Raw genomic sequence first — 72,089 nt, 5'->3', positions numbered from 1 at the left:
CTCCAAAACACTCTGCAAAATATCCTTGTCTGAAACCCTCACAGGTGTCCTTAATGATGTTGGGGTTTATGTAGGGGTGTTTGGGAGTGAAAATGAGGGCACCTGTGCTGAAATTAACCATGTGTGCACTTGACCAAAATGAGTTGTGGCCCAAATCGCCAAACAGAACCTGGTCTGAAATAAGTGCGATAATTAGACACCTAAAAAGTGCGATTTGCGAAAACGCATTGCATTAAATAAGCAAATTGTATAATTTTCTGTACGAAAACATCTGGATGCGATAAAAATGCGAATTAATCTCGCACTTTTGGTCCGCATGCCTTAACGCACATAATATGCGATTTCAGTCCCTTAGCGCATCCCATTAAATTGGCGATTTGACGGGAAAATGCGATATCGCCATTTTGTTGTCTAATTAACGCCAAAAAACGCAAATCGCATCCCATAGAATGACACCCTCTGTGTTTAACCAGTGTAGTGTAATGAGACGCATGGACAGCAGCACCCTTACACAAGTAGAACCTACAGTATGGATCCACGGCTTTGCTGCTTCTGCGACTCAGCGACCCATCTCAGCGAATCGTTTGCCGTGGATGCGACGGATGAGTGTCTCACATGCACACGCGCCCCATTCTCTGCAAAAGTACTGTATACCTGCTCACTAATCCTCATAGCCAGTTTTAAATAGCGTAATAAGACGCACGTCTATGTAATAGTATTTAGTAATAGGACTTGGAGATTGACAGGCACTGAGGACCATCACCCAGCGTGAGAGAGGAGACATACTGCACAGCTGCAGGCTCGGCCATGCTGGGAAAACACAGAGGTAATTGTGGAACAGCTGCCCTGCACACAGGATGCCGGCTGCATCCTGTCTTGAGATGCAGGCACAGTCTGCGCATACACTTGAGTGGTAAGAAAGTCTCTGTTTCATTACCCGTATTGTGAAAACCAGGATGTGTTCTCACATATACTGGGAAAAACTCAAACCTCAACAACATGATATTGTTACTCCACCTGGGTGGTTATAAAACAAAGGCCATAACATATACCTGAGGCAAAAAGGGCAGCATTAAAAGGGGAGGTTGAGGAGATGCTGCATCTAAGGGTCATAGAGGAGATAACCAGGGAATGAATGATCCTATTGTCCTATTGCCCAAGCCTTTGGTAGCCTCAAGGTTCTGCAATGACCTCTGAAAGTACAATACATTTTCTCAGATTACTCCTATCCTAGGCCTCATGTTGAGGCGCTACTGTAGTTGAAAATTTTGAAAAAGTCACTACACTTGAAGTTAAATTAGTTCCTTAATTGTTGAACCAGTTTGACCTACCCCATACAGTCCAGTAACCCTTTCCTAATTTGCCCATCTCCCACAGTAGGAATATCTAATAATGAGTTTTCTGTCAATGGTTTTATGCTTTTAATAGAAAAGTATAGGAGGCACTATCAATGGTAACCCTTTTATGACCATCCCATAGACCGGAGGAGGGGTTACCTTACTTGATGCGGTAGGGGTCTACCTCTTCTCGGTAACCGGTCAGGAGTCTTCTCGCTACTGCAGGATGGTGAACACAGACCAGTCACCACAAAAGCAATGTTGACCTTTTATTCTCAGGACGGCGACTAGTAACATCAGCCTTCCCTCACGCAATAAAGTGACAACAGTTCAATAGTATCACAATACTAAAAGTGCAGTGCAATTCACATTATACATATGCCTCAACAATAAACTTAGCAAAGTACGTACAAACACAACATATAATATTAAGGTAATGGAGTTACCGGTATCCCTGGGTCATTCAGTATTTGTGGTATCACTGCGGTTTAAAATAACTAATACTGCTACTTACTGAGTTTGACAAGAACGCCACGGGCTGGCTAGATACACTCGTTTACACTTGAACGCAATAATTCCACCGAAAACGAATGAGCATCACCACACACCATATTACTCTAAGCAGGCCTTTGGGAAATTAAGCATAACATCACAATGTAACTAAATATAAGTACCCGGGTACACTCTATTGTTTAAGCCGGCAAGTCCCGCAAAGGGCCCATGCACAGGACTTCACTCAGTAAAAGGGGTTAGTTCCACTCTCTGTCCACCAGGTGGCACTGTTACTCTATAAACTGTAATCCTATTAACTAGGAAACTCCTGGTGACTTGTCCCCCACTATACACAGGTTTTGCAGAGTCTAATTCCAGGGGTGCCTTCCAACGGTGGTCCCGGGGAATGGGGAAGGTCTAAGAAAAGGGGCCTCAAGGGGCAGGACTTAGAGTACCTGATGTATGATGTCAGCGCCGGCTGGGAATCGATGGGTCTTCAGCGGTGCTGTGTACCCTCCAGTGAACGCTAGTGTGGGGGCCAGGCATTGCCACACTCAGCTACACAGGGTGGCTGTCAGAGGCTGGGTCCCAAAGCTGCTCGTCTCTGTGGTGCTTGGCTCTGTGGTGCTGGGGTCTGCTACTCCCTGCTGTATCTCTGTGGTGCTGGCTCTGTGGTGCTTGGCTCTGTGGTGCTGGGCTCTGTGGTGCTGGGGTCTGCTACTCCCTTCTCCGTCTCTGTAGTGTTGGCTCTGTGGTTTCCCGCTCTGTGCTGCTGGGGTCTGCGAGTCACTGCAGTGTCTCTGCCTCCTGGCGCCCACTGTGTGCAGAGGTCAGCGGTTGTCACAGTCTTCCCTTACCTGGCTGGAGGTCGGCAGGGGTCACGGTGACATCACTCCGCTTCCTCCGCTCTGCTCCAGCACTCACTCCAGCTGGCTGCGGGTACACTGAAGGCGGTTGGGCACACTCTTCTGCTGGATCCCCTCCTCGCCGCACGCTTCTCCCTCTTGCCATGTGAGACCTTGCTCTTCCTCCTTCCTGGTCCTAGGTTAAAAAGACCTGAGGAAAGATAAAAACAAAGATCTGTTCTAACCTCCTATATGTGAGTGGCCTGCATTAATAAAAATAGCAACCAATTGACAGACTGTGTTGCTCTATGGTCCTGTTTCTATTTTGAGTTTCTCAGATTTTACTGTGACTACCAATTTATTCAAATTGTTACGTTTGAATCTATTTCGCCAGTGGGTACTGTACACTGTATTTTTTTGCTTCTAGAGTTGCTTGTGTTGGCGTGTCTTGTCGTCATTTGCCTCCTCGGATTATGATGTAGGACAGTGGTCAGTGAACTCGGTTCTCATTACCCAACGCAGTGCATGTTTTGCAGGTCTCCTCACAGAATCACAAGTGAAATAATTAACTCCACCTGCGGACCTTATAAAATGTGTCTGTAAGTAATTAGTACAAAAGTGCACCTGCTGGGTCATCAGCAAAACATGCACTGTGTGGGGTAATGAGGACCAAGTTCCCTGACCACTGATGTAGGATGTGGCGTGCCAGGACCGGCATTGTTTGCATGGGAGTGTTCTGTTTGAGTGGGTCCCTGCACAGGGTTTGTCTGGTTGTGATGGCTTGGGTCTCATTCGGATTTGACATCCTCCATTGCCTTTGTGTAGTCATTCCCTTCACTGGCTCACGTTTTGTTACTTTTAATCAGATCGGTCTTGGAACTATATATTCTGGGTCCTGGTCTTATGCTGGACGACTATGGGAAACACCCGTTGTTCTGGTGCTGTTTAGACAACTGTATTCGGGTGGTCTTTGGTCGCTACCCGCACACTGGGTAGGCAGAGGTCTGGTGCGTTTCGACGTTTTAGTGGGCCTTCACCTGTCAGTGTTCCCCCTTGAAGATTTATCTGCTCGCCAAAAGTGCCTTTTGCCTTTGCAGGGGCCTTGAGGAATTTTTTGGTTACCATCAGTTTTTAATTTCGGCTGGAGTAGCCTTTTTTGCCTTAAGTCAAACTGGGTGACCCATTTCCCTCCCTCCTCCCCCCTCCCATCCATTATGCAAGGTAAAAAAAATTGCAAACCCCTTTCTATACAAATACAAATTTGATACATGGATTTTTGTGGTCATAGACCATCTATAAAAATCGGTTGTTTATGGCCCGGGTACGCTCAATGAGACGTTGTTAACAGAATTACGGTGTCTGTTTACATTATGTATGCTTTCTATGGAAAGTCTGAGTTCCTGTATTTATGATGTTAACTTAATGGGTAACAATACTATTGTTATTGTTTGGTGTAGGAGCCCTGATAGGTGTGAAAAACACGATCGATGACCTACTGTATCTTGCCTTTGGATTTTACTTTCAGTAGCTACGTTTAGGGGTTGCTGTTCTTTTTTAAGGTTGAGGTTTAGTTGTGTTGGGAAAGCAAGTTTTGAGGAACCTGGCAGTTGGCCGGTTCAGAATGGTTATATGTTTTGATTATGTTTAAAATATTGGTTGAAGGACAGTTTAGTTATTATCGGTCCAGGTGAGTCCACGTGCCACTATATGATTGTCATATTTATATGAATTGTCATGGGGCAGTTGGCTCTGCTATTACCAGTGTGTCATGGTCAGGGATAGTGGCAGATGGTCGATCCCTGAAAATGGAGGGGCAGTTGGCCCAATTTTTATTCCCATAGAGGGAAGAGTGACAAGCTCTGCTATTTACCAGTTGTGTCATGGTCAGGGATGGTGGCAGATGGTCGGTCCCTGAACATTGAGGGGCAGTGCAGGCCCGTTAGTAGATTTTAATTTAATTGTTGGTATTATTTTCTAGTTTGAAAAGGATAGTCAGAAGGCCAATTCTTGGCTATCAGGGTAGTTGGCCCCCCTTTTTTTCTTATTTTATTTTTGCATACATTTTTGTCCATATTTTAACCATTCTTCTCACTACCACCTTAGTTTAGTGGAAGGGATTTTTTATTAAGAGTTAGGTATAAATAGGCCTCCCTCATCAAATAAATAAAAGCCGACCCCTTTCATGCCTTAATTCAGTTGTCTGAGTGTTTTTAAATAAGTAGGTATGAGTGATGTGTGCATGCATCTAACAGTGTAATATTTATTATTTTTTATAGTTTTTATTGAAACATTTTTATATAAAAATATTATTAAAATAATAATAATAATAATAATAATAATAATAATAATAATAATAATAATAATTGTATAAAAAATATTTCTGTTTTTGTATTTAATCAGTGCACAACTGAGAGAATACAGACATTTCCGGGCTTTTGTCTTGGCAATTAATAAGATTAATAAGAACCCAGATATTCTGCCCAATATCACTCTGGGATATCATCTGCATGATTCTTGTGGTTGGAAAAGTAAAGTTGTAGAACACGTATTACAAATATTATCTGAACTTAAAATTGCAATTCCTAATTATTCATATTCGTATCAGAGACAAGTAGCCGGATTTATTGGAGATCTCAATTCCTTTACCACCATTCCTATGGCACAACTGCTAAATGTATTTGGCTATTCCCAGGTAAGTGCTGCTATTGTGTAACATAGCTTGGAAAAAAGGGTATCTGATATACACAACGCACACAAGTCTCAGCCCAGGGTAATACCAAAAGAAAGCTTTCACCACAAATAGGTTTAGAAATACATAGCAAAGATCAAATATAGGTATACCCACTGGTGAGACAGGAAACAACTTGCACTGGTATCAAGGTGGTCAAAACTTAGTATCTGAAAAACTCAACACAAAAGAAGACCATAGTGCAATATTGTAAATACAATCCCAGTGCTTTAATTTTCACAGGCCACTCACATGTGTGTTGTCAAATAGCGCATGTAACAGGTCTCTGGTGGCAAATATGTACAGCTGCTCAGGACCTAGACGGGCTCAATGTAAAATGCAATAGTGCAATCCTGTTGTTCAAAGGTTTAAACAATTTATTATTACACTCACAATATAAAAGATGGATAAAAGCATATCACCCAATCGGGTCAATTGAACACGGATCAGCAGTGGTCCCTCAGATAAGGTAGTCCCCGGTGTCCGGTCCGTTTGATGGTGATGAGATCTGCTTAAGCACGCTTTCGGGCCATGTAAGCCCTTCCTCAGAAGCATAGTACTCACCATCGAACGGGGTGGCTCTTAAATCCCCCGTACAATCACAACAAAACATCAAACAGCTGAGGATCCGGCTGGCTAAAGCCGGATATTACGCTGCGTCTCCCTTGAAAGCAGTCCGGCAGTGTACACAGTCTTTGTAAGAGAAGTTCCCGGCTGGATGCTTTCCGGAGTCCCCGGCCGGAAGTGACGCAGAGATGGACGTTCTTGCGTTCCATGCGGACTTCCTGTTTGCGTTCCACAGGAATCCTCCGCTCTTTTGCTGTTTTATATCAGTTTTGTCCACTCGTTTTTGTGGGTACAAGTTCTCATCAGGTCCATTATTCAAAATAGATATAAAATACAAGATAAAAACACAGTATCAGAAAAGTTTAAAACTTTGTATGTAGATATATAGAAATAAATGAAGATAAAACATATAAAATCCCCAAGTGACTTCACAAAAAAACATTTTATTTCAAAGTCACCATTCAGACCCGCTGGAACCAGTGTTTTCAATTTAAAAATCCACTGCATTTCAGCTTTTTCTAACTTCAATATCATTGCAGCGCCAAGATGGATTAATATGTTGGATTCCTCAAAAGGTTTTGATTTGGCACGGGTATGAATGGTGAACTTTTTTAACATGTGAAGACAGTGTATGGTTTTCCACACCCTTTTTAATATTGTAAACGTGTTCTGCTAGTCTAATTCACAGACACCAAGTAGTTTTACCTACATAAACTAAACCACATTTACACTCTATACCGTAGACTACATTACGTGTATTGCACGTGATGAAGTCCTTTATTGGGTATTTTAGTTTACGTAGGTAAAACTACTAGGTGTCAGCGAATTAGACTAGCAGAACACGTTTACAATATTAAAAAAGGGTGTGGAAAACCATACACTGTCTGCACATTTTAAAAAAGTTCACCATTCAGACCCGTGCCAAATCAAAACCTTTTGGGGAATCCAACAAATGAATCCATCTTGGCGCTGCAATGATATTGAAGTTAGACTTGCAAAAACTGAAATGTAGTGGATTTATAAATTGAAAACACTGGTTCCAGCGGGTCTGAATGGTGACTTTGAAATAAAATGTTTTTTTGTGAAGTCACTTGGGGATGTTATATGTTTTTATATGTATCTGCTCTATTGCAGTCAATTCACATAGGCAACTCAATATACAGTATGGTGAATATAGGATGCATTTCATATAAGTTAGCAATAATGGGTCACCATAGCAAATATAAATATCACAAAAATAATTGTCATAATATATGCACTGGATTAATAGAATCGTGCAAAAAAGTGGAGAAAGGAAAAAAAGAAACTTAAGTAAATAAAGGGAAACTTAAATAAATAAATAAATAAATAAATGAAAAAAAGGAAACTTAAAAATTTGTAAAGAACTAAACATTAATACAGCGTAAAGGTAAAGTGTTGCTAAATAAACCATATCAAGCATAGGTATTATTTCTAGTAGCAATAAATGTGTTTAATAATAATAGACATATCTATTTTGAACTATATTAGGTCACAGGTTGTATGATAGGCTTTGTAGCGGTCTAATATAGGCAACTAAACATGGATATATCTTATTCAGGGATACATAGTTTAGCAAAAAATGTCCAATACGTATCACTCGTCCAGGAATATACTGTAATGGATGGATTCGTTCAGGCCTCGTGGCCAGATAGTATCAAGTTTATTAATCCACATACTGTAGCTTTGCGGCATAGGAGAGCCTTGGCTCTATCACCTCCATGGCTTAGTGGGGGGATCCTATCAATAATCATACATCGTAAGGATGACAAGGGGTGTTTTGCTGTAAGAAAATGTTTTGCAACAGGTTTATCCGAGGACCCTGTTGAGATTGCTGAAGTGATTGAGGACCTATGATTGGCCATCTGCTGTCTAAGGGCCTTATTCTAGTTCACTCTTAGAGGAAAATTCCTTATCAAATGGACAAAACCATGTGCACTGCAGGTGGGGCAGATGTAACATGTGCAGATAGAATTAGATTTGGGTGGGGTTTTTCTTCAACGTGAGATCTATATTGCAGTGTAGAAATAAAGCAGCCACTATTTACCCTGCACAGAAACAAAATAACTCACCCCAATCTAACTCTCTCTGCACATGTTACATCTGCCCCACCTGCAGTGCACATGGTTTTGTCCATTTGAGAAAGAATTTTCCTCTAAGAGTGAACTAGAATAAGGCCCTGAATGTGCATATGGTCTTGCCAACATATAGTAGTGAACAGGGGCATTTTAGGATATATACAACGTAATCAGAAGTGCATGTGAGCCAATGTTGTATGTTGATCTTACACACAGTATAGTGGTGGTGAAAGAAGGCTCCTGATGTAATGCTTCTGCATGTCGTACACCCTGTACATCGGTGGTATCCCATCTTGGGGGTCGTTAGCCAAGTATCCATTGTCAGGCTAGGTGACATCTGTGGCCGCATCAATTGGTTCTTTAGTTTTCGTCCATATTTCTGACCCTCCGATGTTTTAGGGTATGTCATAGGTGCTAAATCTCAGGAGTGCATGTGGAATTCATCAACACACATAATTCCTCAGCTTCATTTAAACTATTGGGATAAATGGAGTTAATTTGGTACATCCAGTACACTTTTCTTTTACACAAAGTTTTGAAACGATCCCCACCCCTGATGGTCCTGGGTACGTGTTCTGCTATTACTCTAAAGTGTTTGGGGTCACTGTTATGGGCATCTAAGAAATGTTTAGATACACTATGGGTGTGAATTTGATTTATTATATTTCTGCGATGTTCAAGAAATCTCTACTTCAAAGGGCAGGTGGTTCTACCAATGTATTTGAGACCACAGTCATACAACAAAATATATAACAAAATCAGTATTACAATTGATGAAACTTTTGATCTATAGATATTTGGGTGGTCTTTCTTGCCACATATTTACAGGTAAGACAATGTTTGGAATTACATAAGAAAAAACCCTTTTGGTTTGGGTGGTAACCAAGATAGTGAATTGCCTTTATCTTTTATACAGGGTGCCTGGAAATGCTTTATTCCCGGACACCACATGGGTCCATTTCCAACCACTGATTGGTCCTTGTTCCTAGGTTGATATATATCCAACAGTCAATACAATTAGGAAGATCAGTGTTGAACGGTATGCAGTAAAAATCCCGGCGGTCGGGATCCCAGCGTTCAGAATCCCGTCGCCGGAATCCCGACCACCAAAATCCCGACACTTTCTCCCTCCGTGGGTGTCCATGACACCCCTGGAGGGAGAATAAATTAGCGTGCCGAGCGTAGCGAGGCACCGGGCCCACTGCGTGGCGAGCGCAGCGATCCACGTTCCCCCTTGTCGGGATTTCAGTGGTCGGGATTCCGGCGTCGGGATTTTGAACGCCGGGATCCCGACCACCGGGATTTCATACTGAATCCTGCTGAACACCTGGACTGGGACCAATCATGGTACTTTGTCTTTAACAATGATTAGCCAGTATGATTTGAATTTTATAGTTCCTTTGTGAATTATTGAATTCTTTGTACTTTAATAGGTACTTGTTTCCTAGCACGGCGCCAGCGATTTTAATTCCATCCATCGGGTCCTAAAAAATTGCGTCGATTGCATTGCATGCAACCAAATCGCATGCTATGCGATCAACGCAATTTTTACATTGGAACCAATGTCAAATGGTCCCTGAGACTGATTTAACATTGGGCCCAATGTAAAATGCCCCCCAGACCCCAATTTTCATTGTGTACCCACCCTCATGGGTGAAATGCCCCCCCCCCATTGTTAACGCCACCCCACGATGAGCGGCAACCCGAAGCGCGGCGAGTGCTGTGAGCCCACCCACTATCACGTTAGTACACCCACTATCCACGTTGGCGTGGAGTTGACTTTATATAGTGTGGCGAGCGCAGCGAGCCCCATGAGGGGACGCGCATTACTTTCCAGTTTCGAGCCCGAAGCCACGCTTCCCAGTTTCGAGCCCGAAGCCTGCGCTCACCACACTATATAAAATGAACTCCACGCCGACGTGGATAGTGTGGGTATGAAAAGGTCATAGGACGCGTACCGCCGCCCCTCGCGGGCTCGCGGCGCTCGCCACACTTTGGGTTGCCGTTCATCGTGGAGTGGCGTTAACAATGGGGGGGGGGGGGCATTTCACATACAAATTACCCATCAGGGTTGGTATACAATAAAAAAATTGGGTACATTGACCCATTTGACATAGACCCGATTTTACATAGGGAACAATCACATTGGTCGCATTGTATGCAATTATAATGCCATACAATGGACCCAATTTTACATAGCAATTTAACATTGAGTACAACGTATTCAATGTTAAATAGCGTCGGTGGCGTTGGTCGCATCGCATGCCATTATAATATGGGAGAAACACCACAGTTCTCTGCAACTTCACTAAGGCCCCACGGAAGACCAGGGAGGGTCCGTCATTTTGGGGTAGGGTTTCTGGACGCCCATTGCTCCAGTGGTGGATGTGAGAGTTCTGGTGGAATGTAGTGTAACAGGGGTTACTGCCATTCCGGAAGGGGTTCCTGCCAGTCCGGAAGGGCAACTGAAGGGATGTCCACAGCCAAGCAGGAAGTCGCCAGATCTTCAGGGTCTTTCAAGGTATGTAGTTTGCCATTGTGGATAACTTGTAGACTAAAAGAGAAACCCCATCTATATTTTAAACCCAGCTTGCGGAGTTCAGCAGTCAGCAGTCGGAGAGCTCTGCGCTTTTGGAGAGTTGTCCATGACAGGTCCTGGAAGATCTGAATGTGGTGATCGCCCCTATCAATGGAGTCACTCTGACGAATCTTACAGAGGATATCTTCTTTTTCAGTGAAATAGTGCATGCGGCAGATCACATCTCTTGGACGATCAGTAGGGGCACCCCTGGGTCTCAGTGCATGGTGAGCCGTGTCAAATTCAATCAGAGTACCAGGATCTTGTCCCAGGAGTACATTGAAAACCGTAGTGAGGTACTCAATAAGACCCTGTGGTAGAATATCTTCGGGGATACCCCTGATCCACAAATTATTACGATGCCCCCTGTTGTCCAGGTCGTCAAGGCGCTCTTGAAGTTGCTATAAGTTCACTGCCTGTCGGAGGACTGCTGCTCGGAGGGTGTTATGGGTGGCTTCAGAATCTGAGGTGAATTCTTGTCGAGTGCCGATCTGGCATACCTCCGACTGGATCCACTCAATTTCAGAGCGGACAGTTTCCCGAATCCTTTGTTCCAATTGATCAAAATCTTGTTTTGTCGGCATGGTGCTAAGGAGCTGCAAACCTGTGTTATACCTCCTGCCTCCAATGAGGGTGGCAGATCCAGGGGTCGTGTGCCTTGAGGCAAGCTGTGAAAGACTAGGGGTGGAGGGGATCAAGGTATCCTCTGCAGAGGCAGACCCTTGAGGTAGCAGAAACTGCCACATTGGGGAGGGCGTAGGGGTGTCTGCGTGATGTGGAATAGCTCCCTTCTGGGATTTTCGCAATTCCATTTGAGAGCCTTTCCTACCCTTCACCATGGGACAGTTAGCATACAGAAGTATAGATGGGTGTCAAGGAAGCACCGATGAGACACCGTGCGTTCTGCGTACTGTGTTGGCAAGATTACCGCTCCCACATTTCCCAACCCTTTAGGTGGCTAGGTCGGCATCAGCAAGCAGAGAGAGCCATCCTCGAGTTTCGTGCCCATGTACCCCAGGGTTTTCTAGGGGCCAGGCACGGTCGGGGAAGTGTCAGTGTTTAGGACTGTATTCCAGCACGCAGCTAGATGCTGGGTGATTTGAGTGATGGATGATACTCTGGGTGTATAGCAAGATGTTGCTTGCTTCAGGAGTTTTGTAGCAGCTTCAACCCTCTAGGGTGAGACTTTAAGGACCTGGATTCAGCTTATGCAGGGTTGGCCACACATGCCCCGATGGCAAGGGGAGCCCAAGGATACAAATATAAGGCAGAATGGAGAACGATCAGGAGAATGGCAAATACTTTAGATGAGTGACAAGATTCTGTTTGCTCCAGGGGCTCTGCAACCACAGCTTCTATGTAGGTGCAAGCTGTGGTGACCTGAATTCAGTCCATGAAGGGGCATCTGCCTGTGTTCAGGTGGTAGGGGGAGCTTGAGGGGACAGGTAGATGCATAGGCAACCCCTGTGAAGACCCACTGTGTGTCTCCTGATGGATGCAATTTCAGCCTGCTATGTCTTATTACTGTATTTATTATTTTTTATTTTATTATTTTTTTTCTAATATCTTTATTTTTTTGTGATGGGGAAGAGGGGGGTCAGATGCCCTACTGTGTGGCAAGTAGAGGGTCACAGGGAAGCTATGGCAGCACAGAGGGCTAAGTACCACTCTGGCTGCTCCACATTCACAGAGCACCCTGTCTCCCAAGCCCAGGTTGCCGAGCGCCGAGACCTCCTGCCTCCCGCCGCACTGTGCGTTCAGCAGCCACTGGCGCACTATCTCCCCCAGCGGTCCCGGGTCCCGCCGAGCACACACAGATGCAGGGGCACTCACCACAGGGCTCCAGTGTCCGGACAGCGTAGGGGGATGAACGGAGTCAGCTCTAGTCCCCTGCAGGCATCGCCAGGCAAAACGAAGGCCTTCCGGTGCCACGGAGCTCAGCGGTCGCGGAGGCTCCAAAATCCAGGCCCCGGCTCAGACAGCAACCCAAGGCCGCAATCCGCAGAAGCCGTCAAAACGGCTTCCCAAATCCGCGGCCCCAGGTGGCAGGTATGAGGGTGAGAAGGGGGAATCCGGAGAGCAAGGGGGGCTTCTTGAGTTGTGGCCAGTTGACCCCAGGAGAGTACCAATAGTATTTTAAACACAGGAGCATGCTGAAGGTGCTGCCTGTCTGTATGGCCGCCCACATTTTTACATTTCTTATTACATTCTTTATATGCAGCAAATGATTTGGGTGTCTCATTTTGTTTAACGTTTTGTCCTTTTTTCAGCAATTTCAAATTTGACTTTGCTGTTAAGCCAAAAAGAAGGGTCGACACTGTTTAACAGTGTCGTAGTCAGGGGGCTGTGTGCAATTAAAGCAAAAAAAAAAGAAGAAAATGATTTAGTTATATAAAAATAAATAGTGTAAATATAGAATTTATATAAAAATTTCAGCTGCAGCTTTCAGAGTGTACAAGTGTGAGTACACAACAACTGACCTCTTTCTGGACATACATAAAGTATGACCAGATGTGGAACAGAGGAAAATGTATATTCAAGAAAAAGGATTGGATAGCTGCGCTAATTATTAAATATCAAGCACCATGGAAGAACACACTTACACAAATGGTTCTTTCATCATCATATTTATTAGAAATCAGATAAAATGTGTTTTAGGTACTTTTTAGGTGGCCACCTATACACAATAATACAAAATATATGGTATGCAATCAGCTAAACATAAGCAATATAACGTGGTATTTTTGCTTTAAAAGGTGTTTGATGTGCACCTTAAATTTATAGAGTAATACATTTCAAATAAGAGTCAATGGTTAAATGAAAGTAGTCCTGTCTCCGTTTATTTTATTCATAATCTCCACTTTTAACTAGTGGATATGGGTAGAGTCACTGTTTTCAGGAGCAGATAGATAGAGAAATGTGTATATGGATGCGTGGTGCTGTTAAGCCACATAGGTTTCCTTTTGACATTTGTTCTTTTATTTAAGAATAAATAATACCTCATTAGTTCCCCCTTATTAGTTGTACCCATAATAATCCAAATCAGTAGTTCCCCTTTTGTAGCCCCCCCCCCCCCTTAAGCAGCCCCAATAAGTTAAGCAGCCCTTATTTTTCCCCAATAGATGGATTTTGTCCACTTTGTCCCCATAGCCCCGATGATCAGTCCCCTCTCTGCTGTATAAAATTCACATGGCGGAATGAAGATGGCGCCAATCACTGAAACTTTTGTACAGTCCGTGTCTTGATAGATTCCAACAGCATGGGCAGATGACATGCATACTTGATTTGGACCTGGAAAATGGTGGAAAGGTGCGAACCGCTTGCACATCGGATCAGGTAAGTTCAGTGGGGTTTGGTTCTCTAGGAACCAAACCCAGTCTTGCTTCCTAATAAGTATAACAGGAATTAACAAATGAAGCAGACCGCTTAACAGAGGCGATCCATACAATGCAGCAAGGATACTGAGGCCCAGGAGATGGCTAGGCTGAGAAGGGTGGTGACTACCCCACACAGGGCCGTTTCTAGACAATTTAGCTCCCAGGGCGAAGAAATCAAAATGCCCCCCCCCCCCCCCCCCCCCATGGTATCACAGAAATTGTGCGTGCCGGAGGCGCGCGCCAAAATAGGGGGTGTGGCTTAATTTTAAAAGGGGGTGTGGCTTAATGTAAGGCATGGTCTAGCAGGAAAACAATTACCTTATATCACACTTTTGCAACCTGCATGACCAGACATTGGTTACTGCAGGAATTGTTATTGTCCTCCCGCACTTAAGTTGGTGGGCTGAGGGCCACACAGTGACCTAGTACGCCTCACAGATCAAGGCCAAACAATGACAGGTTACTTAAATCATTATACACTATTTATCCGTGATGACAATTACCCATTACGCCGTACACTGATATGACGATTACATATTACGCCGCACACCGTGATGACAATTACACATTATGTCGCACACCGTGATGCCCATTAGACCCCACAATGTGATGGCAATTACACAATACTCCCCACATCGTAATGCCCATTACACATTATGCCCCATGTGCCGCTGCCGCACAACTGATGCCGTTTACTAATATGACCCCACAGTGCCAGCTATGCCCCCACAGTGACACAAATATATGCCCCCACAGTGACACAAATAAATGCCCCCACAGTGACACAAATAAATGCCCCCACAGTGACACAAATAAATGCCCCCACAGTGACACAAATAAATGCCCCCACAGTGACACAAATAAATGCCCCCAGTGACACAAATAAATGCCCCCACAGTGACACAAATAAATGCCCCCACAGTGACACAAATAAATGCCCCCACAGTGACACAAATAAATGCCCCCACAGTGACACAAATAAATGCCCCCACAGTTCCACAAATAAATGCCCCCACAGTGCCACAATATTTGCCCCCACAGTGCCACACATATGCCCCCACAGTGCCACAAATATATATATATGCCCCCACAGTGCCAGATGTGCCCCCTCAGTGCCAGTTGTGCCCCCTCAGTGCCAGATGTGCCACCTCAGTGCCAGATGTGCCCCCTCAGTGCCAGATGTGCCCCCTCAGTGCCAGATGTGCCCCCTCAGTGCCACACATATGCCCCCACAGTGACACAAATATATGCCCCCACAGTGCCAGATGTGCCCCCACAGTGACACAAATATATGCCCCCACAATGCCAAACTCACTTTGTCTCTCCCTCTGCTGCCGCTGCTTCCGAGGGGAGGGGAGCGCATCGTGCCTCTTTCCTTCAGTGTGTGTACCTGAGCTTAGCCGTCAGCCATTCATACCTCGCGCCCGAGCTCTGATTGGCTGACAGCGGCAGCCCAGTGACGTGAGCGAGGGGAAGGAGAGACACACAATGCGTTCCCCTCCCCTTTCCAGGGAAATGTCAGCCTCCGCTTATCGTGCGTGGAGTCGGACCGGCCGGGGACACAGAGCGGCGAAGGAGCAGGAAGGGAGGAGGAGGCGGCGGCTACGGCGGCGTTGGGGGAAACTGCCGGGCGCCCTGGCTGTTTCAGAGGCGGACAAGCCGTGCGGCGCCCCGGGCTGCTGCACGGCTTGTCCGCCTCTAGAAACGGCCCTGACCCCACATAGTGGTCATATATACTCTGGATAGAGTAATGCAGACTCTTTGGGTGATGTAGTCAGCAGGAAACTAACTGGGACCTCTAGTGCAGTGTTCTGCATAGTATCTATGCAGCAAGGATTAAAGTGTGTGTGTGTGTGTGGGGGGGGGGGGGGATCTTGGTTCCACTACCTGTAATGGTGAGGTGGTGAGGTGGAACTGAGTTCCATTACATGTAATGGTGAAGTGGTAAGGTGGAATTGAGTTCCACTACCTCTAATGGTGAGGTGTAATGGTGAGGTGGTGAGGTGGAACGGAGCCCCATAGCCTGTAATGGTGAGATGGAACTAGTTCAACAGAAAAGCATTATATAACAGAAAAGAGGGAGCTGATTTACCCCACCTCTCCAGGACAACGTTAAACCCTGCTGTGCAGAATATAATCTAATAATCTCATTAGAGACTGTGCTGTTATATTTCTGACTAATGTTCAGATAACTACATTTTCCCAATGACTGTATATTAACCATACCTTCACAGTTGTAATTGTATAACCATACATACTGTAGAAATAATTGTACCCATCTAGGTGGAATACAGAAAGAGGTATTGAAGTTATCCATATAGTAAATGCAAAATAAAAGAATATACTGAGTTGTAACTAATCTCCTATTATGTATTTATATGTTGATGCCATTTCTAGATCAGTTATGGAGCAAAGGATCCTGAGCTCAGTGACAGAAGGATTTATCCACATTTTTATCGAACAATTCACAACAATAACAAGGAAATTGAGGCGATTGCTCTGATGGTGAATTATTTTGGGTGGAATTGGGTCGGGATCATTGCATCAGATGATGACAGCGGAGAGCGGGAGCTCAAACAACTCAGCAGACAGTTATCTGATCATGCAATATGCACTGAATTCATGGTACAAGTAGTTGGAGCAGATGATCCTAAGATGTCAGACATTAGGAATGTTATTCAGCGTTCTACTACTGAGATTATAATTATCTGTGGCACACATTCAATGTACTTTGTAGGGTTTATCCATAGACTGGCGGGAGTGTTTGCTAATAAGACATTTATTCTTCCAACTTCGTGGTCAGATGTCCCAGAGATTACACTTGATTTAGGGAATGGAGTCCCAGCTAACTGCAGTCTTGTTCTCTCACTTCCTGCACATGACATCCCTTGGGCAAACGAGTATATAGATAATCTCGATCCATCCAATCACTCTTTTGACCCATTATTGGAGGATTTCTGGGTAACTTATTTCCACTGCAGTTCTAAAAATCAAATAAAAAATTCCTATTTAAAAAATTCTCCACTTAGAAACTGTACATCAGAGGATAAACTTATGTTTGAAAAATATACCAGTAATGATGCGCTTCCCTACAGAGTACATCTCGCTGTGTATATTATGGCACAAGCGTTACATGATATGTATTTATTCTTCAACAAAAATGGAACAAAAACTGTTTTTAAAACAAATGTACACAAGGTGAGTATACAGACTGCTGGTCTCATTTAGATTGTCTCCTACAACTAGATTAGTAACATAATACCAGCATCTTCCGTATAAAGCAACATCACCATTAATGTGCACACATGCTATATATATATAGAAAGATATATATACACACAGCAGGTATTCACATATGCACTCACCAGGACTTCATTAAAAAAAGTCTTGCTTGTTGGTGGCAATACTGGTGGTGTCTTGAGAAAGGCCACCTCTGGTGTGGTCGAAACGTCGATGTCACGCTAGCAGTAGCACCAGCTGGAGTGTAACGGAGGCTAGGTGCCTTGATGTAAGGTTTTTGCATAGACGACAGGAGGGAGGGATGCAATTGGATAAAAGAAAACCAGTTTTAATAAAGATACTGCGATACAGAAGATGAACTGTGGCACAAAGGTAATACTGAAGATAAAAAATAACCAGAGTCAATGATATATAAAACTTATTGTAAAGTTCGTAGTGGATGGATAATGAGGTTGAAAACTGAAGATGACTTGAAGTGTAGATTTGAAGAATAAACATAAACTTGAATAGTTGATTTGAAGGATTTACTTGAAGAGATGATTGAATTGAAGATTGAATGATTGAACGAAAGATTGGATGATTGAATGGTTGAACGATTGGATGATTGGACGATTGGGTGATTGGACGATTGGATGATTGGATGATTGGTTGGTTGGATGGTTGGATGATTGGATGATTTGGAAGATTGGATGGTTGATAGGATGAATCCGGGAAGTATTGCAGCAGGCCTGAGTAGCTGTAACCAGGGAGAGTTGCCATGGAAGTAACCGTCCGGTGAGGAAAGGGTGATAACCTTGTTTGGACCATAGAGGCGGCAGCAGGGTTCTGCAGGTGGATGGTCTTCACAGCAGGCGAGCAGGAGTGGATTCAGTCTGGAGATAGCTGACAGGCAGCAGCGCTTTCAGCAGGAGTGGGAGACAGATGCCTAGGAAAAGGACATCATTGTACTGACTGACTGTTTGGCCCAGCTGCACTTTAAAGGAGAGCTGCACTGTAATTGGCTGAAGGTAATTGGTAGTGCAGCCTGGTTGGAGAAACCAACAAGATGGCCACCGCCAGGGAAGGCGACAGGTTTCAGAACCAGGAAGTGTTGTGCAGTACACTCCGGGCAGCGTGTCCAGCAAGGCCCAGGCAGAGATCACAGCATCATGGCACCTCAGTGTGGGAGGCATGGGTGCCAGACTTGGTGGTCCTGACAGCACCCCCTCCTTTACAAGTGGCCCCAGGACACTCCTTAGGCTTAGCTGTACATTTCCTGTGAAAATCTTTGATTAGTTTGGGTGCGTGTACCTCTGTGGCATTGGTCCAAGATCTCTCTTCTGGGCCATATCCTTTCCAGTCGATCAGGTACTGGAGTCTGTTGTACCTTATATGAGAGTCCAGGATGCAAGCCACTTCATATTCCACGCCCCTGTGAGTAAAGACTTTATGAGATTTGGGGAGACTTGCATGATATTTGTTTAGAATCAATGGTTTGAGTAAGGAGACATGAAAAGCATTGGGAACCCTTAAATAATGAGGTAATTTTAATTTGTAGGCAACCGGGTTGATGATCTGCATGATTGGAAAGGGACCGATGAACTGCGGTGCAAACTTCATTGAGGAGACCCGAAGGTGAAGATTCTGTGTGGACAGCCATACCTTATCACCTACTTTTAAATTTGGAACTGCTCTTCTTCTTCTATCAGCAAATTTTTTGTACCTTTGAGAGGCGCTGACCAAGGATTTCCTGACCTTTCTCCAATGGTGATGCAGTTGCTGGAGAGTCAAGGTTACCGCTGGCACAGATGTCGAAGGAAGCCGCTGGAAATCAGGAACCTTGGGATGGAAGCCATAGTTAATAAAGAAAGGAGTAGAAGAAGCAGACGAGTGATACGGATTGTTATGGCCAAACTCGGCGCATGGCAATACCTCAACCCAATCATCTTGAGAAGAGGACACATGTAAACGTAAAAATGTTTCTACATCCTGATTGACTCTTTCCGTTTGGCCATTAGATTGTGGATGATAGGCTGTACTAAAGTTGAGTTGAATCTTGAGGACTTTACACAATGCTCTTGAAATGACTTGAAATTGTCGCTGTGATCTATGTGAGAAAATACATTTCTTTTAATGAAGTCCTGGTGAGTGCATCTGTGAATACCTGCTGTACATGTTTTTGGCTTGCTAAGCGATTGGATGGACACCCCAGGCACTGGCTGATTTTAAAGGAGTGTGCCAACCCATTTAACTGGTATATACAGTATATATATATATATATATATATATATAATGGGGGTGCTCCTTAGTGAATCCAAGTTCCACGATATAGCAACAGTTCCAGTATAACCAAAAAGGGCACAACGGTGCCCTTTCTGGTTATACTGGAACTGTTGCTATATATATATATATATATATATATATATATATATATATATATATATATATATATATATACACAGTATATATATATATATATATATATATATATATATATATATATATGTATATATATAAAAGCACTTACCCCCTCTTACAGGAAAGGATTGGAACCAGCACACGGATATGAAGTGAAAGAAAAAACGTGGTTTATTGTACAAGCATTATTGCACAACAGACAGCTGTTCACCTGACAGCCGTTTCAACTGCATGGCAGCAGTTTTCCTCTGATGAAACGGCTGTCAGGTGAACAGCTGTCTGTTGTGCAATAATGCTTGTACAATAAACCACGTTTTTTCTTTTACTTCATATCCGTGTGCTGGTTCCAATCCTTTCCTGTAAGAGGGGGTAAGTGCTTTCATGTTTCTCATATGTACCTGGCACCGGACTATTAACAATTACCTGCATTGAGTGCCATCCTGTGACACATCATTCTATATATATATATATATATATATATATATATATATATATATATATATATAGTAGTTCAAGGGATACCGCACCCACCGGACTTCTTAGCTGCAATAACGTCACACTGCAACTGCCATGTTCAGCAACGTTTCAGGACTTTTTATTTGTCCCGTCCTCAGGCTGTACAAACAAACATATAAGTGAACATACATTACCTTTAAATACCTTCACATCTCGCGCCACATGCTCGGCGTCCACCTTCCGTCTCTGTCAGTAGCTTCCTGGATAGGATCTCTCCACCCCTCCCGTCAGCGTGCCAGTGACGTCAGCGGAGACCGGCGACTGTTGCGTGGTGTGTTACAATGTGTCTATGGAAACATGTGAACAAAAAACATACATCAATAAAAAACATTCAAAGTGAGTAATATGAAAAAGATGGACTACAGATTCTATATTCATTTTTCTAGCACTCCTGCACCATTGATATGCGCTCTATCCATTTCATTACAAAGCTAATATTATTAGGTACGTGCGTTTTTTTTTTCTTAAAGAAAAATATTGAGATTGAGCTGGTCATTCAAACCTTTTGGTTTGACTGTGTCCAATGTGAAAATCCATTTGGATTCACATTTCAGTAATTTTAAATGCCTATCCCCTCCTCTACCATCATCGGGGATATGATCGATGGCCATGTATCTGAAACTTGCCAAGCTATGCTTTGCCTCTGCAAAGTGCTTGGCAAGTGGCTGGTCTCCCCCTTTGCCATTAATTGCTGCTGTGATTGCAGACCTATGTTGTGCCATGCGTTCCTCAAAGGTGCGCATGGTCTTACCAACATAGGCAAGCCCACAGGGGCATTTTGCCAAATAAACAATATAAGAGCTGGAACAGGTGAGAGTATGATTAATGATATATTTTTGGCCTGTATGCGGATGGCAGAAGTATTTTCCCGTTGTCATATAACTACAGGTTGCACATCCAGTGCATCTGTAGCAACCATTCGTTTTTCTAGTTCTTATCTTGCTTTCTTTTAATGACTTGGTCACATCCGAATGTACAAGCCAATCCCTGATACTTTTGCCTTTTTGGTAGCAATGTCTAATCTTCATTCTTTTTAGACTCTTGAATTCATCTTGTACTACCGGCCAGTTATTTTTAGATACCTCTCTGACAGTTTTAGATGAGGTATTATATTTTTGTACCCAATTCACACTTTGGATATCTGTTTTTTGGGATTTTATTGATCAGAGTTTCATGCCTGGGAATTGCTTCCACTTTCTCTCTTGCCCTATTTAATATTTTTTTTTATTGTAACCTCTTTGAATTAATTTTCTGTTCATTTCATACAATGTGGATGAGAGATTTTGGCCGGGTCATTGGTGATTCTTTTGGCCCTCAGAAATTGGGAAAAGGGGAGGCTATTGATGGTATTGCTTGGGTGAAAACTGTCTGCTCTTAAAATTGTATTTTTGTCAGTAGGCTTCGTATATAAGCTTGTACTGATCTTGTTGTTCACCACCTTAATTTTGACATCTAAGTATACAATTTCCTCCAGGTTCATAGTGTGAGTATATTTAATTGGGCAATCAGCACTGTTGATCTCTTCTAGTACATTCTGAAACTCATCAAAACTGCCACGCCATAACAGTATGACGTCATCTATGTATCTCTTATAGTACAGGTTCCTATCTCTCATATCCCTGTTCAAGAAAAATCTCTTATCTATGTGTGTCCTGTAACCATTGGCATAGGTAGGTGAGACATTCGATCCCATTGATACACCAGTTTTCTGGAGATAATACTTGCCATTAAAGAAAAAAATAATTCCTCTCCAAAATTAATCTCAACAATTGCATAAAGAAATTAACATTAGGACCCACATATAGGGGATTACCACTAATTAAGTCCTGGATAGCAGACAAACCTTGTCCCCGTGGTGAATATTGGTATACAAACTGGTGATGTCCAGAGTCACCAACCAGGTGTTATCTGGAACATCACCAAATTTGTCCAATGAGACCAAGAGGTCAGTGGTATCCCTCAGATATGTCTCAGATATTTAGAGATTTTATTGTAAAGTGACTCTCGTGCTGACACAATTGGTTGACCAGGCGGGTTCGACATATCTTTGTGGATTTTTGGCAATGTGTACAATAGGGGTACACGTGGCTGATCGATCTTCAAAAACTGATACATTTCTTGCTCAATGATTTTATTATCTTTGGCCTCTTGAAGGACCACATCAATCTCTTTTTTAAATTGATCTGTAGGATCGGCACTCAACAAAGTGTAGACATTTTTATTGTCCAATTGTTTGTAAATCTCTTTGCAGTATTTTTCTATGTCCAATACGACAATTGCGCCCCCTTTATCAGCGGGTCTTATGCATATGTCGTTATATCCACTGAGGTTCCTAAGTGCGGTCCATTGTTCCTGGTTCAGATTATTTCTTTGTGTCTTGTTTACAGTGGCCTCATTTTTTACTTGGACATTAGTAGTCTTCATAAACGCTGCGATGGCTGCATTGTTAGAATGCGGGAAAAAATTGGATTTAGTTTTGAATTTCTGTGTCGATGTTTCATTTGTGTTCGATGGTTTCCCTTCAAAGAACTCGCGGAGATGCAGTTGTCTTTGTATATTCAGCTGGTCAAGTTGCCAATCAAATGGTTTGAAGTGCGTGGTAGGTACATATTCCAAACCTTTATTCAATACCTCCATTTCTACGGGTGTCAGTTCTCTTTGTGACAAGTTGTAAACTACTTGATGTTCTTCCGGCCCCGACTGTCCCTCTTCCTCCACTTTTTGCCTCCCCGTCTTGTGCGTTTATTTTTGTTCCGCGTCCAGCGCGGGTTCTTACGCCTAAAGGGGGCTTATTATATGTTAAGGGTCCTTCACGTGCATCGCTCATATCATCATAAGAGGATGACTGGGGATCGCTTGAGTCTTGCCGATATCTGTGATGTTGTTTTTTGTACTGACTCCGTCTCCATTGAGGTTTGTCACGGTTGCCCGATAACCATCTGTAGACACTTAGTTCTTCATAGTCTCTATTAACGGTTTTAAATTTTTGCTTCTTAAAAGCAACTAGTTCTTTCTTGTAGGTTTGTACCTGTCCATTCAACTTCTCCAACCATTTGCTGGGCATCTCTTGTGCTATGGTTGTCTGATTATCTCGTTCAAACGCAGATATTTTCTCTTGTACAGCTTTTAATTCTCATGCTGATTCTTTGACCACCAGGGTCATCATGTCTAGAGAGCATTTATTAAGGATAGCGATCCAACGGCGAACAAATTATTTATTATGCCTCCCAATTGTGGGCATATTGCGCACTCTAAACCCTCTTGGGATTTTCTTTTCCCTTATACACTCTGAGAGGGTAATCCCGTGGAGGAGAAAGTCTGTCTCTTTTTTTCTTAATCTCAGCAGTGTATTGTGGATCTCTTCATGTGAAGTTCCACCTGCAGCATCTCTTAGTCTTTCTTTGAATAATGCTGCCTCCATCTCATTTTCTGAGAAACTGAATAATTCTCCTACTGGGACATCTGTCCAAGTGAATCCACTTGCTTGATCCATCCTGGTATGAAATGGATATATACGCAGGTACGTGCAGGTAACTGTGAAGATAACTGCTGTTTGCAGAAAAAGCTTTTTATATATATATATGCTTTGACAGGTTATCTGTGTCCTCCTCCAAAATGGAACAGCTGCTCTCACCAGTGTTCTGCTTCGGGTATATCCAGTTAAAACATCGTAACCGTGAGGTATTGTCTTGATTGGTAGCGGTGCAGTAGGGGGGGAGTGAGGGTGACCTCCTCAGACGATGTCCGGGATTCCCACCTCCAATATATCATGCGATGTCCCTGCACCCGCTCTCTGTGTCAGCTGCCGCGGTGCTGGTATAAGGTTTAAATGCAGTAGTTCAAGGGATACCGCACCCGCCAGACATCTTAGCTGCAATAACGTCACACTACAACTGCCATGTTCAGCAACGTTTCGGGACTTTTTATTTGTCCCATCCTCAGGCTGTACAAACAAACATATAAGTGAACATACATTACCTTTAAATACCTTCACATCTCGCGCCACACGCTCGGCGTCCGCCTTCCGTCTCTGTCAGTAGCTTCCTGAATAGGATCTCTCCACGCCTCCCGTCAGCATGTCAGTGACGTCAGCGGAGACCGGCGACTGTTGCGAGGTGTGTTACAATGTGTCTTATGCATAAGACCCGCTGATAAAGGGGGCGCAATTGTCGTATTGGACATAGAAAAATACTGCAAAGAGATTTACAAACAATTGGACAATAAAAATGCCTACACTTTGTTGAGTGGCGATTCTACAGATCAATTTAAAAAATAGATTGATGTGGTCCTTCAAGAGGCCAAAGATAATAAAATCATTGAGCAGTAAATTTATCAATTTTTGAAGATCGATCAGCCACGTGTACCCCTATTGTACACATTGCCAAAAATCCACAAAGATATGTCGAACCCGCCTGGTCGACCAATTGTGTCGGCACAAGAGTCACTTTACAATAACATCTCTAAATATCTGGACTTTTTCTTACAGCCGTGCGTCCAGGCGGGTGAGACATATCTGAGGGATACCACTGACCTCTTGGTCTCATTGGACAAATTTGGTGATGTTCCAGATAACACCTGGTTGGTGACTCTGGACATCACCAGTTTGTATACCAATATTCCCCATGGGGACAAGGTTTGTCTGCTATCCAGGACTTAATTAGTGGTAATCCCCTATATGTGGGTCCTAATGTTAATTTCTTTATGCAATTGTTGAGATTAATTTTGGAGAGGAATTATTTTTTCTTTAATGGCAAGTATTATCTCCAGAAAACTGGTGTATCAATGGGATCGAATGTCTCACCTACCTATGCCAATGGTTACATGACACACATAGATAAGAGATTTTTCTTGAACAGGGATATGAGAGATAGGATCCTGTACTATAAGAGATACATAGATGACGTCATACTGTTATGGCGTGGCAGTTTTGATGAGTTTCAGAATGTACTAGAAGAGATCAACAGTGCTGATTGCCCAATTAAATATACTCACACTATGAGCCTGGAAGAAAATGTATACTTAGATGTCAAAATTAAGGTGGTGAACAACAAGATCAGTACAAGCTTATATACGAAACCTACTGACAAAAATACAATTTTAAGAGCAGACAGTTTTCACCCAAGCAATACCATCAATAGCCTCCCCTTTTCCCAATTTCTGAGGGCCAAAAGAATCACCAATGACCCGGCCAAACTCTCATCCACATTGGATGAAATGAACAGAAAATTCATTCAAAGAGGTTACAATCAAAAAATATTAAATAGGGCAAGAGAGAAAGTGGAAGCAATTCCGGGCATGAAACTCTGATAAGTAAAATCCCAAAAAAAGATATCCAAAGTGTGAATTGGGTACAAAAATATAATACCTCATCTAAAACTGCCAGAGAGGTATCTAAAAATAACTGGCCGGTAGTACAAGATGAATTCAAGAGTCTAAAAAGAATGAAGATTAGACATTGCTACCAAAAAGGCAAAAGTATCATGGATTGGCTTGTACATTCGGATGTGACCAAGTCATTAAAAGAAAGCAAGATAAGAACTAGAAAAACGAATGGTTGCTACAGATGCACTGGATGTGCAACCTGTAGTTATATGACAACGGGAAAATACTTCTGCCATCCGCATACAGGCCAAAAATATACCATTAATCATACTCTCACCTGTTCAAGCTCTTATATTGTTTATTTGGCAAAATGCCCCTGTGGGCTTGCCTATGTTGGTAAGACACTTTTGTTGGTAAGCTGCTCAATCAGAGGTGTGTCATTCAGGTGCCAAAAGGGAGGGGTAATTCTGTCTAGGAAAAAAACATTTTGTATCCCAATTGCACACTGAATGAGAAAATAACTACATATTAATCAGATAATACAGAGATCTTGGTTGCATATATCTGCAGATATAGGGCTAAGCCCCCAGGCCGTACGTCAAGGCCTCTCTGTCACTGGGGGTCCCTAATACTGGGTATGGGTCTGTGGTGTGGGCCCCCAACATGCCGACACAGGCTGAGTACTCCAGGGCAGCACACAAATGAAAATTAGTAAGGGTTAATAAGAAGCACATAAGTGCTATGTAGGGAAGTGAAGGTGGGATTAAAATACAAAATATATACAATGTGATAGGAAAAATAAGAGTTAATAAAGTGTTAGGGTGTGCTAACCTGGAGCAGAACCAGCCCTACCAACACAGGGGGAACCACATTCCCAAACCCATCCCATAAGCAATAACGGTACATGTGAGTTATCCGGGCTGCCGATTTTGTCCTTAAGTTTGGTTAACTTAAGGACACCCGACCGACGCGATGCCCACGATTTAGCTCCAAATCGGGGGCATCGCGTCGGTCCTGGCCGTTATAAGGGGCCGCGACGCGATGCCCCCGATTTCCCATAGACAGTAATGTTAAAAGACACGATATCGGGGGCATCGCGTCGGTCGTGGCCGTTATAAGGGGCCGCGACGCGATGCCCATGATTTCCCATAGACAGTAATGTTAAAAGACGCGATGGACCCGATTTCCCATAGACAGCAATGTTAAAATAAAATTACAAGGTGAAATTGGCTAATATGTTTTTAAAAAATATGTTTCATGGCCCCCCACCACCGTTAACGCCACCCCGCTATTGACGCCAACCCGAAGCGTGGCGAGCGCAGCGAGCCCGCGAGGGGCGGCGGTACTTGTCTTCCGACCTTTTCATGCCCTACTATCCACTAGGGCGTGGAGTGAGAATAGAATAGTGTGGCGAGCGCAGCGAGCCACCGAGCCCGAAGCGTGGCGAGCGCAGCGAGCCCCGCGAGGGGACGCGGATACCTGTGAAGGTGTCCGCGTCCCCTCGCGGGGCTCGCTGCGCTCGCCACGCTTCGGGCTCGGTGGCTCGCTGCGCTCGCCACACTATTCTATTCTCACTCCACGCCCTAGTGGATAGTAGGGCATGAAAAGGTCGGAGGACAAGTACCGCCGCCCCTCGCGGGCTCGCTGCGCTCGCCACGCTTCGGGTTGGCGTCAATAGCGGGGTGGCGTTAACGGTGGTGGGGGGCCATGAAACATATTTTTTAAAAACATATTGGCCAATTTCACCTTGTAATTTTATTTTAACATTGCTGTCTATGGGAAATCGGGTCCATCGCGTCTTTTAACATTACTGTCTATGAGAAATCGTGTCGGAAATCGGGTCCATCGCGTCTTTTAACATTAATGTCTATGGGAAATCGTGGGCATCGCGTCGCGGCTCCTTATAACGGCCACGACCGACGCGATGCCCCCGATTTCGGGCGCGATGAAAATATCGGCAGCCCGGATAACTCACAAGTACCGCAATAACATATATGTCTGGGCTTAATAGCCCAGTGTAAGGCCACATGATAATGCCTTATAACATCTGAGAGCCAGCTTACCTGGAGATACCCCTGGCTTATCCAATGGCACTCTGGAGTCAGCAATCCCTCCTAATGCTGACCCATCTATGCCGCTCAACTGCACAACACTTTTGTTGGTAAGCTGCTCAATCAGAGGTGTGTCATTCAGGTGCCAAAAGGGAGGGGTAATTCTGTCTAGGAAAAAAAACATTTTGTATCCCAATTGCACACTGAATGAGAAAATAACTACATATTAATAAGATAATACAGAGATCTTGGTTGCATATATCTGCAGATATAGGGCTAAGCCCCCATGCACACCTTTAAGGAACGCATGGCACAACATAGGTCTGCAATCAGAGCAGCAATTAATGGCAAAGGGGGAGACCAGCCCCTTGCCAAGCACTTTGCAGAGGCAAAGCATAGCTTGGCAAGTTTCAGATACATGGCCATCGATCATATCCCAGATGATGGTAGAGGAGGGGATAGGCATTTAAAATTACTGAAATGTGAATCCAAATGGATTTTCACATTATACACAGTCAAACCAAAAGGTTTGAATGACCAGCTCAATCTTAATATTTTTCTTTAATAAAAAAATGCACGTACATAATAATATTAGCATTGTAATGAAACGGTTAGAGCGCATATCAATGGTGCAGGAGTGCTAGAAAAATGAATATAGAATCTGTAGTCCATCTTTTTTCATATTACTCACTTTGAATGTTTTTTATTGATGTATGTTTTTTGTTTACATGTTTCCATAGACACATTGTAACACCCCTCTCAACAGTCGCCGGTCTCCGCTGACGTCACTGGCACGCTGACGGGTGCATGGACATTGCATGATATATATATATATATATATATATATATATATATATATATATATATATATATAGCCTTGGAAGTAAATCATACAACGGGGCAGCACTCGAACATGCATCAATTACTTGGACGTTGAAATAACCAACACATCTGGGGTATTGTCAACAGCGGTATACCGAAAAGAAACCGACCGCAACACCCAACTTGAGGCTTCAAGTCATCACCCTCCATCCGCTAAATTGGGTTTGCCATATTCCCAAATGCTGAGGGTTAGAAGAATTTGCAGCAACCCAGAAGTTGCAGCTTCCCAGATGGATGCTATGGTCCAAAAATTTGAAAGCCGTGGATACAATCGTGAATCCCTCCTACAGGCCAAGAAAAAGGCATTGTCTATCCCTAGGGAAGACACGTTGAGAGCAAAGCAGAAGTCTGACTCCATCAAACGTATGCCCTTTATCAACACGTATTCGACGGCTAGCTCCGTGTTGATTAATACTGTGAAAAACACCTGGCCACTGGTATGTCATGATCCTGAATTACCAGCGCTCAAAGAAATGGGGGTGATGCCCTGCTACAAAAGAGGAACCAATTTACGTGACAAACTGGTCAAAACTGATGTGACCAACCTGGGAGGCACCAAGAAGACCCACTTCCTTACTAAGAAGCATGGCAATTACAAGTGCACGGGATGCGTGACATGTGGGTACCTTGAACAAGATGACACCTTCGCCCACCCCTACACTGGTCATCGATACAAGATTAAGAAAGTGTTAACATGCTCCAGTAGATTTGTGGTCTACATGATACGCTGTCCTTGCAGACTCATTTATGTTGGCAAAACCAGCAGAACCTTCAAGGAGCGTATGGCCATGCACTGCTCCGCTATAAAACATGCATTAGACGGTGTTCCATCTGAACAACCAGTGGCCAAACATTTCAGAGACTGTCGACATCCTCTGCCGACTCTTAAATATAAGATGATCGACCAGGTTCCAGTGAGTGTGAGAGGAGGGGATCGTCACAAGAAGCTTCTACAGCTTGAAGCAAAATGGATCTTTAGGCTCAATGCTGTCGCCCCCATTGGGCTTAATGAATATTAATCCTTGAATTGCTTCTTGTAGACTGTATCTAGTGTGTCGACACGTTGGTCAACACAGCACTAACTGTGTCGGCCCCAGACTTACTCTCACTCTCATGTTTCCCCTCTCTCCCCTTCTCTTCCCCGCCTGAGTTACCTATTTCATTTTGTTTGGCAGTATATACAGTGATACGATGTACTTGCTATCAAGCTTAACTCACAATGATATTGAGTCTGCCTTGCATTATATCTTTTTTCCACATGCCTGCTAATGTATACATGCATTGTCTGCTTAAGTGTCTCACGCTTCTTACACTCATTTTATTTATTATCACAGGTCTCCGGTGGTCACCATAGCAACAGCCCAAGCCGTGCAGCTGCCTGTACTGAGGGCGTCGTCCAGTGACGTCAGATGTGTGCGCCGGCGTGGGCTCGGGCGTGGAGACGCCGAGACTTGTCACTGGTGATTTCTTCTATAAAGTAAGTGTTGTTTGTATGTATCTGTGTCTTTGAAAAATGGTATTAAATTACCGAAACGTCAGACCAAAGCAGTTGTCGGTCGGCAATTATTTCATGAGAAAAATCCGTTCGAGTGCCGCCACGTTCTATGATTTACTTCCAAGGCTATATTTCTCAGGAAGGCACCGCGGTAGTTGAAGTATCTTGTTGGGAGTGCCGGACCCCTGCCCCATCTATATATATATATATATATATATATATATATATATATATATATATATATATATATATATATATATATATATATGGAGAGTCTGGAGGTCTGGCACTCCTATGTAACATTAAGGATGCTGCAGCCGGTGCCTTCACAGAAGGATAGATAGAGACTTTGTGATGCGGCACTCGTGGCTTAGTAATAAGTAATAAATACTCCGTACAACAGGAATGGTGATCAATGTTTCAAATAACGTGTATTTGTCATCAGGATAAAAATATACAAAAAGCACACATACCTTTATAGAGGAATACAAAGATGTGAAGTGAACAGCATGCAATACAGGCCCGCCCTGCCGCAGGAGGGGGGTGAGTGACATCATAATTAGGCGTCCAGTTAAAGAACTCTGGAGACGCTGTGTGAGTAACCATAGTGACAAGCATTAATCAACATTGCTGGTATCAAGATTGCTAATGAAGATGCGCTAATTTATAATATGATAAATAAAGCTGTAAATATATTATTAATAAGAACTTTTACGTTTATATAGATTAGCAGATATATAGTACATCTAGTGAAATAAGTAATATTACTAGTAACTGTCCAATAAGAAAATTACAAAGAAAATAAATGACAAAAAGAATAAGCAGAATACACAGTTCATTTAAAGACCGAGAATTAAATACTTTTATTTAAGCCTATGGGGGCAATGGTTTCGAGACAGTGTATCCACCATGATTCACATTGTAATAATTTCTTAGATAAATTGCCACCTCTGATGGATTGTTTGACACAATCTATCATGCCATATCTGAGTGTGTTTAACGGGTGCTTTAGTTCTAGAAAATGGCGAGACACTGGTTTGTCTGATTGGCCGCTGTTAAGGGCTGTTTTTATAGCGCTGCGGTGTGCTCCCATTCTCTCCTTAAACTTGCGTTCCGTTTTCCCGATGTAGCATAAGCCACACGGGCATACAATTTGATACACCACGGATTTTGATTCGCAAGTAAAGTGGTGTCCAATGTAATACTTTTTACCGCTAGGTGATGAAATATGTCACCTGTCAGTAAATACTGTCCGGTTACACACGAGTATTTAAAGCATCCATTTTTGGGATTTCCCAAAAAGTCAGGGTACACACTGGGCGATTTGCTGATTGGTACTTCAGTTTTTACCAAAAGGTCACGCAAGCTGCGGCCTCTCGAATAACACTGCATGATAGTTTTAGATGTAAATGGCAATGAGGGGTCGGAGCTAAGTAATGGCCAATGTTTTTTTTTACTGTGGTTGTTATGGAAGGAGACGTAATATTATACCTATTCACCCAAGGCATACGGGTGTCCATTTGCAGATTGTCAGATTTCTTTGCTTTTTGGATTAGTTGTAACCTATCCATTTTAAGGACCTTGGTTTTACAGTCCTGGAGGAGTTTTTGATTATAGCCTCTATTAGATTTTTTTTTTATTAAATCATCAAGCTGTTCAATACATTAGTTGGGGTCACTATTGATACGGTAAATCCGTATCATTTGTGAATACGGTAAACCGTTTATCAAGCTTTTGGGGTGACAGCTTTGGGGTTTTAGCAAAGTGTTTCTGTCTGTTTCCTTGAAAAAGACTAATATGCAGACCAGCTGCAAACGACATAAAAAAAGTACATGTAAACAGATGGCGAAAATCGTCCCACCTGGTCCTCGGCCCTTCTGGCATTTGCCTGAAGTGCCAGATGGCCAGGCTGGCCCTGCCTCTACTGCACATGCTCAAAACCCTGAAAAATGGCTATGGGCCATTTTTTGGGTGATTTTTGTAGCTGCGCAACCAGTGCTGCAGCAATGGAGAGGTATTAGATGGGTGCTGGGTGAGTGGGGTGTGATCCCCTCTGGAGCCAGGGGCCCTTGTACCCATTATAGATATGCCAGTATGTATGCCTGATGTGATATGACCTGTCATTGCTGTCTGTTATCACATCTATCTACTGTATTACAGCATCTCACCTTTATAGTCTGCTATATTACCTCTTCTGTACTCTTTACGTAGCACGGCGCCCACGATTTTGATCGTGTGCATCGCAGGTAAAAAAATCGCGGGCATCGCGGCCATTGAATGCACTAAAAATCGAGTGCAACACGACGGACGCGATGCCCGTGATTTTCCATAGGGAACAATGTTAAATGTCTCAATTGACCCGATTTTCATGTTCAATGCCTCAATTGACCCGATTTTTCCATAGGAAACAATGTTAAATGGCCCACACTATTCTATTCTCAACTCCACGCCGACGTGGATAGTGGTGGTATGAAAAGGGCGTAGGACGCGTACCGCCGCCCCTCGCCACGCTCTGGGTTCACATTGATCGTGGGGTGGCATTTACAATTGTGGGGGCCATTTAACACTTCAGGGTGCCTATTTGGCCTCTGTGGGCCATTTAACATTGTTTCCTATGGAAAAATCAGGTCAATTGAGATATTGAACAGGAAAATCGGGTCAATTGAGACATTTAACATTGTTCCCAATGGGAAATCGCGTCGCACCCGATTTTTTAGTGCATTCAATGCCCGCAATGGCCGCGATGGGCGCCGTGATAAGTAAAGAGTACCACCTCTTCTCATCTCTAATACTGTATTAACCCCTTAAGTGGTATGCCCAGAGATTTTCTGGGCTCAGCTGCGCTGCCACAGCTGGCTGTCCCGGAAAATTTATGGGCATACCACTATGTAGGTGCGTGCCAGTGGTGTCTACATCGGAGCACCACTGGCGCACTACCTTAGGGGTCCCCCCTCAGTCAGCCCCTACCCACCCCTCTTGTTGACCCCCCCCCCCCCCCCGGGTCCCTCTGCTCCGGCATACACGGTGATCGTACGCCGGAGCTTCCCTGCCGCCAGCCGCCAATCATCTGACCTGTAGTCAGGGGCGGATCCAGGATAAAATGACAGGGGGGCACCATGACATAAGAGGGTTTAGGTGGGGGAGGGGCAGTGTTAGTGGTGCCAGTGTACATACTAAGAGAGCGGCAGAGAGAGGGTGGGAATGGGATTAAAAATAGGCCCTGGCATTTAAAGTATGCAGGCCCACTATGGCGACAAAAGTGAAGGATGTAGTTGTGCACGCGCCGAAGGCGCGCTCTGGAAAAGGGGGTGTGGCCACTCAACAGGGCGCGTGTCCTTAAATGTAGTGTACAATACCATATACAACTTCTACACATTATACAACAAAATACTAGACCCCATTATACTTGCCCCTTACACATGATGCCAAATGGAATGAGTCAAAATTCACATAATGCCACATGGATTGAGCCAAAATTCAAATAATGCCACATGGATTGTGTCAAAATTCACATAATGCCACACGGATTGAGCCAACATTTACAGAATAACACACGGATTGAGCCAATATTCACATAATGCCAAATGGATTGAGCCAAAATTCACATAATGCCACACGGATTGAGCCAAAATTCACATAATACCACATGGATTGTGTCAAAATTCACATAATGCCACACGGATTGAGTCAAAATTCATAAAATGCCACGTGGATTGAGTCAAATTTCATAGAATGCCACATGGATTGAGTCAAAATTCACATAATGCCACACGGATTGAGCCAAAATTCACATAATGCTACACGGATTGAGACAAAATTCACATAATGCCACACGGATTCAGCCAAAATTCACATAATGCCACATGGATTAAACAAAAATTCACATAATGCCACACGGATTAAGCCAGAATTCACATAATGCCACACAGATTAAACAGGAACATTGTCCACCAAAGGCGCGCATTAAACATTTACACCATAATGTCCATTACAGGTTAAGTTACACGCCATTATGTCCATTATGTATTGTGCCAAACACCATAATGCCTATTAAAAATTATGCTACATAAGTGCTGCATGTCTACATGCTCATTGCCAAGGGTTCCATGCTCATTGCCAAGGGGGAATACATGCTCGCGGTAAATAGGGGACAGCCGCCGCCAGGCAGAAGTGATAGCCACTGGCAGAGCCTGGCTGCATTCAGAGCACTGCAGGTCCCAGCTATTTAAAATAATACCCCTTTCACACCATAAAATGCATTCCCAAGATGGCCCCTTTTACACCAGCCTAGTCCCTGCATTTTCTGGTGTGAGGGGGAGAGAAAACCACCCATCCCCCCCTTTAACCAGTTATCTCATTTAACTGGCTATATCTTTGGAACCAATTGACCCTTTTACATGAGATAAGTATCATATTGAAGAACTTTTGAGTGGGCTTTGAATGATTTTGGTCCAGTGAAACTAGAGCGTTTGGTTCCAGAGTAATATGCCCTCAAAGAACATGAACAGCCATGATATTACATAAAAAAAAAATCGGTTTACATGCAATATCTCTGGAAATAATTGACCGATATGGAACAGCCTGGTATCATATTGAAGGCCCAGCGATTTGGAATTGAATTGAATTCTGTGATGCCAGAGGCGGAACTGGCAGTCGTCTGAACTGGGTGGGGGTTGGAATTAACGGGTCCAATATTATCCTATGGGGAAAAACGTTACAGCTTTGCCAGGCGATATCTCCGGTTCCCGGGGGACTAGAGACACGGGGCTGGGCTCGTTGGAAAGCCCTGGTCCTCAGATATAAATTGACAGGGGGAACGTGCCCGGGTGCCCCCCCCCCTAAATCCACCACTGCCTGTAGTGATGTCGGCGGCAGGCTCAGGGATGTTCGGGGCGGCTCGGGGGGGGGGGGGCTCGGGATAGTTCAGTAACCCGAGTCCTACCGAGCCGTGAACATCCCCCAGCCTGCCACCGACGTCACTGCAGAATGTGACAGGCACCGCGGCTGAGAGGGTTGAGACTCAGAGTCAGAGCGGCTGCAGGGAAGCTCCGGCGTACTAACGCCGGAGCGAAGGGGAGGGGGGGGGGACATCTTCCAGCTGTATATGGTGGGTTTTGCTGGGGCAGGATAAACCTGCCCTGGTAGGTTTGTCCTGCCCCAGCAAAACCCACCAGTCAAGGGGTTAAAGCATCTCACCTTTATAATCTACTATATTACTTGTTCTCATCTCTAATACTGTATAACAGCATATCACCTTTACAATCTGCTCTATTACCTGTTCTCATATCTAATACTATATTACAGCATCTCACCTCTATAATCTGCTATATTACTTGTTCTCATCTCTAACACTGTATTACAGCATCTCACCTGTATAATCTGCTATATTACTTGTTCCAGTGGCGTAGCTCCGTTTTGGGCGCCCCCCCGCCGTTAGGGGGGCGCCCATACCCCCCCCCCGCCGCCGCCCCGTCGCGCACCCCCCCCCCGTTGCCCCGCCGCCTATGCTAACCCCCTCCCCCGCAGACTTACCTATCGCGCTGGTCCCGGCGGCTCCGTCCGTTCATCTGCTGAGGACCACCACAAAATGGCCGCCCCCGTACAGCAGACAGTTTCAGCGAACTGTTTGCTATATGGGGGCGGCCATTTTGTTGTGGTCCTCATCAGAAGAACGGATCCGCCGGGACCAGCAAGATACGTAAATCTGCGGGGGATTGGGGGGGGGGGGGTAACTATAGCACCGCAGCCCCCGGTGCCCTCACATGCACAGCACCCCCCCACGGTGGCGGGGGCTGCGGTGCTATAGTTACGCCCCTGACTTGTTCTCATCTCTTATACTGTATTACAGCATCTCACCTTTATAATCTGCTATATTACTTGTTCTCATCTCTAATACTGTATTACAGCATCTCACCTGTATAATCTGCTATATTACCTGTTATCATCTCTAATACTGTATTACAGCATCTCACCTGTATAATCTGCTATATTACCTGTTCTCATCTCTAATACTATATTACAGCATCTCACCTGTATAATCTGCTATATTACCTGTTCCCATCTCTAATACTGTATTACAGCATCTCACCTGTATAATCTGCTATATTACTTGTTCTCATCTCTAATACTGTATTACAGCATCTCACCTGTATAATCTGCTATATTACCTGTTCCCATCTCTAATACTGTATTACAGCATCTCACCTATATAATCTGCAATATTATTTGTTATCATCTATAACATGTTTCTCTCCTGTTTTCTTCCAAAGCTTCACAGGTACTTAAAAAATGCCATCTATAAGGATCATGCTGGTGACGAAATAAGTTTTAATGAAAAAGGAGAATTTCCACTTTCTTTTTCTTTTAAAAATTGGGTAACTTTTCAGGAAGAAACCTATTTTACGTTATCAAGAGGCATAGGACAATTGCAAGATAAGACTTTATATATTAATTTACCATCCATAACCTGGAGACATGGAAGGGTATGATCTAAACTCATATTGACATCATGGTTGACATTTATTGGGATGCCATTTTTAGTAAGGTTCTGAAATTGCACCTTATTTAATTTTTGGAGAACTTGGAGAACCACAAGTCCCAGCATGCGGGGCAATAAAGAGCCTGCTATGACTTGTAGTTCCATATTAGTACTAATAGTGAAAAAATACACCAACACATAGGAACAGTAAAAGTTTATTACACACATAGCCCACTCATACTATACTCACCTACTGTTAGGGACACGGGTGACTTTGCCGACCCTAACTCCATTGCCACCCAGTGGAGTTTGTGGACGCGTGCAGTGCTAACCTTCACCACTAATAGCCGCGTTCGAAGGAGCCCGTTAGTCATGCTCCGACCCCGATGCCACCTGGTCTTACGAGTGACAACGCGGCCACCAAGGCCAGAGGTGGACAAGGGGAGAACTAACTTACACCCTATGGGCAAGGACAACCCGGCCCTACGGATAAGGTGTGTGAGAGGCACACCCTAACTAAGAACCCCCTGGGGAAATTCTGTTACCAGCGGGTGTAACAATACACAGAAGTTGACACAGACTATAAGCATGACTGGAGTAACAATACACAAGAGTAGACTCAATGTGAAATGCGGACTGGTGTAACAATACACAGGGATGGATACAATAAAAGCACTGCCTGGTGAACAATACACAAGAGTTGACATAGTGTCCAATGCAGGCAGGTGTAACAATACACAAAAAGTTGACACAATATATAACACTGGCTGGTGTAACAATACACAAAAAGTTGACACAATATGTAGCACTGGCTGGTGTACAATACACAGTGAATGATGTAATACTAAGATAGGAGGAGCGGGGAAACCCCAACTTATCTGAACCCTGAAGGCAGACAGCCGGGAGGTGGTCAGCCAGGAAAAGCAACCAGGAGATGGACACTGGAACGCTGGAGGTGCTGAGGCAGGGACACTGCCGCCAAAGGAATCCCAAAAGAGACAGGAGACAGGAACCGGGAACACTCAAGATGCTGGGTTAGGAACTATAGCTGGCGTCTGAATGACCCGGCCCGGAAGTTTAAATAAGGCGCCACTCAGCAGATCTCCTGCAGCTGCGTGCGACGTATCGCGCACCCCTTCCTCCCCGCGGCCGCCTGGCGTCCCCCATTGCCTAGGCAACCGCTGCGGCAGGGGAGGAAGGGGTTGCGTCTAAGCTGCCAGGCGTACGTCCCTGCCAGGCGGAAGTGTGTGCCTGATGACGCGGCGGCGTCCCGGCTGCCTGGCAACCACCGGGACGCGGCGCCTAGAGACTGCCGGGCAAGCTCTGGCGCTGCCCGTGCCATTTCTAACACCTACACTATCCTGACACAAAGGTATCGGTCCCCTTGTCAATGTAGAATCCATGTGGGCTTCCTGTGGAAAGAAATCATACTCACATGCCAGCACAGCCAGCCCTTTAATGCCCCACATACTGGAACTTGTAGTTCTCCAAGTCCCTGCATATGGTGCAGGCTTGCTGGGACTTGTAGTTTCACTACATTACACAACAGTTGAATCTATTTGTAAACATTTATCAGACCAATGAAAGCCACACAAGGGGCATTAGGGAGAGCCCCGGGCTTCAGCCTAGACAGGTAAATTATGGAGGGGTACCCCTTTATTAAGGAGTTCCCCACTTCCACAGGATCACTACCAAGGCTGACCACTCAGGTGGTGAATGCTTTGGCCAGGGGGACTTGTATAAAAAGTATCCCCACAGCTATGGCATTACCGTTCTGGCTGGTTGGGCCCGGTGCTGGTTCTTGAAATATGGTGGACCCCTACTTGTTTATTCCCCCATATTTTGGGAGCCAGGACCAACCCTTAAACCTGGTGCTGGCTTAAAAAAAATCAAAGGGACCCCTATTTCTTTTGCCCTGTGATTTTTTGAAACCAGGACCTGCTCTTTGAGCCCATGGCTGGTTATGCTCAGAAGGGGGGACCCCATGCCTTTTTTTTCACATTTTTCATGTTTACACATTTTTGGGGGCAGAGCCATGCACAGATTGCACTGTACTGTGCATGGTTCTGTCAAAATTGTCTTTCACAACCTCGTCTGTTTGTGTTGTGATTTTTGGTAACGTTTTCCAGAAACCGCATCCTATTAAATTAGCAAATTGTTTACTTTTTAATTGGAAAACATCTGGATACGAATTGAAGTGTGTTGAAAAATCTACAGTTCAGAATTTTTGCTGCAAAAAGTGTGATTTTTTTTAATTAAATTTTGCAATATACAAAAGACAAAGTTACAAACATTATGTACACATACGACATACCACAAAACAACTTAAGCAATTTATGGATTGGAATACACATCTGGGCATTTTAAAATAATAGAAGGGCGTAACATACCATTTCCCAGAATATCCATCCCATTATGGGAGGAAAAAAAAAAAAAAAGGAAGACAAGAAAAAATTATATAAACATCAAATACAATACATCAATACATACAACAAGACAAGACATACTACTAAAACGTCCAGTGCTGTATACATTTACCCAGTGGTTAACCACACTATCAACAAGAACGGGGATCATCAGGAGCCGGCGGGGGTTTAATTCCCCCTACGTTCACCAAAGACAAAGGTGCATCTCATATTTATGCAGGGCATAAGAGTAGATTACCTTGACATGCATTGAGCCATGAATAAAGACATCGGAAGCGGAGGGATTGCAAAGTGACAATCACAAATCCTAGTCCCGTGGTGGGGCGTGGCCACGGCAGCGCGGGAGTGAGGTGTAGGTAGGAGAGCTCCCTGGAGAAATCCTGTAAATTATATGGTTGGGGCTTGCTGGTGGATTGATGCCCATCGGGAGAACCACAGACATTCTACCTTATCCCCTTCCTGTTTCCTGCTGCTGCGCGGGCCTGATTCGGTGTCCCTGCGGTGAGCTGCCGGTCCTGCGTCTGTGCTGGGACTCTGATAGCGGTCGGGCACGAAGACGCGGTGGGAAGATCCTGGAGACGCCGGCAGTGGAGGCGCACAGTGTTGACGCGGCACTCTCTAGCAAGGCGCGGGTCGGATGACGTGTCGGCCCGGCGCCAGAGTGTGACCGCCGAAGCGGCAGGGGACACAGTAGCGAGGACGCCGCAGGGTAGTCGCTACGCTTCCCGTGGACAGCGGAGGTCCGGTTTATTGGGGTGGACTCAGCAGCCTGTCCCGGAGGTGACGCGGAGACAGCGCTGCAAGAGAATTTGGCTCCCAGGCTGCAAGACCACTGGTGTGTGTGGACACTCGTTTGGAACCCTGCTAGAGGCATAGCAGACCACAGACCCACCCTGCCGTGGGATTCAGGCGCTGGTGGACTTATTAAAGGTCAGACACTCAGCTGGAGAGTAAGGTGAGAGCTACCTTCAGCTGTTGTATTTGGATGTGCAAGTCTGTCTACCCTGTATAACAAGCGACCCCTCTACTCACTACAGACTTGGCATATTTAATCTCCCCAGCTATTAGATACTAGTTGGTGGGGAACGAGCTGTACACCAAGCCTGTTGAACAGTATCAATATACTGCTTGCTACCTACCCCAATAGACTTCCTTCATTTATTTATAAAGTGACTTTGGTCACAGGACTGATACTAATACCTTCTGAGCAAAAATGGGGAAAACAGGCAACGCTACAGCTGCCGCACGGCTGGAGAAATTTGCCCGTTCTCAAGTAGCCTCCAAAGCGTAGACGCCTACAAACACTCCTGTTACCACCCCGGTTAAAAGCAGCGAGCCCCAGGAACATTGCAGCAGGTGTTAGAGGCTGTAAGGGGTAGCGAACATAGACTGTCTGGCAAAATCGCTGATATTCAATCAGATGTGACTTGTTTGAGACAAGATTTAAAAATTGTAAAAGATCAAATTAAAGAAGCTGAAGGACGAATCTCTAAACTGGAGGACAGTAATAATGCTTTGGCAGCAAAAGTAGATGGCTTCTCGGTTCAAATGAAGGAAATGAAATATAAGATATCTGATTTGGAAGGAAGGTGCCGCAGAAATAATGTAAGAGTGGTGGGGATGCCAGAGCGTGAGGAAGGAGCTGATCCCCCTAAGTTCATGGAGAACTGGTTTAGGGAGAAATTTGGCAGTGATGCCTTCACCCCGTTCTTTTCTATTGAACGAGCCCACAGGGTACCTTTGAGACCTTTACCCCCAGGGGCGCCTTCCCGTACAATGATTATAAAACTGCTCCATTTTGTGGAACGGGACAATGTGCTGCGGGCTGCGCGAGCAAAAGGCCTAGTTGAGCATAACGGAGCAAGGATTTCAATCTTCCCCGATTTTGCAATGGACGTACAAAAAGAAAGGGCAAAATATCTAGAAGTTAAGCGCAGACTGCGTACTATTGGTTTGAAGTATTCTATGATGTTCCCAGCGAAGCTGAGGGTTGTAGCAGGAGGTGAAATGGTTATCTTCTCCAACCCGCAAGAAGCTGCAAGATGGGTAGACAAGTGGGCCCCGGGGGCACATCAACTTGCAGGCCCAGAGTGAAAAAGATAATTAGTTTCAGTAACTCCAGGGAGCTTACTGCACGATGGTGGCTTGGATTTAGAGCTCTAAGTGGAGGCCAGGGCTAAGGGTAAGGGATATAGGTATGCCACAAAAGGGGTTGGTATACAGGGAGGGGGGTGGTTGGGTGGGGGGGATAAGATGTTATATGTTATGTGTATGTCCACGTCCAGTGCTGATAAAAAAATCTAGGAGTATGAAAATAACAATAATTCATAACCAGTGTGGTAAAAATACTATCTTGGAACTTTAGAGGTGCAAATGACAAAATTAAGAGATCCTTGGTCATGAAACAAGTAAAACAATACAATTCTGATATCACATGCCTTGTTGAAACCCATTTAATGGGTAATAAATTAAAATCCCTCAAAAAATCGTGGGTGGGCCAGACCTTCCATGCCCCCTTCACCACGGGGTCAAGGGGAGTCTCGGTTTTGATTAAGAGATCTCTTCCGTTTGTCATGAATAGGGTTAAAATTGACAAGATGGGGCGTTATATATTTTTGGAGTGTGTTGTCAACTCTATACAGTTGTATCTGCTAGCCGTATATATACCGCCTTCCTTCTCTTATGAGGTATTGACCGATGCTGTTAACTTTATATCTGTCTCCCCGGACCTACCGGTAGTCTGCATTGGCGATTTGAATAATATTCTGGATGTCCAATTGGACAGGTGGAGCGGCTCGCCGGTGGGGACGAGGAGAGGGAATGGAGGATTTGATTTATATGTGCAAAATCTGGGATGGGTGGAAGCATGGAGAGAAATACACCCAGTAGATAAACAAATCTCATGCTTTTCTACCTCATACCATTCCTTCTCTAGGATTGATTTGGTATTGATATCCCAAAGGCTATTGACTAAAGTTAAAAATGTTGAATACCTGACCAGAGGGATATCAGATCATTCTCCAATATTGTTAGAGCTGTCTGATGAGAAGGGGATAGAAAGGTCCTTTTGGAAATTTGATCCCAGGTGGTTACCAAAAATAGATGAATTGGATAGGTTGGAAGAGAAGTGGGAGGAATTCCGGGCTCTGAATAAAGGTTCTGCACCCTCATATGTTGTTTGGGACGCCTTAAAGGCATATTTAAGAGACCTGTTGAAAAAAGAAATCAGTAATGTAAAATGGAAAGGTAGAAGCAGAATAACTGAACTGGAAAAAAAATGCAGTGAGTTGGAGACAATATACCTTGGTAATAATACAGAAGAAAATAAAAAGGCATGGTTAACAGTACAGGGGGAGTGGCTAGAGCTGCTTAAGGAAGAAAACTCTAGAATAATGCAATATAACTCATTTACTTCATACGGAAGCGCAGATAGATCTGGGAGCTTTCTGGCATATCTTGCGCAAGCCGACCGCCCCCCAACTTCAATATCTAAGATCTTGGAGCCCTCCAGGAAAATCGTTCAGGCCGCGGATGATATATTAATTGTTTTTAGGGACTATTTTGCCAAGACATATGAATCTAGGCTTATGCATAACCAATCAGATATTATAAATTATCTAAAGGATATTAAACTCCCTTTATTACCTATATAAAGTAAGCAGGAGCTGAATGCTCCAATTACGCTCCATGAAATTAAAGTTGCAATTAATTCATTGCCGAATGGTAAAGCCCCCAGCCTGGATGGTATACCAGGAGAGATTTATAAAAAATACTCAGAAGTTCTGGCCCCTATGCTATTGGATACACTAAATACCAGTTTTACTGGAAACAGGCTTCCAACGTCCATGCAGGAAGCTAAAATAGTGGTGCTTTTGAAAGCGGAAAAGAACCCCTTGTTACTAAACTCATATCGCCCCATATCATTAATCTCGGTTGAAGCCAAAATTTTGGCTAAGGTATTGGCTACGAGATTAAATCGCCATATTGAGAAAATTGTGCATAGCGATCAGACGGGTTTTATGCCTGGCAAGGCTACGTCCTTGAACCTTTGTAAATTGTTTATGCACTTGCAGACCCTTAGAGAGCAAGACCCGTGCCCAGTGGTGGTGTCGCTCAATGCGGTTAAAGCCTTTGACACGGTCGAGTGGCACTACCTCTGGGCAGCAATGGAGTTATTCGGGCTTGGCGCGGGCTTCATTAAGTGGGTGCAACTATTGTACGATGCCCCCTGCACTAGAATGGCAATTAATGGGAAGGTTTCTCAACCCTTTTCTCTATATAGAGGAACGAGACAGGGGTGCCCCCTGTCCCCTAGTCTATTTGCATTGGCAATTGAGCCATTGGCTTTATATTGCGTAACGAGTCCGTCTGTATTGGGTTTAGTATAAAAGACACTTATGAGGTGGTATCTTTGTATGCAGACGATCTGCTAATTTTTCTAGCCGATGGAGTCAAATCTATATCTCCGCTGTTAGAGGTGATCGAGAAGTTTGGCGATTACTCTGGCTTCAGGGTGAACTGGGGGAAATCTAGTGTCCTTCCAGTAAAACCCGAAACCCTAGCAATCCTGCCTTCACAGACACCCCTTAAATATGTGGATAATTTTTAATACCTGGGGATCTGGATCTCGCCGACCCAAAAGACTTTATTAAATTGAATTTGGAGCCTTTAATAATTTTCTTAGCTGATAAATTAAAGCAATGGAATAGACTGCCATTGACCACAATTGGTAGAGTAAACCTTTTAAAAATGTCAATACTACCTAAATTCTTATATGTCCTGCAGCAATCCCCCTGTTATATACCAGATACTTACTTTAGAAAAATAAATAGTATGTTTTCCTCCTTTATTTGGAATAATGCCCGTCCAAGAATCAAGCTTCAGACGTTAATGAGAAGTAGGGAAGAAGGGGGTATGTCTTTACCAGACCTGAGAATGTATTACCTCTCCGGGCAAATACGAGCATTAGCCGGGTGGATGAATGATGCAAGGGACAATGATAGGATAAAAGAAATGCTAAAATTAGATAGATAATAATACACCCCTTCAAAAATGAATAAAGGGTTGGACAAGTAAATATGATCCCCCTTCTGTCATTCAGGGTGTTAGAGTCTGGAGAGAAGCGAATAGAATTATGGGATTCCAAGTATTGGAGGCAGAGCATCCACTGAACGATTTTAAAAAACTGAATAGGTTAAAAGATCTTCAGGTTTCTAAAGTGTGGGGTCCATATAACATCACGATGGTCAGTCAATTATTCATAAATAAAGAATTTAAGCCCTTTAATCAACTACAGGAAGAGTAAAATGTTCCCTCGACCTTTTTCTATAGATATGTACAATTAAGAAGGGCCCTATATTCACAGTTTAAGGGAGTTCCACCGGAAATTGGGATTTCACCAGTAAAAAAAATGCTATTAGCGGGAAGTAGCAATTATAAAGTCTCAAAAATATATAATCAGTTGATGCGGGCGAAAAATGAGGAAGGACTACAGCATTTGAGGGGAAAATGGGAGTACGATCTCGGGTCAACAGACAGTATAGAATGGGATATGGCGGTATCATCAGCCCTCTGATGTACAAACTCAATTAGGGTGCAGCAAGTGCAGCTGTATATACTACACAGGGCCTATTTATCAATGGACAGATTGATGAAATTTGGGGGGAGAGCCTCGGACAGATGTCCGAAATGCAATAGTGCCCCTGGAACGTTTTACCATCTGGTATGGGAATGTTGTGTTATTCAAGGATTCTGGGATAAAGTCAAACTCACCTTGATGAATTTAGGAATAGATAAGAACAGCCTTACACCTAGATGTTGCTTATTAAATATTGTCGGTGATGGTATAAAGAAGAGAGGGGATATTGAATTTATTAAGAACTCTTGCGCATTAGCTAAAGTAATTATAGAGAGAACCTGGATGGCAAAGGAGGCTCCAGACCATGGGAAATGGATTGCATTAATGGATTACACGACGACACATGAGAAGCACCTTTATAATAATAGGAGTAATATAAAGAAGTTGTATAAAGTCTGGCACAGATGGATAGCAAAATAATAGATATTTGATTTTTTCCCTTTTATTTCCACTTATTTAATACAGAGAAGCTATACAGCACTATAGATACAGTTCACTTATATTGTATAACCGATGCTCACGAGAGATATATAAAGAAGTTTTATAAAGTTTGGCACAGATGGATAGCAAAATAATGGATATTTGATTTTTTCCCTTTATTTCCACTTATGTAATACAGAGAAGCTATATAGCACTATAGATACAGTTCACTTATATTGTGTAATCGATGCTCACGAGAGATATTTTGTTTTCACGATAAATATTAAAAAGTGTGATTTTTACTGCAAATTGCATCCTATTAAGTTGCCAATTTCCCAAAAAACGTGTGAATGCAGCTGTTTTTTTTTTTTTTTTTAAACTAAAGATCACAAAAGTCAGGAAATCTCAACCCATTAAATGTCACCCTAAATGTTTAAAATTAAGTTATTTCTAACATGTAAGGGGAGAGTAATCAAACCTTCTAAAGATGACAAGCAGAGGTGTAGCCCATAGCAACCAATCAGTATATACTGTATATAATAAAGGATGCTGATGGCTGATTTGATTTTTACAAATTTATGTTCAATATAAAAAAATGGAGATTTTCTAAAGTCATATTCACATATCATTAAAAGAATAGACTCCTGAGCAATACTGATCATAGAGAATACATTGATAAACATTGCAAATGAGAGATTTACAGTACTATCAGCTGGATTGTAAAATGGATATTTCCAGTGGCAGATTCAGAGGGAGGGGGGGGGAGGGGTTGGACACCAAGGCACATGTGGCCTCTGTCATATAGTAAGTTACATTAGTTTATCCTGTCACAATATCTTGCCTGCCCGCACGTGACTGGCCCACCCACAAAGCCTGCCTGCTCCCGCTAACATGAGGTGATGGCTATCTGTCAGTTAGCCACTAGCTGGCAGCCATGCCTCCAGCACCCTGGATTGGCTCCCTGCACATCCTGTACTGTACATGAAGTGCAGTGGGGCCCAGCAGCAAAACACAGATACTTTTCCACAACTGGGAGTGACAGCCCTGCTCGCAGTGCTCAGCCCAGCTTGAACCTGGAAGAGACAGCGTCCCACCACATATACCAACAGGGGGCCTTAACACTGGGCCCGCAGCCATTAGATGAGTGGATGGAGGGAGTCTGAAGATGAAGCTGACAGAAGAGCCTGTGGTAAGTACAGGCAAATGTCTTATATATATATATATATATATATATATATATACATTTATGCACTGTAAAGTCTGCACAGTTCCTGCCTGCTGAAGCCGGTCACTAGCACCATCCCTCTATACAATCAGATCCCTCTCCTCCCAGCCTGTCATCAGGAGGAATTCTAGCAGCCTGCCCCCATGTCTACATGTCCCGGCATATTAACCCTTACAGCCATCACGGGTAACCTGACTGCTGCATACTCACCACTACATCTCTGCATTACCTACCTGATTCTACATGTCTACATTACATACCTTATCCCTGCGTACTCACCACCCTATCTCTCTGCACTACCTACCTGACTCTACCTGCCTGTACTTCTTACCTGATCCCTCCATACTGGCTCCTATATGACTGTACTACCTACCTGACTGCTGTATACTCAGCACTACATCTCTGTACTACCTACCTGATTCTACCTGTCTACATTACTCACCTGACCTCTGCATACTGTGTCCTATCTGTCTACACTACCTACCTGTCTCTACCTGAATGACTCTACCTGCCTGTACTACTTACCTGACCACTATACAATTTCTGCTACCTCCTTAACACCTTCATACTCACCTCTACATCTCTGTACTAGCTATCTGATTCTACCTGTCTATGTTACCTACCTGGCCCCTGCATCCCAGCTCCTATCTATCTGCACTACCTACAGTATCTCTACCTGCCCTCCCCATCACCAATTCCCTGGTACATGCTCACTAGTTCTGCAGGAGACTGGGGTGAGTCACACTCAGCTCTGTGCTGGCGATGCTTGCAGAGCTTCGTCTGGCTGGAATCGTGCAACAATGGGGGAGTGTCAGGGGCGTCTAACTCTGACATGTGTTTCGCATTGGGCTTGTTCACAGTGATGCATAATTAGGGGATTAAATGTCATGTGTCAAATATTCCTATGTGAGCAAGGATTATTTCTGAATTTGTTCCCCAACACAATTTGTTGAAGGATATTACCTTATTTGCTCACATACTGTATCGTATTTACTCTAGTAATTTTCGCTACCAAGTAATTATTCTGTGACCACTAGATTGTACGTATTATATTTGTTTATTTTGTTTATTATAGTATCCTTATGTTTTGCTACACGTACTGATATTTTAGCAAAGATAAGTAATAAAAGTTAAATTTTAAACACCATAAATAATTTCATTTCATAAATGTGCCCCAAAAACCTTTGTTGTTCTTCCTTTGTCACCCTCGTGACTCAATTCTCTTCAGTTCTGTTGCTGAACTTTTTTGGCAGCACCGCCTACCAGGCACCGCTCATCAGTTCCTGTTCTGTGCAGTAAATATGTTGGTACAATACATGTACGTATATAATTGTCAATAATTTATTGTTAAACTTGCCAGTGTTGACCCCCACCCATATCATAACCCATTACATGGCATCACCCACTGCCTCCTACTAACATCACCGACTTCTTCTCCATCACCCATTCCCTGGCAAACTCATTATATGACATCACCCACTGCTTCCTGCTAACATCACTCACTTCCCCATCACCCATTCCCTGGCATAACCCATTACCTGTGTCACGCACTGCCTCCTGCTAACATCACTCACCCCCCCATCACCCATTCCCTGGCATAACTTCTTATAGTTTTTGGTTGTTATCCCATAGCTGTGACCACTGTTTAGGGTGGCCACAGCGAACCCTACACTGCCTCTGTTGATATGTCCCATCTGATAGCCAATACCTGCAGATGCTAAGGCTTCACCTTTAATCACCACAATTGAAGGGGCAATTTAAGTCTGCCCCAACTCTGGTGCAACCAGGTCTTATGTTTGAACAAGGTACTGGAGATCCTTCAGAGACAGTCAAAAGGTGAAACATACTAACATGGGCCTGACTGGGAAAAACTCTAAATAATGGCTCCTGAGCCATTCCCAGGGAAATGAGTAAACAAAACGTACAGTATAAGCGACTTCATTGCAAACCAATGATGACCTAGTCATAAACATAAGATAAAAGGCAATGCAAAAGCAAATATAACACTGCACAACAAGACACAGCAATTGACACAAATATACGGGTACTTGCAATAGCCAGGAAACCACCCTGCATTGGAGATAACTAAACAAAAAAGATAAAGCAGACCTTCGACAATCCCAGAGGGAATGTACCATTATGGATCAGAGAGATACAACAATATTGTCCACAAGGTAACTGGCAAAAACAAGAAGCAAAGGAAGAAACCAGGGCTCCAAGTGGAGCACTTACAGTATCCCAGGACTGGAATTAGAAACAGGCAGGAATCTGAAAAAAGCCACCAAGGTGGAACTGGAGTGCTGGAAGCAGTGAGCAAGATGCTGGTACTAGAAGCTGGGAACAAGACACAAGAGCTGGAGCAGAAGCAAAAACCGGCATAAGGCTCTGGGTTTGCAGGGACTATAACAGTAGCAAGTTCCAATTAACACAGCTGGAGATGCACCAGCCTTCTTTAGAACAGATTAAATCCAGGTGAGCTGCCAGACAAAATAATGAGTTCAATCAGGCAACAGCCTTCTATGCAAAACAGTCACACAGAATAGAGCTGCAATACACAGATTTGCCACAGGAGGCCACCAGAGTGTCCCATACCAGGAACAGAATCTTGGAAAGCTCACAGAAACTGACATAAAAATAATGAGCCACAGCAGTGACTCATGGCATAACCCAGTACATTGTGTCACCCACTGCCTCCTGCTAACATCAGTCACTTCCTTCACATGACCAATTCCCTGGCATAACCCATTACCTGGCGTCGACCACTGTCTTCTAACATCAGTCACTCCCCCCCATCAACCATTCCCTGGCATAACCCATTATCTGGCACCACCCACTGCATCCCACTCACAAAACTCACTTCCTCCCCATCGCCCATTCCCTGGCATAACCCATTTCCTGGCATCACTCACTGCCTCCTGCTAACATCACTCACTTCCCCCCATCACCCATTCCCTGGCATAACCCATTTCCTGGCATCACTCACTGCCTCCTGCTAACATCACTCACTTCCCCCCATCACCCATTCCCTGGCATAACCCATTACATGGTGTCACCCACTGCCTCCTGCTGACATCAGTCACTTTCCCCCCATCGCCCATTCCCTGGCATAACCCATTACCTGCCATCACCCACTGCCTCCTACTAACATCACTCACTTCCCCCATTGCCCATTCCCTGGCATAACCCATTACCTGGCGTCACCCACTGCCTCCTGCTGACATCAGTCACTTCCCCCCCATCGCCCATTCCCTGGCATAACCCATTACCTGCCATCACCCACTGCCTCCTACTAACATCACTCACTTCCTCCCATCACCCATTCCCTGGAATAACCGATTACCTGGTGTCATCCACTGCCTCCTACTAACATCACTCACTTCCCCCATTGCCCATTCCCTGGCATAACCCATTACCTGGCTTCACCCACTGCCTCCTAGTAACATCACTCACTTCCCCCATCACCCATTCCCTGGCATAACCCATTACCTGCCATCACCCACTGCCTCCTACTAACATCACTCACTTCCTCCCATCACCCATTCCCTGGCATAACCCATTACATGGTGTCACCCACTGCCTCCTACTAACATCACTCACTTCCCCCATTGCCCATTCCCTGGCATAACCCATTACCTGGCGTCACCCACTGCCTCCTGCTGACATCAGTCACTTCTCCCCCATCGCCCATTCCCTGGCATAACCCATTACCTGCTATCACCCACTGCCTCCTACTAACATCACTCACTTCCTCCCATCACCCATTCCCTGGAATAACCGATTACCTGGTGTCACCCATTGCCTCCTGCTAACATCACTCACTTCCCCCATTACCCATTCCCTGGCATTACCCTTTACCTGGTGTCACCCACTGCCTCCTACTAACATCACTCACTTCCTCCTCATCACCCATTTACTGGTGTTACCCATTACCTGGCTTCACCCACTGCCTCCTAGTAACATCACTCACTTCCCCCATCACCAATTCCCTGGCATAACCCATTACCTGGCATCACCCACTGCCTCCTGCTAACATCACTCACTTCCCCATCACCCATTCCCTGGCATTACCCATTACCTGGTGTCACCCACTGCCTCCTACTAACATCACTCACTTCCTCCCATCACCCATTCCCTGGCATAACCCATTACCTGGTGTCACCCACTGCCTCCTACTAATATCACTCACTTCCTCCTCATCACCCATTTCCTGGTGTTACCCACTCTCTCATGCTGACATCATTCCCTTCCTAAGCAACAGAAAAGAAAAAGAAGACTCTTTTTGTGGGGCACTCTTGAATATGTGTGTTTGTAACTTCAAAATGTAACTTTTATTTGTTTTATGTTTAAGATAAATGGGACAATTAGGCTTATTGTGTTAAAATAAAACCTTCCAATGGAAGGTAGGAAGAGTTATTCCCCTCTGGAAATCCTGAGTAAACAATGTGTTCCCAGTATGGCCAAAGCTCTATTAGTTGGGGATCGTTGGAGGCAAAAGGTTTATATAGAATCCTATATCAGGTACTTGAGGGTTGTATTCCCTGCGGATAATAGAGAGTTCTATTTGGTGAGGGTTGAATTCCCTTTGAAAAGAAGACTGCTGGATTTTCTAATTATACCTCTTTCTGTCAAATGTGAACAATATTTCGGCAAAAATAGTATTAAAGATGGGGTATACAATGCGCTCACCTCCTAACAAGCTTCTGTTGGTGCACAGAAGATTGCTCTTAGTGGTGTAAAACAATGTTAAATGGCAACAGTATCAGGATGTGCTGTAGATGTTGACAATAATGATGGGTCTGAGAGATAATATAAAAGCACAGTTGCTTTATTGAATAATATAAGTCCCGATCCCACTGGTGTGGGTTCTTCTTCGCTGAAGGGGAGGGCAGAGGAATGGCAGCACGGGGGGGGGGGGGTTCTGTGCTGGTCTGTAGCTGTGTGGGGTAAGATGGTCCGCAAGTGCAGAAGAGAGGGAGAGTCAATTAATGAAAGAAACGTGGCACAGGGGGTGGTGCGAGGGGCTGGCGTCCCGTCCCCCCGCAGTGCACCTCTCACCTGTGTCTATATGGTCGTCACGGATGGTCCCGCGGTGTTCTGAGCAAGTATCCTAGCCGGAGCACTGACAGCGTGTGAGCTGTGCTGTGTGCCCGGCTCTGCAGCGATGACGTAGCCCGCGACTTCCGGGTCCCGGCGTCTAGTTGCCAGGGCGACCCCAGCCGCGTTCAGTATCGTCCAAGTGCGGTCTTCTTCTTCAGATCCTTGAAGAAGACCGCACAGAGGTTGAAACGCGTTGGAAATCGAAAATCAGACACCCACCACAAACATGTCTCCTCCCGGCTGGGAGTAGAGCCTGCACTTGGACAATACTGAACGTGGCTGGGGTCGCCCTGGCAACTAGGCGCCGGGACCCGGAAGTCGCGGGCTACGTCATCGCTGCAGAGCCGGGCACACAGCACAGCTCACACGCTGTCAGTGTTCCGGCTGGGATACTTGCTCAGAACACCGTGGGACCATCCGTGACGACCACATAGACACATGTGAGAGGTGCACTGCGGAGGGTCGGGACGCCAGCCCCTCGCACCACCCCCTGTGCCACGTTTCTTCATTAATTGACTCTCCCTCCCGTCTGCACTTGCGGACCATCTTACCCCACACAGCTACAGACCAGCACAGAAACCCCCTGCCCCGTGCTGCCATTCCTCTGCCCTCCCCTTCAGTGAATAAGAACCCACACCAGCGGTACCGGGACTTATATTATTCAATAAAGCAACTGTGCTTTTATATTATCTCTCAGACCCATCATTATTGTCACCATCTACAGCACATCCTGATACTGTTGCCATTTAACATTGTTTTACACCACTAAGAGCAATCTTCTGTGCACCAACAGAAGCTTGTTAGGAGGTGAGCGCATTGTATACCCCATCTTTATCACTAAATTCTTGTGAGCTTGGACAGCTCAATACTCTGCAGCCCCTTCGCTCACAAGGTAACTGAGCGCTAGCTAAACCCCCTATATCTGCAAAAATAGTATGTTTGAGGCTTAAATACAACAGATGAGTGTCTGTAGCAACAGATTGTGTCTGTTTGTTGCTGACACACTTGGCAGATTGCAACAAAGTACATGTATTCACAGTTCAGTGTAAATATCACAGATGGCAACAATGTATTTCTCTCAATATCCAGTTTTTTGTAATGCTCTGATGCTGCTTTTAGACCGCAAAACTGGCTTTGACCAGGTATTTTAAAACGTTTCTAAAAATGGGTCTTCTAGCAAAACCCCTTTCACACCGCATGTATTTAAACAGTATTTCTGTGCAGTTTTTGTTCCTTCACAACACTGAACCCGTTTTAACCCATAGAAAACAGTGGATGAAAAAAAAAAAAAACGGGTCTGAAACGGGTAGGACCCTGCTTTATTACCGTTTAGAAATACCAGTTCAATAGAACCGGTAAATTCACTCTGCACCTTTCAGACTGCACAAAGTACCGGTAAAAAAAGCAGCAAAAGAACAGGTAAAAAGTGCGGTCTGAAAGGGGTATAAGTTGCATGCCAGATTCTGGTTTATACATCATCACATCTACTGATCTATGTCCGAAAAATGCAGGCATGTGTTAAGTCACAAAAATATCCCAGATCTTGACAGTATGCTGCTTTCACAAAGTCAGTAATTGTCATGCTCACCACTACAACCACAATTACGGATCTTAGTGATGTACTTCTGTTTACATCGCCAATGATAGTAATACTCTTTGGTCACAGACACGTCATAGGTGTTTAGCAGTGTGTTCATGTTTACACACCAAATGTTTATTACACTTTAGTCATAGAAAAACCACAGGAATTAACAATGTGCTCCTATTGGGTAGCCAATCATTATAGTACTCTCTGCTAAATGCCAAAAATAAAGGAATTAACAATGTGCTCCTATTGGATAACCAATGATTATAGTACTTTCTGCTGCAGACCAGTATCTAGCATGTGTTCTATCACAATATTGCCGGGTTTACAGGACCAAAAAAGTGCTGAGTCCTATATTGGAGGAAAGCAAATGATCACAATAGCTGTCTGTCCAACCCTTCTATTCCTAAACAGCACAAAGATTTTTAATTTGTCAAACAAATTTCTCCTATGTATTTCTGACCCTTTTAGTAACCAGAGTTTCTGCTTTCTATTAGTCATGCAAACGTGCATAGGATTAAAGATGAGAGGATTTCTGACTGGACTCCAGGGTCATAGAGGGATAGACAAAAGTTGACACTCCTATTGTTGCTAGAGTATATTTTAGCTATGCCCTGTTGCTGTATATAGCATTGCAGGGTGTTCTGTTATTTAACTCTTTGCAGTATGAGGTGTGTCAGAGTAAAAAAAAAGGATATATAAGTAGAGTAATAATCACGATATAGACAATGATGGAAAAAATGTATTGCTGTAAGTAACAATGGGGTGATACCTTCTGCTGTTAGTGAGTCATGCTCCCACAGTGGACTCAGTAATGAGAGAGGTATACCCTGCTACTGTTCAGCGGAAAATAAAGGGTAAAGGAATTGCTTCTGCTGTCAGAGTTAAATGCCTTCCCCTTTTGTACAAAGACAGAGCAGGGGTAGTTAACGTGCAGATATCTAATGAGAGAGCGATATAGTACATTACTGGGTGCCTGAGATGGTAGGGGTGCAGACAGGAGTAAGTCAGGTGTCCATCTGGGGTTCTTTGTGAGTATAGAGGTCCTGTCTAGGATGTGGCTGTATTGCTGAGCAGTCTCCTTCCACACTGACCCGCCGGCGCCGGCTGGTAGTGTCAAGTTCTGATGACACGCGTTTCGCCTCTCAAGTGGCTTGATCACATCAAGTGACCTGTGCCGGGTAGACCCTGTAAAGTAGCCCATATGGGGACACTCCCCCATTCTAGATTGTGCACTAATAGGCTATGTCTCTTAGTGTGCATTGCGCTTGTGTGTGGCTTAGCTAATTACATTAAGCTCATGTGCGGTTTAGCAAGGTTGATTGTGGGATCAAAGATTCCTCCTGTCAGTGTCTTGTAAGTGTTATCTCCTATCAATGGTTGTTCTATCAAAGCACTTTGTGTGTTAACAGAGGCTTAGTGTCGGTATTTCAATAATGTTCAGGTAGTAGATGAAGGGGTAAGTTATAAACTCCTTTTAGTGAGTGCTGATATTTAGGGATGGTTTCATTCTACTGTCAGACCAGCTATTTGTATGGGGCAAATAATGTATGCTCCTGGGATATATGATGAGGCTTTTTAAGCTCCGAGTAGTCTTCGGTGGGTCTGAGACAATAAAATGGTAAAGAATTGGGAAATATATTAGTATGATAAAGAGGTGAGAGATAATGTCTGCGTCTTATGTCAATGTATTAGAGAAAGGTGAGGATATGGAATGATGTGGCTTCTTAGGTTCTAAATAATCTTGGATGGGTCTGAGGAAAGCCCGGAAACCGCTATATTTAGAGCGGTTTATAGGTCCTGTACAGCAAATTACGTTTCTGTCTAGTGGCATGATTCTAGTCAGGATCGGGGAATGTCATGTTTATATAGATATACAGTTGTTTACTAAAAAATTCAGTGTGGCTGCATTTATATATGTACATTGGTATACAAGGGCATTGTCCCATTGCTATATGACATATGCTGTAAACACTAAAGATTCACGATGCCCATAATATTTTATTTCATGTTTTATTTGTTGATGTTTTTCAGATCGTCATGACACCGTGCAGCGTCATCACTGAGCTCCGATTGGTGTTGTGAGTCAGCTGACCGCACTACCCGGAAGTGGGAGCGCGATCGTGGTGCACCAGGAACGCGGTTCATCTTACCTTGTTCCCGGGGAGTCCCTGATTAGAGCCGCACATTCCGGGAGAATGGCGGCAGCTGATCACCGCTGACAGGTGTTTGCAGTGATGGTGAGTGCAGGCGTGTCCACGCCAGAGGGGGGGGGGGGGTGGGGGCAGGATATTTTGTGTATTTATATCTGTCCATGTACATCACTTTTTGGTCTGTCCTTGAAAACGGGGGTCTGTTGCCCCGAAACGCCGTTGGATTAAAGGCTTTTTACCTACTCCAGCTGTCAGTCTGTTTGAGTGCCGCCTGCTCCCCTCTCTCTCCCTCTCTCTCTCTCTCTCTCTCTCTCTCTCTCTATATATATATATATATATCTTCCCTAAGCATATGATAAAGGGGTGAGTGGTGATGTCTGCATCTCATGTCAAAAACTGGTGGAGAAGGGTAAGGATATCATGAGGGTGAAAACTGTTCTCATCGCTGTATAATTATGCAGGTAATCTGTGTGTGGTTAAATCCATGTCAGTTACCCAGAAGTAGGTAAACAAAAGGGTTTTTAGTTGTGTTTTTGGTAATGTGGGTTATTGTGTGTTAAAGTAGCGTTTTTAAATAAAGATTAGTGCACAATAGTATTGGTGCATGGTAGTATCGCTGGTTATGTCCCGGTAGTTTAGTAGACATCTACTCATGTTTGAAATGGTATCCACTTTCAAACATGTGTATAAAGGAACTGGTGAAGGTGTGAATGAAAAAAACTGTGATGTAGACGCTAACTACAGTATATTGGCTAGGGAGGAATGGTAGTTGTGATGGTGGCTTAATTAGTGAGGGTAATGGTTGGGTGTGGCTATTTGGCAGGTGGGGGTTGAGCAAACACCCCATATGTGTTGCTCGGGCAGTGCTAGTGAAGTGTCAACCATGTGTTGAAATATTGGTAGAGTATAATGAATTATTAAAAAGAGCTTTGTTGGTTGGGGTCAGAGAAGGATTTTCTTAGAGGAAGGCACTGAAGTTAATGTGTTCATTGAGACCTCCTGGGACCAGGGTTCCAAGTTCAAAGGTCCAAAAGCTTTCACGTCTAAGGAGTTCCTGTGTGATGTTTCCTGTTAACCAAGGTGATCCCTAAGATTTGGCGATATTCTCCAGCTCATGGAGACTGTGTCATCCAGATGTCTCGACAGATCTGCATCTGATTTGAGGATATTCCAGTGGTCTTGAATGATTTTCTTGATGTCCCTCCAATTCTGATTGAAGTTGCCCACAAATCTAATGTGTGTGTCCTCTTTGTTGGTTGTTTTAGGTTGCTGAAAGATCAAAGTTTCTCTCTTCACATGTTGCATGAATCTGTGTGCTTTCTTTGTTGAGTTATGACTTTATCCTCTTTCCCTCAGTCTGGTTGTCAGTTCCTTGCTTTTGAGTTTAAACGTTGCATTGTCTGAGCAATTGCGTCGTAGGCAACGGAATTCACCCTTAGGTACAGTATGTTCTCGATTGTGGGTGGGAAGTGTGAGCTCGTTTGATGGAGTACACTATTTGCGGAGGTAGGTTTTCTGAACAGTTCCGTCTCGATGGTATCCATAGGTCCAGGAAGGAGATTGACTATTGCCTGAATTCATGTGTTAGTTTTAAATTGAGGTTATCGCGGTTTAGATTTTGTAAGAATTCCAGAAGCAGTTGCTTGCTGCCATCCCAAATAAGCAGGATGTCATCAATGTATCAATGCCATGAAATTATGTGTTTGGTCCAATTCTCATTTTCCTCTTGGAAAATTTCCCACCATCCTAAGAATAGATTGGCGTATGTGGGGGCACAGGCTGCCCCCACTGTTGTGCCCCTCACCTGGAGGAAGAACTTATTTCCAAATGTGAAGAGATTGAATCTCAAAATATAGTTCAGGAGATCGAGGATGAAGTCATGAAATTCGGTATGTGTTTCCATGTCTAGGAAATATCTCACAGCTGCCAGGACTTGTTCATGATTGATGCTGGTGTATAGGGCCTCCACGTCTAGGGTTACCAGTAGTATATCTTTCTCTAGTCTGACATCAGGCAGTATTTTAAGTATATCCAAAGTGTCTTTCGTGTAGTATGGTAGCTGCAGAACAAAGTGTATCAGATGTAAATCAACAAAGGTGCTGGCTTTTTTCTGTTATCCCCCTATGCCCGGGACGATAGGTGCCTCCGAAAATGCTCACAAGAACTGATTGGCATCTTACTACAACATAACCACCTATGCCTGGAAGAATGTAATAAAGAAATTGACATACTAGGAAAACAAATAGAACTCTGGGTAAAAAAATAGTAAGTTCCAAAAGACCTTTGAAAAGAACAAAAAGGACTTAGAGGAATATAAAAAAGTGATAATCGATAGGAAATGCAATAAATTCACAACAGACTTTGCAACAAGAAACATTTTTCATTTGAGAACCACCAGACCAGCACAAAGTCAAGAACACATCATCTGAGTTTGAGTCATCAGGGGAGGAACAGAGTGATACTAGGAACTACCTCCAATCTAGGAGGAACACTCTATCTGGTGTTACTTTTTAAAAAAAATACAGGTTGCAATCCGGGTGCCCACTACAATCAAAGAGGAAGATAAGGTGGGCAAACAAGAAGGGAAAGACAAAGGAGAAGATGGGAATCACCATCTCCGAGCAACTATCAGATGGACACTCGGAGGAGGAGATGACTGATAGACTCAGAATCATCAATTTATCAGACATAACAATCAATGAAACTGAGCGAAGGATTTTGGAGAAAGGCCTCTCCTTCTCACCATCCAAGAGCTTTGACAGGTTCCAATGGGTAAAGGACCTCAAGTTGTTTGGAAGAAAACTCCTACTCAAAAAGTACTTCTCCAAATCAGAATTGATGCAGAGGTGGGGGTATATTGCGCTCTACCTACTTAGTGTGCGTGGTGCTGCTAATCCTAGGGGTTGTCCAGAACCCCTTAAGTACAGATTGGTTAGATGGATGGATAGCGCACTCTATATGTGGTATGTATTGTGAATCAGTTGGAGGGAAGGAAGGGAAGGTAAGAGGGGGGGGGGAAGAAGGCTGTGTGGGGTGGGGAATGGGAGACGGGAGGATAGGGAATGGGTGGTGGAGAGGTGCAGGGTGGGTAGCAATAATCTCTAAATAACAGTCAGGATGATAAGTGATAAAATAAGAAATATTTATTTTAAATGTAACAATAAGGTGTGCATCGACATTTATCGACACCGCTCGTTTGACTGTGTCGACACCAGCTCCAGCGGAGCACCCGCTCATTATTGTTACATTTAAAATAAATATTTCTTATTTTATCACTTATCATCCTGACTGTTATTTAGAGATTATTGCTACCCACCCTGCACCTCTCCACCACCCATTCCCTATCCTCCCTCCTCCCGTCTCCCATTCCCCACCCCACACAGCCTTCTTTTTCCCCACCCCCCCCTCTTACCTTCCCTTCCTTCCCTCCAACTGATTCGCAATACATACCACACACATAGAGTGCGCTATCCATCCATCTAACCAATCTCTCCAAATCAGAACAGACCTCGTACCCAGACCCCCCAATTCCCACATTGGAGGAATGAGAGGAGGAGGCAATACACATATTAGAAGAACTAGCAGGAGAATCAACTGAAGGACCCACTCCCAACACAACAAGACCGAAGTGCAAACCCAAATCCACTTTCTTTCCCCCAGAACACACTTGCCCAGAGGTCCAGGTCTTCTCTAAACTGGTATCAAGACCTTGATAAACTCAACAATGCCAAGAAATTGCACAATAAATTGGACAACACGAGGAAGGAGGAGAGAATAGCATTAAAAAACATCAATAGCTGAACAGAAGTTGAAATAAAACCATCTGACAAAGGGGGCAACATAGTGATATGAAGGATAAATTTGTAAACAAAGGATATAATACTGTACTGGTAGAGGGTGCGTTGGAAGAAACTAGGTCACTCGTAAAAGAAGACCTTCTTAAAGAGAAACAAGGGAGCACCCCTGAAATCACCAGTTATAATATAGCATTTAGTACTAAATATAATGCATATCTATATAATAAGTTGAAGAGTCTGTGTGCGTGTGTGTGTGTGTGTGTGTGTGCGTGTCCGTCGCATTGCGGACACACCGTGGCACTCAGAGACACCAAATTTGGACACAAGATACCTCTGGACCCGGTGGTGTGCACCTCGAAGCCGTTTTTGGGAAATTTCACTTAGAATTTTAAAAAACACCAAGTTTTAATTTTCCTTCATTGATGATCTGGGGAAAAGATGGACGATCTGGGTAACCGTGGACGAAGGAACAACTCCACACCTGATTTCATTGCTGTCATTGAGTATGACAGACACATTCTAACATTATGGTGAAGGCTTTAAACAACTAGGAAATAATTAAGGATAAACATAGACCACACATAACACACACGTACACATTGTACACGCGCACACACACACACACAGTACACAACATACGCACACATAGCACACATCACACACATTTATATACGTAGAGCACCTCACACACTTAAGCTGTGTACACACGGGGAGATAGGGGCTGAAATCGCTGAAAACACACCGCATGCAGTACAATACAAATCCATACACACTACAACACACACCCAAAAACAGTACAACAAACACACAACTCCTGGCTTCAGGCAATTCTATGGAGACGGACCACGATAAAATGGCCGCCCCATAAAGCAGACAGTTCTCTGAAACTGTTTGCGGTATGGGGGCGGCCATTTTATCGTGGTCCGTCTGCATAGAATTATTAATTGAAGCCAGGAGGGGAGCCGGGACGCGCAGACAGGCAAGCCTGCGGCGGTGGGGGGGGGGGGGGGTGGCACCGGCGGCCGGGGTGGGGAGAGGGGGAGGCGCCCCAAACCAAGCTACGCCACTGAGAACACACACACTTAAACATTGCCAGGATATGCACAGTACACTACACACACATATATACATAGCGCACCTCACAAACTTACACATTCGGCAGATATACACACAACACAACACACACATAACACACAATTTACAGTACAACACACACCAACATTCACTACAACACACACCCAAAAACAGTACAATACACAGAACCCACACTTAAACATTGCACAGATACACACACATAACATACCTCTAACAGCACAACACACACCCACATTCACCACACACACCCAAAAAACAGTACAACACACACAAAACACAGATTTAAACTTTGCACAGATACACAAAGACACAACACACACATACTGTATATACATAGCACACCTCACACACTTACGCATTGGACAGATACATACAATATAACACACAAAACCACATACATTACAGCACTCACATAAAAAAACAACACACACAAACACACAGAACACATAAAAAATAATTTGCCGTTTATTTAACAGTCTGTACCGGCAAATAAAAACTGTACCTAATGTACCATTTCTTTTTTTTTTTTTTTTTTTTTTTTTTTAGATAATTTTTATTGAGAAATTTTTCATTTACTTGACATGTTTACATTCTCTTACACACTACAATAATACATTACAGTTTGAGACATAGACTTCTAACATACAACAATACAGACAATATACGTAGTGCAGCAAAATAAAACACGTTCTACAGTCAATTCCATTAGGGAGAGCAAGAACTTTAAAGATTGGCAGCACGGCATGCCTTAGCTACTAAGCGAAATCTGGAATGCCTCTCCATTTTATCAGGATGCATAAGTCTTCACGTGAAACACCCCCCCTCAGGAACTGGATTTTAAGTTATTTACCATTAATCTAGGCCCGTTTCACCCGCTGTCCATCCCCCATCCCCCTTATTTTTCTCTCCTTCTCCCCCCCTCTCTCCCCCCCCCCCTAAGAAGGGGGGGGGAGAGGAGAGAGAAAGAAAAAAAAAAAAAAGGAAATGTGTAACCCATAATATTGAACCCCACTATGTGTATCTAAGAGCTGATTCTCCCCAGCATTATCCGGTTACAAACCCTCGTGATTAAAGATATTTCTTTCTGTGTGTCGATGTGTCTGTGTTTTTGCCAGCCCACTAATGACTGGTTTTATAAGTGCAGCTACTAATTTTTACTATAGCCATTTTGATGTACTGAATAAAATTTTTACTATTTAAAGTGTTGACCCCTAGACCACCCACCCACCATCCCATTCCTATCCCCCTTGCTCAATTATTCTGATAAGTGTCATGTGATGTGACAGTGTTGATCGTGATAAAAGAAAAAAAAAAAAAAGAGAGAGATTTAAAAATATTATATATTGTAGAATTTTGAGTAATACCATTTATCCCATATCATATGAAATTTATCCATAGTGTTCCTGGAGGAGAGCACATGTCGCTCATGCATCATGTTTATATTAACCAAAGCAATCCATTCCTGTACCATTTCTACTTTGTTCCCCATATCCGTTTCTCCAGTCCTCCGGTTGCACTGAGAAATCTTTGTCCTGGCCAATGCACCCATTGATCAATACAAAGTGGGTACACTGCACTCACCCTGTTAGTCAGTTGGATATCAGACACTGCTCTGCCTTAAGGGTTTCCCAGACTCTTTTGGTTCATAGATAATGTTTGCTCGATAGGCATGAGCGCTGCATGCATTTGTTTGAATGTTATGAGTGTAAGAAGTTGAAGAATAAGACTGAGATGAAGATTTGTCATGTTATAGTGTACAATTTACTCAATAAATCATGAAAAAAATATGTGTACATAGAAGTACAATCAAGAAATGAAAGTAGGATTAAAAAATAAATTATGATTCAAACTGATAATTGTTTGGACGGCGGTGGGTTGCGAAACAAATCTATAGGTGGAGGGGGTATGGATATTGTGGGCATAATTGGTGTTTGGTACACCTACAGGGGGTACCCAGATGATGAGGAATTTTCACTACAGTGTCACCGTAGGGGGATTTCCAATTGGGGTTCAGGTGGTCTTTTAGGGACCCCTTTACAATTCCGTTGGTCTCTTCTCCTGGAGCCTATGGTCTCCCTCAGTGATTGACTATCATTAAGGGAGACCATAAGCTCAAGGAGAAGAGACCTACAGGATTGTAAAGGGTCCCTAAAAGACCACCTGGACCCCAATTGGGAATCCCCCTATGGTGACAATGTGACCGTGACACTGTAGTGAAAATCCCATCAATTGACGGCCCCATGTAGGTGTAACAAACACCAATTATGCCCACAATATCCATACCCCCACCTATAGATTTGTTTCACAACCCACCCCATCCAAACAATTATCAGTTTGAATCAGAACTTATTTTTTATCCTACTTTCATTTCTTGATTGTACTTCTATGTACACTTACATTCTTTTCACGATTTATTGAGTAAATTGTACACTTTGTAACATGGCAATTCTTTTTCTCAGTCTTATTCTTCAACTTCTTACACTCAAACCTTATCAATGCACTCATTGATGATTGTGATGGCTGGATCAGTGGATTGACTCGGCGGGTGTAGGGAAGAATTTGGCCCATTGCACCCATTCCCAGTGGGGCATTTCAGTGGTGCGGGTAGCGTGCGTCGCGTCATGACATCATGTGGCCAGGCCCGTGGACCTGCTCCCACACTCAGGGGCTGCCCCACTGTTTGGTTAAGATGCCCGGTGCATGTGCTTTACAGATCCCCAGACCTCAGAGACTGCTGCAGGTTCGATGAGGGGAGTGGCAGTGGCAGGGAGCAGTGAATTTTTAATTAATTATGGCGGGGTAAGTAACGCCCACCCCGGACCCCACGCACTCAGCGCCTGTAATTGCACACCCTAGAAACTGTACAATTTGAAAGTATAGAAATGGAGGTGTGGTCACGTCCCTTTCTGATTTTGTACCGATTTCTGACCCTCAGATGTTGGAGGATATGTCATACAGTAGGTGCTAAATCTCAGGAGTGGATGTGGAATTCATCAACACATACAAGTTATCTACTCAGGTGCGTTGTGTTTCAAACAACAACACCACACCTGAGTTCATTGCCGTCATTGAGTATCAATGCAAACACATTCTAACATTGTGGTGGAATCTATAACAAATTACAATCTTAGGTCTTTGTCACAGCATACTGTAAGATGACATTTTTCAGCAATTTTGGAAATAAAGAAACCCCAAGGGTTTCCCGGGCAACGCCGGGCGGGTCAGCTAGTCATAAATCCATAGAACAGATTTTTAAAAGGAATTGGAAGTTTCTACTTGAGGACCCAGCCATACCAATATTTTACAACCAACCTCTAGATTCATCTATAGGAGGGCGGCCAATCTTAAAGATAAATTAGTAAATAGCGCATTCATAGAAAATGGCATAATGTCCACACGCAATAGTGGGTTCCACCACTGTGGCAATTGCGCTATGTGCAAAGCATACCCATCAACCACAAGGAGTTTAAGTTGGGTAATTTTAACATTAAACCGAGGCAATTCATTACATGTAACTCAAATTATGTGGTATACTACATCCGATGTGCATGTGACAAAATATACTGTATGTCGGCAAGACAAAAAGAAATTTGAAGGTACGTCTTGCCGAACATGTGCGTAATATAAAGAGAGGATTTAAAGATCAACCTTTTCCTCACATTTTTTAGAAGTACACAATAGTTCCCTAAAATCCATTACAGGTTTTTGGGGGCTGGAAAGTGTAAAATGTAATTGGCGACACAACAATAGAGACATCAGATTGGCTCAAACAGAGATGAGATGGATTTTAAATCTGTTCACTCTCGCTCCACATGGCCTGAGCCACAAATTTGAATTGAAATGGTTTTTGTGATTTTAGTATCTTCTGTTTTACTATATTACTAGGTGATTCATCGCGCCCTACGTGCACTCTTCACACCGTCGTTTGTATATGAGAAAGATGGTTAGATGGGGGGTCAGCAAATCGCGGGAGGGGGGGTCGCGGGGGGTTGCCATAAATTGCGGGAGGAGGGGTCGCGTGGGGTGGGTGCCGCGAATGGCGGGAGGGGCGCGGGGGTTGCAGCAAATCGCGGGAGGGGGGGTCGCGGGGGCCGGGGGGTTGCCACGAATCACGTGTGTGTGTGTGTGTGCCGGGAATCGCGGGGGGTTGCCACGAATAGCGGGAGGGGGGGCATGGGGGGTTGCCGCGAATCATGGGGTTGCGGGGGGGGTGCCGAAAATCGCTTTAGGGGGGGTCACGGGGTTGGGGGTGCAGCGAATCAGGGGGGCAGCGAATCGTGGGAGGGGGGGTGGCAGGGGGTGCCGCGAATTGCGGGAGTTCTGGGGGGGCGTCGTGCACAGGGGGCACGAAACGCGGAGGTGGGGCGCCGCGGTGTGTGTTTTGCCACGAATAGGGGGAGGGGGGGTCGAGGGGGGGGTCACGCGGGGGGTGTGTGTGCTGCGAATAGCGGGCAGGGGGGGTGTCGCAGGGTGCCATGAATCGCGGGATGGGGGGCGCGGTGGGGGGCGCTCACTTGGTGGCTGTGGAGTATCAGTGTCTGGGCAGCATTGAAAGGCAGAGGTGTCTGGCACTGTGGGCTCACTGGGCTGGTTCTCTGTCATGTGAGTCAGTCATGTGAGTCAGAGGCTCCACCCAGCGTTACAGACACACTCACACACTTTGAGTGACAGATGTGGCCAAATATATAAGATATATATATATATATTATATATTATATATATATATATATATATATATATATATATATATATATATATATATATATATATATTGTTTGTAAATGGAGGAACCATATGATTTTTTTTTTAAATGTCCCCCATTATATTTATATAGGTAATTCCCACTGTTGGCAATTGCTAATTTAAATATCATAATACAAATCTGTATAAAATTGGGCACTCTATAGGCACTGTATACACATCAGACATCGCTATTTTATTTATGGATTTGCGTTCCACAATATAGAAAATTATTTCCGGATGTGCGCTCCACCATTGATAAGCTCATCAATGTATCTGTGTTCCATAGATACAGAAGTATTTTTCCGGATGGGTGCTCCATTATATTTAGGACCACGGATTGTAAAAATCACTTTGCACATAATTTATGATACACCATAGGCGCCATATATACCTTAGGCATTGCCTACAGACTCTGCGTTCCAGAATACGGAAGTTGATTTCCGACGGTTCACTTCACCATATAAATTTAAATTGCTGGTTTTGCGTTCCATAAAAACGGAAGTCATCTTTCTGGATGTGTGCTCATCATAGATAGGCTCATTGCGCAAAATATGTATTGTGTCTTGAACACGCACTTCCAGGCATGCGTTCCACATACCAGAAGCTGTCATTACATTGTCACGAACCTGGGTGTTTGTTTTTCTGTTTCCCAGTTTCTACATGATCTTCAGTATGTTCTGCCTGGATAGTGTGTGTGTGTGTGGTGTGTGAAACTATGGTCAGCTCTCCTTAATGACACACCTGTGAGATTTCTCTAGCCCAGGTTCTGACAGCTGTAACCCCTTAGCTCCCTGCTAGCAGTAGTTAGCATTTCTTCATCTGAACTCTCATGGAATTCCTCTTTAAGTAATTATTACAGCCTTGGTGCAGCCCTTGATAAACCTCTGCAAATCATCAATTAGTATCCAGATCTGAAAGCCATTCCCTCTGTATGTTAGGAGTTAGGCTTCAGTGTTTTATGGCCTACTTGGCCTCTCTCCAATTCAAGCCTGCCTGGAGTACTGACATCACAGGAACCGATCACCTGACCATGAACTCTCCAATACTGTGTCAGCCTGACTCTCTCTGTATTACCTATCTCCAGTCATCCATCAGCTGGGTATAAATACAGAGACCAGGGACTCCAATGGTGTCAGTTCCTCAAGTCACGCAGCTCAGTGTAAGCTTGGTATCTGAGCCTCCAGTGTGGAATTACTGACCTCCCTGGGTCATAGTTACCAGTATCCTGTACCTGTGCTCCACCTGCATCCTTCACCTGTGCTCCACCTGCATCATGCACATGTGCTCCACCTGCATCCTACACCTGTGCTCTACCTGCATCCTGCACCTGTGCACCTCCTGACTTCGGTCCAGTATTCCTGGTCAACCAATCTGGCCTCCAGTCGTATCCTGTATCCAGCCAGTCCAGTTGTTTCCAGTATCCAATCCGGTACAGTCCTATCAATGTATTGTCTCATCCATAGAACACTAATAACCCATACTATTCAATCATTCAACTATATATACATCATCCTGCTTCCAATACCAACTCCCTGGTGATCCAGTGGTCAGGATACGGCTCTCTCTGCTGAAGCCCGGGTTTGATTCCTGGTCAGGGATTGATCTCTGCCTCTTTACCTGTTTCCACCCTCTTGCACAGACTTCACACACATGCCTAGGGTGACCAACTCATCCCTTTAATCTGTGACACATATTAATTACACAGGTTCTGTGGCAGTTTAAAACCAGGTGAAATGGAGTCTTGAGGTGTGGCAGTTTAAAACCAGGTGAAAGCCAGCCACAGAACCTGTGTAATTAATATGTGTCCCGGATTAAAAGGGATGAGTTGGTCACCCTACACACGCCGGGTTCACAAACTCATAGCCATGACAGTAGAAACTGACCACATGGACCCGGCCAAGAGTGTTTGTCTGTTGCAAGACGTCCTAAGCAATATTGCAGGACGTCTGGAGTTCGACACAGCATCAGTTGGCACAATGTCTGCAGCAGATCTCCTCCTCTAGAGATTCTCAGACTCCCTGTATTCAGACTCCTGACCAACTGCAGTTTCTCTACCAGATGTTACTGCAGTTACAAGAACTTTTGCCTAGTATTCTTTCTGGGATGCCTGAACTCCTCAGGAGAGCCAACAACCATGTTGACTCAGATGTACCCCATCCCCATGTTGCCAAAGAATCTTCCTCTGCACAAAGAAAAGAGGTACATCAGAGCTATCTACGTCCCAATCTTCCTGAAGCAGATCGCCTGTGGAGTAGGGAGCTACATCTATGTCTTATGTCTAATAGCAACTCCTGCATCTCCCAGAGAAAGATCACAAACCTGCATCACACACTGGACCCAGCCAGTAATGTGACTAAAACCACCCAGAACATTAAACAAAGAACCAATGCTGGGTACACATGAGAACAAATTTGCCCCAACCCTACCAATTTCGATGCAATTGTGACCAATTGTATGTAAATTGGACATGTTTTGGCATGTTTTAGTTCCGATGCGCGTCCCCTCTGGTGGTTTGGCAGTTTTAGAGATCCTACCTCCTGCAGTCAGGATTTGTAAAAGATTCCTTCAACTGGGTATATAGTTATCATATTGTATGCAGATTGTGTGCTCCACAAGATTGTGTGACCATTGTACAATCATCTCATGATCTGCTCACCATAGTGATCATTCTGGTGTGTACCCTACATAAGAAGCACAAGCAGCAGCACCAGAGCTACAAACAGAGGACAGACGGGTCATGGCCGGCAAGTAAAGCAAGGTCCATTGGTGGGAGAGGCGCGCATCGATCAGCAGTCCAGCTGTGGCCGTGCACATACAACACTAAGACCACAAGCAGCACAAGTGGTAACCAGGCAGCTGCTAGGTCTGGGCTGACACAGCTTCACATTACCTTCTCCAGTCCTACCCGGGCAGCTAAGATACAACATGCCAGGTCAAATCTGATTGACCAATTAACAGCATCTAGACACAATCAATTTATGATTAATATCTGGATGCAACTGATGGGACTCAGCAGTCTGCACCTCGTAGGTAGATTGGTAGTGAAGAGGTAATGGTGAGTATGAAGAGTTGAAGTATGTAGTGCAGAGAGGTAATGGTGAGTATGCAGTGGTCAGGTAGGTAGTGCAGAGAGGTAATGGTGAGTATGAAGAGTTGAAGTACGGAGTGCAGAGAGATAATGGTGAGTATGCAGTGGTCAGGTAGGTAGTGCAGAGAAGTAATGGTGAGTATGAAGAGTTGAAGTACGGAGTGCAGAGAGGTAATGGTGAGTATGCAGTGGTCAGGTCAGTAGTGCAGAGAGGTAATGGTGAGTATGCTGGGCGCAGGTACATTATATCATAGAGAGAGGTAATATTGATGTAGCAGGGGTCAGGTAGGTAGTGCAGAGAGGTAATGGTGAGTATGAAGAGTTGAAGTACGGAGTGCAGAGAGGAAATGGTGAGTAGACAGTGGTCAGGTAGGTAGTGCAGATAGGTAATGGTGAGTATGAAGAGTTGAAGTACGGAGTGCAGAGAGGTAATGGTGATAATGCAGTCGTCAGGTCGGTAGTGCAGAGAGGCAATGGTGAGTATGCTGGGCACAGGTACATTATATCATGCAGAGAGTTAATGTTGATGTAGCAGGGGTCAGTTAGGTAGTGCAGAGAGGGAATGGTGATGATGCAGGGGTCAGGTAGGTAGTGCTGAGAGGTAGTGGTAGTGATGCCAATCCTGGGGAATTTTTTTCAATCCAGGGATTGAAAAATGCTCAATCCTAGGATTCCCAGTTAGCAGGCATGTCTCTGTACCCACCCCCACACCAGCGACCCACACATTTACTTATATTGGCAGGCAGCCTGGAGTGGAGCAAACATCAATGGGTTTGGAGGTGCCATGGTGCCTCAGAGCACGTGCACCTCAGCCTCAGCAGCAGGAAAAGGGGCAGGCAGGTGCAGGAAAAGGGGCGGTCGGGCACAGGAGAAGGGGTGGGTGGGTGGGTGCAGGAGAAGGGGTGCCACCACCAGAGAGCAGCAGCAGAGCAGCAGAATGGGCGTGCACAGGAACAGGATGGCAGCAGAGTGGGCAGTGTGGCCTGTGCAGATTGACCTCTTAATCTCATGCAGCGCAGGCCACACGCCAGAGTCAGGTACAGCTGGACCTGCTTAGATACTGCCTGGCATTAGTCTGCGCATGAGTATCCAATCCCAGGATTGAAATCCCTGATTTTTTGGGGTCAAATCCTGGGATCCCGCTGATCCCGATCCCGGAATTTGCCATCCTAGGTAGTGGTGAGTATGCAGGGGTCAGGAAGGTAGTACAGATAGGAAGTGGTAACTATGCGGTGGTCATGTGGGTAGTGCAGGGAGAAAGTGGTGAGTATGAAGGGGTCGGTTGGGTAGTGCAGAGAGGTAAGGGTGAGTATGCTGGGCTCAGGTACATCATATCATGCAGAGAGGTAATGGTGATGTCGCAGGGGTCAGGTAGGTAGTGCAGAGGTAATGGTGATGATGCATGGGTCAGGTAGGTAGTGCAGAGAGGTAATGGTGAATATGAATGGGTCAAGTAGGTAATGCAGAGAGGTAATGTGCAAATGCAGGGGTCAGGTAGGTAGTGCATAGGGGTAGTGGTGAGTATATGAGTATGGTCAGTGTGAGGTAGTAGTCAATATACAGGGGTCAGTGAGAGGTAGTGGTGAGTATACAGGGGTCAGTGCTGATATGTAATGGTGAGTATACAGGGGTCAGGTACTGTAGGTAGTGCAGAGAGGTAGTGGTGAATATGCAGGGGTCAGGTAGATGGTGATGAGATGTATTGTGAGCATACATGGGGTCTGGTAGATAGTGATGGCTGCAAGGGTTAAGCATGCATGGGCATGCTGGCTTGTAGTTAGCCTGCTAGGGGTGGCAGCATCCCTCCTTATGGGAGGGATCTGATTGTAAAGAGTTTTGTGGCCAGTGACAGGCATCAGCAGTTAGGAGCTGTACAGTACAGTGCACAGTGTTGTCTCTATAACACATGTGAGAATCTCCCTGTCACTATCCCCACAGTACCATACAGTGCACTTTTCCATAGGCTCTTCTTCTGTCAGCTTTTCCTCAGACTCTGCCTATTCTAATGTCTGCACCATCAGGCTCAGTTTTACATCCCCTTTTGTTATATGTGATGATGGGACACTGAATCCGAGTGTCTCCCTCTCCAAGTTCTTGGGATGACAGCTGGGCTGAGATCGGCTTTCACTTAAATTATGTTGTCCATGTTTCTGTTGGGCTCCATTCTATTGCACATGTGTGCAGGGAGCAAATCCAAATGAAGCCTATGCTGGCATGCAGAATGCTGGAGGCAGAGCTGTGGACAGGCTGACAGGTAGAGACTAGGCATAGACACACTAGGCAAATGTCTAGGGCACTGGGAATGCCTAGGTTAAATGCCTAGGTTAATTCACTGCAAGCCACGGCTTGACTGTGGGCAGATTAAATGGGACCAGCCGCCATTACATTGTGTAAGCCGTAGCACTGTATTTCCCTCTCTCTGGGATTTCCAGTCTTCCAAAAGGACTCTAAAGTGCATTGATTGATTTGGATGAGCTAGTCTTGCACTTTGATGGCATCAGCACTTTATACCAGCACTTTATACCAGCACTCGATAGCAGCACTTTATACCAGCACTTTATACCAGCACTCGATAGCAGCACTTTATACCAGCACTTTATACAAGCACAAATACTAGATAGTGCTATAAGTTTGATCAATTTTACATAAATAATCCACCACCCCGAGCATGCATGTGGAATGCCTGCATTCATTGGGGCCCACCCAGCTTTTCTATGGGCAGAACAGAGTGACCCTAAGGCCACGTAGGAGCGCTGGGATATTTCCACTAATACAATGATTTAATAAGTATCGCTTTACTACCAGGCAAGACTGCAGCTGCTTTTAAAAAGGATGTGTAGCCTTTTATGGATAGAAACAGAAAGAAAGATAATGACTTTGGCCAAATCAGGTCATTGTCACTTTAAGAAGGGCAGTCTTGTCAGGACAAATAATTGTTCATTCAAGGTTAAGATTAATAGGGTGCATTTATTAAAATGACTAATACATAATATAGAAGTGCACTTCATAACAATAAAAAAGATATACAAGAAACAAAATGCAACATAGAATGCTGGCAATAGTACTGTAGTACTTAATGATGGCTCGAGTTAAATATAATTCATACTGTAGATGTAGATATAAGAGATACTTTGATTCAGGTAATATGGGATCTGTATATTTACCAGTCCCGTGTACGCTCAATAGTCTCCTGCAGCTGTGGATGGATACAATGAATCTCCTCAAGCTTGTATTAATTCACAGGTAGGAGTCCTTCCATTCAATTACCATAGATGTACTCTGGACACATTCTGTGAGTAAGTGCTGCCGCAATGTAAAAGATCAAAGGCGCTGATGTGCCTGACAGGGGCCGGTAAGCTGGAGCTCAAAAACCTGTAATGCTGCTCGGCGGCTTCCTCAGTTAGTTGTAGGAAATCTAACCAATTAATATTATTATAAACACTCCATTGTGTAAAAGGTGCTACAGTGCACAGCATTACAGTTTCTTAAAGTTTCCCAATTTAGAGGCAGCAGGGTGGCTTTTATTCCTTATAGGTAGGTATAAGTAGGAATGTTTCCGGAATATTACCCAGTGGGATCCTAATTTAGGGCATTATTCTGGTCGATGCGGTCCGTTCCGTATTCTTTCGGATGGCGGTTTTTAGCCGTCTGCGCATGCGTAGGCAACGTAATGCGCATGTGCCACGCACGGTCTCCATACTCGTTCTCACTAATACCATACAGAAATGTGCACTGCATTCACTCAGGAAATATGGGCGTAATATGGGCATCATTCGGAACTACACAAGGGTGTAGTTTCAAAGTAGGCTAAACTGGGCATAAATATGGGCATACACGAGGGAGTGCACGAACTCTGGTAGGCGTGCATTCGGACAGAACACCGACTGCAAACGAACCAACAGGCAGGAAATATGCAGTCTTCATAAGCAAGTATTACTTTGCGGACACCACTCGGTCATGCGCTAGGCATTCGGATCGCCCAATTAGTACGCCCGCACCTGAACCACTCACAGCTGAACACAATACAATCCACCTACGTAAAGGGGTAACAATGATTGAATAGCACTTCACATGATGTAAGGGTTAATGTAAAGTGGTAGTAATGTGTTTAAGTATCAAATAGGATTTAATTGATTACAATTACAAACAACCCTTTTTTATGAGGTTGCCTAATTGCATAAGTGTGTCACGTGACAGATTTATGAGTTCAGATAATAGTCGTGAGTTTTGCGGAAATACACCGCATCGGTGCGTACGGCCAGCTTCCCGTCCGTTCTGACGCTGTAAGACCGTGCAAAATCTTTGTGTGGCCACCGCACACGCACGGTTTGGATGTTGTCCGAAAACACACCCTCTTATTAGAGAGCGAGTCCGTCCGAATGCGGAGGACCTGTGGGCGTTTGTTCTTACAATGTCCGCAC

Source organism: Crinia signifera, chromosome 1 (genome assembly GCF_055691185.1).
Source record: "Crinia signifera chromosome 1, ASM5569118v1, whole genome shotgun sequence".
In the NCBI taxonomy this organism is placed as follows: domain Eukaryota; kingdom Metazoa; phylum Chordata; class Amphibia; order Anura; family Myobatrachidae; genus Crinia; species Crinia signifera.
This window is presented reverse-complemented; position numbering follows the sequence as displayed.